This window comes from Macaca thibetana, chromosome 13, assembly GCF_024542745.1.
Source record: "Macaca thibetana thibetana isolate TM-01 chromosome 13, ASM2454274v1, whole genome shotgun sequence".
Classification (NCBI taxonomy): domain Eukaryota; kingdom Metazoa; phylum Chordata; class Mammalia; order Primates; family Cercopithecidae; genus Macaca; species Macaca thibetana.
Window position 1 is genome coordinate 12633976 of NC_065590.1, and position 72089 is coordinate 12706064.

The following is a 72089-nucleotide window of genomic DNA, read 5'->3' on the forward strand; positions in this document are numbered from 1 at the left end:
AATGAGGCAGTCATTGCTTTGTGAGAAATATTCAGTCCACTCTCTCCCTCTTCCTCAGAAGGATGAGTGCTGGTTCCCACCTGTAGAGATGAGAAAAGCCTCTGTCCAGTCTCCTTCCAGACCTGGACCACAGTTGCTTGTCTCACTAGGACTCAGAGGCACACTGCTGTAGTGTCACCACATTTCTCCAGCCGGTCCTTGGCTGTTACAGTCACACACACAGCTAATACTTGCTGAATGCTCATTGCTATTAGGCACACTATATGAATTTTCCCATTTACAGTACATTATAATTCATTTTAGAGATGAGCACTCTGGGGCACAGAGAAGTAAGGAAACTTAGCCAAGGTCTCTCAGGGCAGAAACAGAGGAGCCAGGATTCAAACCCACAGAGTCCAGCTCCAGAGCATGGGCCCATCCCTACCAATCACATTGATGCAAGATAAGAAGTCAGACTCCATCCGATTTCCCAGGTGGATTACGATCCATGGGGATCCACACTCATCAAACTCATAGGAAACTTGTATGGAGACCAGGGCAGATGGATCCATTCATGTCAAAGCTGCTCTGATCTTCTTCTCTTTGTTAGTACTGGACCTAGGAGTGATCCCACTTAGAAGAAACCACTGTAAATCGTTCATCAAGATGCTTCCCATAAATGTGACAAACATTTGGGACTGCCTCACATAAATGGTACCTCGCCAAATGCTCTGTATAGTTTTTGATCTGCCAGGATCTCAGAGTGGAAGCTTTCATAACTGAGCTTTCCTGCAGCATGGCCAATAGGCACAGAAGTACTGAAGGCTCCATTCGGTCTGAGGTTGAAGGGAAAATCTTGAGGTTCCCTGAATTATTATCTCTCCCTTTGTGCCTCAAACTCTGGTTGAACTATACATTTAAAATATTAGAAAATTTGATTAAGAAGTAAAGTTTTCAGAAAGCACAAAAAGCAAATTTTCTATTGCTTACTTTCAGTCTATTGATCTATTACTAGGAGGATTTCAACTTTTAGGAAATATTAATCATAATATTAAGTCAAGGGTGCAATGATAAAATTGGACAGGGAGGTTTTGGGTTTGTAATGACTTTTTTTTTCTATTTTCTTCTGCTTATTACTTGTGTAAGTTTCTCGAGGGTGGGGACTGGTTTTATTTGTATCTCTGGAGCTTAGAAAAGTTGCTGAGATTAGAAGGCACCGAGAATGTGCTTATTGAATGCCTGAATGACAGATAAGAATAAAACAAATGTCTCCAGTTTCATCTACAGGTGCTTCTTGGCAGGATCTTTGATTACAAATAAAAACAAATGCCTTGCACAGAGTGAAGATGAGAGAATAATTAGAGGTCTATGAGATAGAGCCAGGACTCTATTTAGCAAGATTCTTATAAGCATCTCATAGAAACTCTAAAGCCCACTGCCCTAGATGGGAAGTGGCCCAGGGAAATTGCCTGGGAAGTACAAGATTGCATGATGCAGGCAGAGCTCACAAAATGCACATTGTCCATTGAGAGTAGGAGTGGGACAGATCACCCCATCTGCTGATAGGTGTGTGTATGTGGCACAGGTTAAATCACAGGCTCAACTTTGACCCCCAATTCCTCTTTGACCAAATCTTTTGACAGTTAGGTTAAATTTCAACTAATATTATTTGACTAAACTGTTCCCTTATAACTTTCGGGACTGGAGGCTGTCAGCCTTCCTTGGATGTTTTTACTCAAAGTAGCTCTGATGGAAATCGTTTTCCAAAGTCAGAGCAAAGTGAAATCCTAGTGTTTTGGGAAGGGGCAGGATTAGCCATGATAATTGGGATTCAAACCTTTATTTACAGAGATATGTGGGACAAATGGGACCATTCAGGGGTTTCAAACTATTCACTTGACTTCTTTTCCAAATAAGTCAAAGTGGACAAACTTCTGACCCTGGTTTTTGTTTATAGTTTTGGTTAATATCAATTGGAAGACTGATTCAAAGAGACTTCGAATTCCCGAAGACTGTAGTAAAATGATGAACCCTTATCCTATGTATCACAGTTCACCAAGACTTACTCATTTCCAACTGCCTATCTGGTAGACACAATGTATACACTGACTTGCATTTTACCAGAAAGAAAACTGAGACTCAGAGAACGAAAGTGTCTTGCCTGAGGCCACACAGCCAGGAAACAGCAGAGAATGCAGGTCTTCTGAGAGTAATCCTGAACTGTCTCCACTACATTGGAGATGCCTCCCTTTCATATCTTTATCCTAAATACAAGGCAACTACTGACCCAGGAATGTTTCTGCACATATCTATTAATGCAGCAGACACTTTTGTTGCTTCCTAACATCCAACTACCCATCTTCCTTGCTAACAAAACACAATCTTTTTCATATACCGGCAGTGTATGAGGACTCTAATTTTTCCATGTTTGCCAACTGCTGTTATAACTCCATCTTTAGTATAGCCATTCTAGTGGGTATAAAGTGGTATTGCATTGTAGTTTTGATTTATATTTCTCCCATGACTAATGCTCTTGAGCATTTATTGGCCAGTTATGTATCTCCTTTGGGGAAAAGTCTACTGAAATTCTTTGCCCATTTTAAAGTTAAGTTATTTGTCTTTTAGTTGTTGAGTTGTGAGAGATCGTTATATATTCTACACACAAGTTCCTTATCAGATATATAATTTGCAAATATTTCCTCTAATTTTGTGAGTTGTAATGGTGTTCTTTGAAGCAAAAAAAAAAAAAAAAAAAAAAAAACAAAAACAAAAAAACAACTTTAATTTGGATTAAATTTAATTCATCATTTTTCTTTTATTACTTGTGCTTTTGATGTTGTATCTAGATACCACTGCCTAAACCTATAGACCATAAACTTTTAAAGTGTTCATTGATAATAGTCAGGTTGAAATCTATCATCTTGCTGTTTATTTACTATTTGTCCCATTTAATGTATTATTTACTTTCTTTGTCTTCTTGTGGTTTATTAGATATGAAATATTTATTATTTTTGTGATTCCTTTAGGGTTTAAAGTACACATCTTAATTTATCACACGCTATCTTTAAGTGATATAGATATAGTACAAGAACCTTACAGTAGTTTTCTTTCCTCTTTTCCCTCCCTCCCTCCCTCCCTCCCTCTCTCTCTCTTTCTTTCTTTTTCTCTCTTTCTTTCTCTCTTCCTCCCTTCCTCTCTCCCTCTCTCCTTCCTTCCTTCCTCCTTTGCTTCCTTCCTTCCTTTCCCTTTCTTTCTTTTTTCTTTTCTTTCTTTTCTTTTTCTTTCTTTTCTTTTTTTTTTCTTTCTTTCTTTCTTTCTTTCTCTCTCTCTCTTTCTTTCTTCCTCTCTCTCTACCTTACAGTAGTTTTTCCCCCTTCCTCCCTTCCTCTCTCCCTCCCTCCCTCTCTCCTTCCTTCCTTCCTTTCTCTCTCTTTCTTTCTTTCTTCCTCTCTCTCTCTACCTTACAGTAGTTTTTCCCCCTTCCTCCCTTCCTGTCTCCCTCCCTCCCTCTCTCCTTCCTTCCTTCCTTTCTCTCTCTCTCTCTTTCCTTCCTTCCTTCCTTCCTTTCTTTCTTTCTTTTCTTTCTTTCTTTCTTTCTTTCTTTCTTTCTTTCTTTCTTTCTTTTTCTTTCTTTCTTTCTTTCTTTCTTTCTTTCTTTCTCTTTCTTCCTCTCTCTCTACCTTACAGTAGTTTTTCCCCCTTCCTCCCTTCCTCTCTCCCTCCCTCCCTCTCTTCTTCCTTCCTTTCTTTTCTTTCCTTTCCTTCCTTTCCTTTCTTTCATTTTTCTTTCTTTCTTTCCTTTCTTTCCTTTCTTTCCTTTTTCTTTCTTTCCTCTTTCTTTCTTTCCTCTTTCTTTCTTTTTTCTTTCTTTCTTTCTTTTCTCTTGCTCTGTCACACAGGCTGGAGATCAGCAGCATGATTATCAGCTCACTGCAGCCTCCACCTCCTAGGTTCAAGTGATTCTCCTGCCTCAGCCTCCTGAGTAGCTGGGATTACAGACACCTGCCATCATGCCCAGCTAATTTTTGTATTTTTAGTAGAGACAGGGCTTCACCATGTTGGCCAGAACTCCTGACCTCAGGTGATCCACCTGCCTTGGCCTCCCAAAGTGCTGGGATTACAGGCATGAGCCACTGCGCCCGGCCCTTACAGTAGTAGACTTTAATTTCTTCCCTCTAGAACTCTGTGCTACTGTTATCATGAATCTTACCTTTATGTATGTTATAAACTTCAGACTACATTGTTATTATTTAGGTTTAAATGATTGATTATCTTTTAAACAGATTTAAATAATAATTAAAATTTCATCACATAGTTACCATTTCCTTTGGTATTCATTCCTTTGTGTGGACCCAGACTTCCATTTGGTATCATTTTCTTTCTTCTTATAAGACTTTAATATTTCTTGTAGTGTGGGTCTGGTGGTTACAAATTCTTTCAGCTTGTTTGTCTGAAACAGTCTTTATTTTGCCTTCATTTGTGAAAGGTAGTTCTACTGATATAGAATTCTAGGTTGACCGAGTTTTTTTTTCATTCACTGCTTTAAAGATGTTGCTTCACTCTGTGCTTGTGTTGTTTTCTGTGAGAAGTCTGCTATAATTTTTATCTTTATTCTTCTAGGTAACATGCCTTTTCTTTCGGTTGTGTTAAATATTTTTCTCTTTATCATTGACTTTGAACAATTTGATTATGATGAGCTGTGGTATAGTTTTTCATGTTTCTTGTGCTTGGGCTTTGTTGAGCTTCTTGGATCTACATGTTAACGGTTTTGGTTATTATTTCTTCAGATATTTTTTCCCATACCTCTTTCTCTCTCCTCTCCTCTCCTCTGTGGGCTCCAATCAGACTTCTGTTAGGCTACCTGAAGTCTTATAGCTCACTGCCTCATAGCTTAGTAGAGAAGGCAGGAAAGTAAGTTGGCTCTTCCAAGTGAATATATCATATGTTGAACAAGATAAATGTCCAAGGGACTATAGGCACAGAGATAATGGGCACATGACTTGCCTGAAGAAAAACCGATGGGATAAGTCAGAGAAAACTTCACAGAGGCAGCTCTGTTTATTTTTAAAATTCTATTTGTCTCTGTGTTTGTCATTTGGTATAGTATTTACTGCTGTGTCCTCAAGTTCACTAATCTTTTCTTTTACAATATCTAACATTCTTTTTTTTTTCTTGAGACAAGTCTTGCTCTGTTGCCCAGACTAGAGCGCAGTGGTGCAATCATAGCTCATTGCAGCCTTGAATTCCTGGGCTCCAGTGATCCTCCCACCTCAACAACCTGAGTAGCTGAGACTACAAACGTGTGCCACCAAACCTGGGTAATTTTAAAATTTTTCTGTAGAAATGGGGTCTTGTGATGTTGTCCAGGCTGGTTTTGAACTCCTGGCCTCAAGCAATTCTCCTGCCTTGGCCTCCCAAAGTGCTGGAATTATAGGCACGAGCTACCATGCTTGGTTGCTAATATTCTTTTAATACTGTCCAGTGTATTTTTCATCTTAGACATTCAGACATTGCAGTTTTCATCTCTAAACATTCAATGTGGTTTTGTTTGTTTGGTTTTTAGATATTTTTTATCTTCACTTAACATGGTAAACATATAGAATACAAGAATAATAACTGCTTCAATATCCTTGTTTTCTATTTTTAGCATATTCATAAATTTTGAAAGGGTACAATTGATTGAATTTTCTACTTTTTATGGCTATTTTTTCCTGTTTCTTTACATGCTTGGTAATTTTTTATTGGATGCCATATGTTGTAAATTTTACTATGTTGAGTAGAGGATAGTTTTGTATTCCCATAAATATTCTGGGTCTTTTGCTCTGAGATGCAGTTTAGTTACTTTGAAATACTTTGATCTTTTTAAGTCTTGCTTTTAAGATTTGATAGGCAGGACTGAAACAGTGGTCTCGCCTAGTAGTAAGACAAGACCTTTCAGCATAATGTGTTCAATGTCCATAAATCATGAGGTTTTTCATTTGTGCTGGTAGAAACAGGCACTATTCCTGGCCCTATGTGAGTGCCAGATACTGTTACCCTCTCATCCTTTTGGTTGGTTCTTTCCTTAGCCTTGGATAATTTCCTTGCTGATCAGTTGTCTGGGGACTACTTGAAGATCTGCAGATCTCTGGAGTTCTTACCTGTGCAGCTGTCTCCTCTCCGGTACTCTTTTCTGCAAACTCTTGCTGACTTGGGCTTCCTGAACTCTTAGCTCTATCTCCTCAACTCAAGGAATTCACCACAATTTGCCTTGGTTTTGTCTAACTGTGTCATAGCCTAGAAGCTGTCTCAAAGCAATAAGCTGGGGCAATTGTAAGATTCTCATAACTTATTTCTAGGTTTTCAGAGATCAGTTTCCTTCATTGTATGATGTCTAGTGTCTTGGAAACTATTTTATGTAGTTTGTTTGTTTTTTGGTTGTGTCATGCAGAATGATTAATCTTGGCCGGAAACAGGGGTTAAATTTTTTTTTTAATAATCGTATTATCTTCAAGTAGTGATAATCTTAGCTCTTTCCTTCCAATCCTTCTACGTATCATTTCGCTTTCTTGCCTTATAGTCTTGGCTAAGACTGCCAGAACTGTCATAAAAATAATGGTAATAGTGGATTATCTTGTATTATTCTAAATTTTAAAGTTTTCTTGAGTTTTTACCTGTGGTAGTCGGTGTAGGTTTTAGCCAATCAATTTCACTTGCTTCCTTATTTTAAATTTGAGTCCAAGGGATCTCCTTAGCACAAATGTATGCCAAGCATTATACTTTAGGTGCTGGGTGTAGAAAGAGGTAGGCGATAGAATCTTTGAGGAAGGGAGCTCAGGGTTTAATAGGGAAGGCAGAAAATCAAGTCAGCTTTTTCAAATGCAGTGTCTTTCATGCTAAGCAAGAGATTGGTCCAGGTTAGTATGGGCACAGAGATAAAGGGCATATGACTTGCCTGAAAGAAAGAGGGTGGGAGAAGTCAGGGAGGACTTCACAGAAATGGTAATACTTAGGCCTAATATTGAAGGATAAATAGGAGTTCAACAGTCTGACCAAAGGGGAATGGAACTATGGGCAGAAGGAAAAGCATATACCAAGCAGAAACATGTGAAAGCAAATAGTCAATGTGACTACAGAAGTGAGTGCTTGAGGAAATAATGGGAATGATGTCAGGTCTTGACGGTTTTTGGATAATTTTTAACTTTTATTCTGGAGGGTAATCCTTTCTGAGTTGATCTGTGAATCATCTCTGTTGAAATATAGGGCATATAACCCTGGAATGTATATTGCCTATTCTCATTGTTTTATGGTTTTTTGTATCAACCAGACGAAGTGATAAAAAAAAAAAAAGTCTAGCAGAATAAGAAGATCTGGGCAAGGTGTAGTGAAGAGGGGCATTTTAGCAATCCTGCTTTATACCCCAGGGTCTCCGGTTTTTAAAATTCATAAACCAATAACATTTTCAAAAGAATTTTGGTTGCAAAGATGTTAAAATATAAAAATAATAATTACTATAGATGATCACATCATAACATAAACAACAAAAAAGGCAAGAAAGGCATCATCTGAGCCTGGTTGGCAACCTGATTCTGATTTGTTCTGTAACCCAGTCACGATGTAATAGTTGTGTTTTCAGGTTGGGAATGAAAAGATAGAACAGCAGACTGATAACAAAATTAATACATGTCGCAGGTAAATCTTCTTATGTGTGCCTCATGGTCAAACCAGGTCCTCCCTACTTCTCCACTCCCATGTAGACGGCCTCCCACTCTAGGCTGGAAGGAATGGTGAACGGAGGTCAGGAGCCTGGTGCCAGCATGTATGTCCCAGTGGGGTGGCTCACAACTTTAGTGACCCTGAGCCTACTTTTCCTATCTAAAAACTTGGCCTTTTCCTATCTAAAACCATTGACCATCTGGCCATGAGCCACGTATCATAATAGTCTTATTTAGATTGGGAAGCCTTATTTAGATTGGGAAGCAGCAATCTAATCAGTGGCTCTTTTGATTAGACCTGGATAGTATGAAGTCAACACTCAATCCCAGAAGCTTCCAGTGACCCTAGATAATGGGCAGAGCTGTACCATGGCTCACCTCTGGGTGAAAGGTCACTTCAGTCTTGACAAAGTTGACTAAGGACCTTTGAACCTATGACCACACAGATTGCCTCACCCCTTCCCAGTAAATGTGAACTCTCCCAGCCCAGTTTTTCATTTATGTGTCCATGGATGGAATGAAGAATGAGCACCGCAGCCATTATCAAAATCATTACTATAAGAAATTTTGTACTTCTCTAGAAAGGCCATTTATTCTAGAATCTGAAGAAGGGTAGAGCTCAGGCCACTTCCTCAGGCTGATCCTTTTATCTTTCTTGATAGTCAGTTTCTGATAAATTCAACCCTTTTGAGATATTCTGCTTTTTTTTATTGCCCTGGATGTCCTTGGTCACTCAGCACACCCAGGATGCTTAGCTACCATTATCTTGGTGAAGGTGGGGTAGATTTTTGTCCTGTTTGTATCTGCCAAGTTAGTGACCAGCTCTTCGTCCCTGTAAAAGGCAGAATGAAGTGCTGGTTCAATGTATGTCAGGAGACCACCCACAGGCTGGGATTCTAAACCTGCTGTCTAAAGCGAGTTGTGTCCTCTCCCCAGCCAGGTTGCCCACAGCACCCAGAATCCAGATCATCCATGAATGTCAAAGTTGACAGATCTTTGAGGACATTTATTCTAAGAAATTATAACTAAGAGACTTTAGGAGTCTAGAGAGCCCAGAAACACCTGAATTATGTGTAAAATTTCAGATTACATTTTTCTGACAAGGCTTTCAATAGATTCTCAAACTTAACCTCCCCAAAAGTTCAAGAAGCCTTGACTTAACGCAATCCCTTGTTAACTAATGAGCAAACAGAGAAGTGAAGTAATCTGCACAAGTCACACAGGTAGGAAGGAGTGGAGCTGGAAGAGAACTTGGGGTCTGCTACATTCCACTCTCCACTCCCACTTGGAATCTAGAGCAGAATTCCCCAAAGTGGTCCACTCAGTTCCTATACAAGTTAAACATTCAGACATCTGGGTCCATTACAGACCTACTGAGTCAGAGTGTCTCAGGACAGGGCCTAGGTGTTTAGCAAGCTCCCCTAGTGTTTTGGGGACACACTAAAGTTTGGCAATTCAGGACCCTTCCCCAAATTAAAAAACACAAAAAAAAGATAAAGTAATAAGATGGCTGTAACCAGTTTCAACTCTTTTAGCTACTTTCTCCACATTTCTAAATGACATGTTTTTATAAGCTTTCTTTCCTCCTCTTCCCCATTTTCCTCCCCATTTTCCTTTTAGCTTGAGATATTATCACCTGATTTATTATCATGGAAATTAAGGATCATGAGACTGATTTGGTTTTCAGGTGCCCACCTGGGCACACCCCTATCATCTCCATTTTCAGGGAATGCTCCAGCAGCACAACTGACCCCACTTCACCTGTCATAGAAGGTTCAATCTCTGCTTATCTGGGAAAGCACTGGAGAGCCGCTCTATGACCCATATCCCTAGCTGCCTTCCACAGCTTCCCTGATCCCACAACACACTTAGCAATCATTAACAAACCTCAATAGGAACATGCAGGTAAGGGAGGGGATCTTTGCATTCTCCTGATTTGCAAGGTCCACCTGCAACCTCTCTGCTACCTTTCTCCTATGTCCAGTGTTTTCATTCCCCTACCTGCACACTTTTCACTGTATATCATCTTCCCAGTTCATCAGTGTTGATAAAATACTCCATAATTTTTCATTGGTTGTTCTTTCATTTATGTTCACTTTTTTTAAAAAGGGTCATTCCTCTGCTAAGGACTCAGTAGTGTAATATTCTTTGTTTTCACCACTTAGGATGGGATGGTTCACATTCTCACCACAGACATCTGCAATCCTAGCTACAGGAGAGCCCCTTGGCCCTCGCGGCCCTGAGTGTAGTATAGAGAGCTGCCTAGTGTCCCAGAGAAGGAATTTACCCTGGGTCACATCCTTCTCCTAGGACCCAAATGCTGCAACATGGCACAATTTTGAGAGTGGAGTCAACACCACACAACGTCCTGCCCTGGGATACATATCCACTCAGAGAGCTGCAGCATTACAACCCTGGCTGGACCCAGCAATGCAGCTATGTTCCTAGTGCCCAAGCCCCTGCAGTGGCCTACACCCCAGGGAAGAGAGAGCTCAGCACCTCAGGGAGGCTGCTCCTAGGACATAAGGAGCCAAAACATATGCTTCACAGAGTTTGAGAGTCACCTGCTTGGGACCACTGCCACTGACCGTAGTCCCACTCCCTCCAGAGAAGGGGCTGCTGTGTACCTGTATGAGCCATCTGGGGACCCAAAACCCAGCCTGCCTGGGCCACCAGTGCCATCACAGGTGCTCATGCATGCTGCATGGGGGCCTGAGGACTGGCTGTCTGCCCAGACCACCACAGCTATCTGCACTTGTTGGCAAGGGGCCAAAGGACTGGCCTTCCTGTCAGTGCAGGACCACCACTGCCATTGCAGACACCTGCATATGCTGCCCAGGAGGCTGAGGACTGGGCTTCCTGGACTTCTACCACCACTGCTCACACTCTTACATACCACTTGGGGGCCCAAAGGTTGGCCTGCCAGGCCTACTGCCACAATCATGCCATCATCACTTTGGATACTCATGAATGCTACCTAGGGTCCCAAGAACTAGCTCGCCCTAACTGTTGCTGTCATTTCAATTGCCTGACCTGCTTCCTGGGGGCCCAAATACTGGCCCACTCATCTCACTGCTATTGCCACCTGTGCGCCCTGCCCAGGGGTCCAAGGACCAGACTGATCAGGGTTTGCCACCACAACAGATGGTGCTCAGCCATACCACTCAGGGGCCTAAGAACTGGCCTGCCTGGCACCTCAGTTCCCAGGAAAGCCTCACCACAGCCTCTACAAACAATAGTAGCCTAAGCCACTGAGAAACTCACCAACACCACTGACATTGATTATAGCCAAATAAATCATGCAGAGTACATTATAGTGCCTACCCAGAACCATAGCAAAAGTACCCTACCCAACCAACACTATGGATATATCTATAGGAAAAAGACTTTCACTATGGAGGTTACTTCAAAAATTGGAAGAATCAACTATTACACCGGATGCACAAATATCAACATAAGGACACAAGAAACATGAAGAAGCAAGGAAACATGACATGTGAAACACACACACACACACACCCCCTGTAATTCTTCAGTAACAGGCTCCAAAGAAAAAGAAATATATGAAATGCCTGAAAAAGGAATTCATAATAATGGTCTTAAGGATACTCAGTGAGATACAAGAGAACACAGATAGATAATACAAAGAAGTAAGAAAACTATTCTATGATTTGAATGGAAAATTTTAAAAAGAAGTAGAAATCATAAAAAAAGAAACCTGAATCCTAAAATCCTGAAACTGAAGAATTTAATGAATGAAAAAAATATATAATACAGCTTCAACAATTGACCAGATCAAGAAGAAAAATGAATTTCTGAATTTGAAGACAGATCTGAAATAACCTAGTCAGACCAAAAAAGAAAAAAAATAAATTAGAAAGAGTAAAGAAACCTACATAACATATAGAACACCATCAATAGAACAAACATTCAAATTTGGAAGTTCCATAAGAAGAATATATAGGGAAAAACATAGAAAATCTATTTAATGAAATAATAGCTAAAAATTTCCCAAGTAATGGAAGAGATATAAACATTAAGATACAGGAAGCTCAAACGTACTGAAATAGATTCACCCCAAAAAGATCTTCCCTGAAGCACATGACAGCCAAACTGTGAAAAGTCACAGATATAGAGAGAAGTCTAAAAACAGCAAGAGAAAAATGTCAAGTCACATATAAGAACATTTCTATTAGACTAACAGCATATTTCTTATCAGAAACATTATAAGTCAGGAGAGAATGGGACGATATATTCAAAGTATTGGAAGAAAAAAAAGTGACAGCCAAGAATACTATACACAACAAAGCTATCCTTCAGAAATAGAAGAAAAAAAATTGTTTTTCCAGAAAAGCAAATCCTAAAGGAATTCATCATCACTAGACTAGCCCTACAAGAAATATTAAGGAAGTCCTGCATTTGGAAGTGAAAAAACAATGTCTACCACCATGAAAACACACAAAAGTACAAAACTCACTGATAGATACACAAATGAGAAAAAGAAAGGAATCAAACTTCACTGCAGAAAACCACCAAATTGCAAAAATAAATAGTAAAGGAGAAAGAAAGGAACAAAGGATATACAAAACAATTAGAAATCAATGAACAAAATGACAGGACTAATTTATCACTTATCAATATAATGTTTAATGTAAATGGTTTAAATTCCCCAACTGAAACATAAAGACTGATGGAATGAATAAATTTTAAAAAGACCAAACTTTATGCTTCCTACAAGAACTCACTCCACCTAGTTTCAAACACACATAAACTGAAAGTGAAGAGATGGAAAAAGATATTTCATACAAACAGAAACCAAAATTGTCCAGAAGTAGCTATACTTATACCAGATAAAGCAGTTTTTAAGTAAAAATTTAAAAAGACAAAGAAGGTCATTATATAATGGTAAAGGGATCAGTTGCATAAGAGGATATAACAATTGCAAATATATATGCACCCAACATTGGAGCACCCAGATATATAAAGCAAATATAATTAGAGCTAAAGAAAGAGACAGACCCCAATACAAAAATAGTTAGGGACTTCGACACCCCATTTTCAGCATTGGACAGATCACCTGGACATAAAATCAACAAAGAAATATCCAACTTAAATTCCACAATAGACCAAATGGACCTAATAGACATTTACAGAACATTTTATACATCAGCTGAAGAATAGACATTCTTCTCATGAGCACATGGAACATTTTCTAGAATACACCACATATTTGGCCACAAAACAAATCTCAACAAATAAAGAAGCAAAATCATATCAAATATTGTCTCAGACTAAAATGGTATTAAACTAGAAATCAATAACAAGAGAAACTCTGGATACTGTACAAATACAAGGAAGCTAAATAATGTGCTCCTGAATGATTATGTGTCAATGAAAATATTAAGGAAGTCAAAAGATTATTTGAAACAAGTTAAAATGAAAGCACAACACATCAAAATCTATGGGATACAGGAAAAGCAATACCAAGAGGGAAGTTTATAGCAATAAACACTTAATCAAAAAAGAAAAAAGACTAAATAAATGACTTAATAATCTACCTCAAGGAACTAGAAAAGCAAAAACAGACCAAACTCAAAATTAGCAGAAGGGAAGAACATAATAAAAAATCAGAGAAGAACAAAATGAAATAGAGACTAAAACAATAATAAAAAAGATCAATGAAATGAAAAGTTGGTTTTTGAAAAGATAAACAAAGTTGACAAGCTATTAGAGTAACCAAGAAAAAAAGAGAGAAGACCCAAATAAATAAAACCAGAAACAAAGAGAATACATTACAACTGACAACACAGAAATCAAAAGCGTCATTAGAGACTTTTATGAACTATATACCAACAAATCCCCACCTAGGGGAAATGAATGGATTTTTGGACATCTATAACCTACCAAGATTGAACCAGGAAGAAATAGAAAACTTGAATAAGCCAATCATGAGTAACACTGAACCAGCACTTAAAAAAAAAATCTCCCCAAAAAGAAAAGCCCAGGGCTAGCTGACTTTACTACTGAATTCTACTAACATTTTAAAAGAACAAGAATTATTTTCAAACTCTTCAAAAAAGTTAAGGAGAAGCAAATTCTTCCTAACCCATTCTGTGAGGCCATTATCTTGTCATCAAAATCAAACAAGTACACAACAAACAAACAAACAAAAACTGTAGGCCAGTTTCACTAATGAAAAATTAATATCGCTGATGCAAAAATCCTCAACAAAATACTAGCAAACTAAATCTAACAACACATCAAAAAGATAATATGTCATGACCAAGTGGAATTTATCTCAGGAATACAAAGATGGTTCAACATACAGAAATCAATAAGTGTGATACATCTCACCAACAGAATGAAGGACAAAAAACACATGATCATGTCAGTAGATGCAGAAAAAGCATTTGATAAAAATGTAATATGTCTTCATGATAAAAACTCTCAACAAATTAGGAATAGAAGGAACACACTTCAACACAATAAAGACCATACATGAGAAACCCCCTGATAATATCATACTGAATGATGGATGCCCACTTTCATCACTGTTATTAGACGTCATACAGCCATTAGGCAAGAGACGAAATAAAAGGTTTCCAAACTGGAAAAAAGAAAGTCAAATTATCCCTCTTTGTAGATGATATAGCATATATAGGAAAACCTAAAGACTTCATCAAGGAACTCTGAGCTGATAAACAAATTCAGTAATGTTGCAGGATACAAAATCACCATACAAAAATCAGTAGAAATTTTATACACCAAAAACAAGTTGGCTGAAAAAGATATCAAGAAAATAATCCCATGTGCAATTTCTAAAAAATCTCCACAGGTGTAAATTTAACCAAGAAGGTGAAAGATCTCTACAATGAAAATTAAAAACTGATGAAAGAAATTAAACAGAACAGACAAAAATGGAATGATATTCCATGCTCATGCATTGGAAGAATTAATGTTGCTAAAATGACCATACTGCCCAAAGCAATCTACAGATTTAATGCAATCCCTATCAAAATACCAATGGCATTCTTTACATAAATAGAAAAAACAATCTTAAAATTCCTATGGAACTAAAAAAGACACTGAATAGCCAAAGCAATTCTTAGCAAAAATAAAAAAGCCGGAAGCATCACAGTACCTGACTTCAAAATATATTACAGACCTATAGTAATCAAAACAGCATGGTATTGGTATAAAAAGACACATAGACGGGTGGAACAGAATAAGGAGCCTAGAGACAAATCCACATATTTATATCTGATTCTCAACAAAGGCACCAAGAACATACATTGGGAAAGGACATCTTCTTCAATAAATGTTGCTGGGAAAACTGGATATCCATATGCAGAAGAATGAAACTTCATCTGTGTCTCACCATCTTCAAAAATTAACTCCAAAAAATTAAAGGCTTAAATGTATGACCCAACACTATAAAACCACTGGAAGAAATCATAAAGGAAACACTTCAGGATATAGGTCTAGGCAAAAATTTTATAGCTAAGACCTCGAAAGCATGGACAACTAAAACAAAAATAGACAAATGGGACTATATCAAACTGAAAAGTTTCCATACAGCAAAGGAAACAAACAAGAGTGAAGAGACAACCTGCAGAATGGGAGAAAATATTTGCAAACTACTCCTCTGAAAAGGCATTAATATCCAGAATATACAAGGAACCCAAACAATTCAACAGCCAAAAGCCCAAATAATCTGATTTTAAAATGGGCAAGTGATCTGAATAAACATTTCTCACAAGAAAACCAAATTACCAACAAATATATGAAAAAATGCTCAACATCACTAATGTCAGGGAAATGCAAATCAAAAACACAAGGAGCTATCATCTCACTCCAGTAAGAATGACTATCATCAAAAAGACAAACAAAAACAAACAAACAAACACTGGTGAAGATGTGAAGAAAAGGGAACTCTTATACCCTGTTAGTGGCAATGTAAACTAACATAGCCATTATGGAGAACAGTGTGGAGGGTCCTCAAAAAACTAAAATTGGAACTACCATAACATTCAGCAATAATATCCAGTATTTACCCAAAGGAAAGGAAACGAATATGTCAAGGAGATGCCTATACCTCCATGTTCATTGCAACATTATTCACAACAGCCAAAAAGTGGAATCATCCAAAGTGTCTATCGACATATGAATGGATAAAGAAAATGTGGTATATGTACACAGTGGAATACTAGTCAGCCATAAAAAAATGAAATCCTGTCATTTGCAGCTACATGGATGATCCCGGAGGACCTTATGTTAACGGAAATAATTTGGGCACAGAAAGATAAACATCACATGTTCTCACTCATATCTGGGAGCTGAAAAAATTGAGCTTATAAAAGTAGAGAGTAGAACTGTGATTATAAGTGCTGAGTAGAGTAGTAGAGAGAGGAAGATAGGGAGAGATTGGTTATGCATACAAAGTTATAGCTCTATGGGAGGAATAAGTTACAGTATTTTGTAGCACTGTAGAGTGAATATGATTAATAATAATTTAGGGTTTATTTTCAAAAAGCTAGAAGATAAAATTCCGAATGTTTACAACATAAATAATACATGTTTGAGATGATGGATATGCTAATTACTCTGATTTTATCCTTACGTAGTGTATACATGTATTGAAGTATGCTGTATCCCATAAATATGTACAATCATTACACATCAACTAGAAATAAAAGAAAAAATAAAAAGAAAAGAAAAAAGAACATTTGTGATTCATGAAAGGAGGTAAAAATAGCAACACCAATAGGACTTTGGAAGAAGTTGATGGCAACTCTCATGAATGACGTTGAGGGGTTCAAGATTTCAGTGGGGAAAGTAACTGCAGATGTGAAAATTAGCAAGAGAACGAGAATGAGAAGTGGAGCCTGAAGATGTGACAGAATTGCTGCAATCTCATGCTAAAACTTGAACAGATGAAGAGCTACTTCTTATGGATCAGCAAAGAGGGTGGTTTCTTGAAATGGAATCTACTCTTTGTGAAGATGCTGTAAACATTGTCAAAATGACAACAAAGGATTTAGAACAGACATAAGTTTAGTTGATAAATTAGCAGGAGGGTTTAAGAGAATTGACTCCAATTTTGAAAGAAGTTCTATTGTGGGTAAAATGCTATCACACAGCATCCCATGCTACAGATAATTTTTTTTTTTGTGAAAGGAAGAGTCAATGGGTGCAGCATACTTCATTGTTGTCTTATTTTAAGAAATTGCTGCAGCCAACCCAACCTGCAGCAACCATCACCTTGGTCAGTTAGCAGCCATCCTCATTAAGGCAGGACCCTCCACCAGCAAAAATATTACAACTTGCTGAAGGCCCAGAAGACCACTAAAATTATTGGCAATAAAGTATTTTTATTTATCTATCCATTTTTATTTTTATTGCGAGACAGGGTCTTGCTATGTTGCCCAACCTAGACAGGAACTCCTGGTCTCAAGGGATCCTCCTGCTTTAGTCTACTATGTAGCTGGAACCACAGGCACATGCCACCACACCTGGCTTTAAGCAATTAAGTATTTTCATTTTTTAAATTTTTAAAAATTCTTTATTTCCATAGGTTATTAGCAAACAGGTGATGTTTTGTTGCATGAGTAAGTTCTTTAATGGTGATTTGAGAGATTCTGGTGTACCCGTCACCCAAGCAGTATACACTGAACCCAATTTGTAGTCTTCTTTTTTTTTTTTTAGATGGAGTTTCACTCTTGTTGCCCAGGTTGGAGTGCAATGGTGTGATCTTGTCTCACCATAACCTCCGCCTCCCAGGTTCAAGCAGTTCTCCTGCCTCAGCCTCCCAAATAGCTGGGATTACAGGCGTGTGCCACCACACCCAGCTAATTTTGTATTTTTAGTACAGACGGGGTTTCTCCATGTTGGTCATGCTGGTCTTAAACTCCTGACCTCAGGTGATCTGCCCGCCTTGGCCTCCCGAAGTGCTGGGATCGCAGGTGTGAGCCACTGCACCTGGCCCCCGATTTGTAATTTTTATCCCTCACCCACTTCCCAACCTTTCCCCCTGAGTCCCCAAAATCCATTGTGTCATTATTTATGCCTTTACATCCTCATAGCTTAGCTCCCACTTATGAGTGAGAACATGTTTGATTTTCCATTCCTGAGTTACTTCACTAAGAGTAATAATCTCCAATCTCTTCCAGGTTGCTGCAAATGCCACTAATTCATTCCTTTTTATGGCTGAGTAGTATTCCATCAGATACATATGAACATATATATCATATATATACACATATATACATATATACATATTGTGTGTGTGTGTATATATATATCATAGTTTCTTTATTCACTTGTTGATTGATGGGCGTTTGGGTTGGTTCCACATTTTTGTAATTGTGAATTGTGCTGCTATAAACGTGTGTGGAAGCATCTTTTTCATATGACTTATTTTCCTCTAGGTAGAAATCCAGTAGTGTGATTGCTGGATCAAATGGTAGTTCTGTTAGTTCTTTAAGGAATCTTCACACTGTTTTCCATAATGATTGTACTAGTTTACATTCCCACCAGCAGCGTAGAAGTGTTCCCTGTTCACCGCATCCATGACAACATCTATTATTTTTTGATTTTTAAATTATGGCCATTCTTGCAGGAGCAAGGTAGTATTTCATTGTGGTTTTGATTTGCATTTCCCTGATCATTAGTGATGTTGAGCAATTTTTGATATGTTTGTTGGACATTTGTGTATCTTCTTTTGAGAATTTTCTATTCATATCCTTAGCCATGACCACTTTTTGTTGGGATTTTTTTTTCTCCTTGTTAATTTGTTTGAGTTGTAGATTCTGGATATTAGTCCTTTGTCAGATGTATAGATTGTGAAGATTTTCTCCCACTCTGTGGGTTGTCTGTTTACTCTTCTAACGCTTCCTTTTGCTGTGCAAAAGCTCTTTAGTGTAATTAAGTTCCAGCTATTTATCTCTGTTTTTATTGCATTTGCTTTTGGGTTCTTGGTCATGAAAGCCTTGCCTAAGCCAATATCTAGAAGGGTTTTTCCAATGTTATCTTCTAGAATTTTTATAATTTCAGGTCTTAGATTTAAGTCTTTGATCTATCTTGAGTTTTTTGTATAAGGTGAGAGATGAGGATCCAGTTTCATTCTCCTACACGTGGCTAGCCAATTATCCCAGCACCATTTGTTGAAAAGGGTGTCCTTTCCCCACTTTATGTTTTTGTTTGCTCTGTAGAAGATCAGTTGGCTATAAGTATTTGAGCTTATTTCTGGGTTTTCTATTCTGTTCCATTGGTCTATGTGCCTGTTTTTATACTAGTACCATGCTGTTTTGGTGACTATGACCTTATAATATAGCTTGAAATCAGGTAATGTGATGCCTCCAGATTTGTTCTTTTTGCTTAGTCTTGCTGTGGCTATGAGGGCTCTTTTTATGTTCCATATGAATTTTAGGATTGTTTTTTCTAGTTCTGTGAAGAATGATGGTGGTATTTTGATGGGAATTGTGTTGAATTTGTAGACTGTTTTGGCAATATTGTCATTTTCACAATATTGATTCTACCCATCCATGAGCATGGGATGTGTTTCCATTTGTTTGTGTCATCTGTGATTTCTTTCATTTGTTTGTATCATCTATGATTTCTTTCAGCAGTGTTTTGTTGTTTTCCTTGTAGAGGTCTTTTACCTCTTTGGTTAGGTATATTCCTAAGCCTTTTTTTTTTTTGGTAGCTATTGTAAGAGGGGTTGAGTTATTGATTTGATTCTCAGCTTGGTTGCTGTTGGTGTATAAGAGAACTACTGATATGTGTACATTAGCAATTAAGTATTTTTAAATTAAGGTATGTACATTGCTTTTTAGATGTAATGCTATTCCACACTTAATAGACTACAGGATAGTGTCAACATAGCTTTTATATGTACCTGGAAACAAAAAAATTTATATGACTTGCTGATTTCACTTATTGTGGTGGTCTAGAACCAAACCTGCAGTATCTCCAAGCTGTGCCTGTACTGGAAAAGGAGCCAGGTGACCTTAAAGATGAGCCTCAACTCTATTTGTTGCATCTGTAAAATGTGGGGGAAGGCCCAACCTATCTTCTGATTCTAACATGTTACAAACATTTTAGACAATTGCTGCTTTCCGATCATCATCTACTTAACAGAGAAGCTGAGGGAACAGGAAAAAGTGATAAAGTCACTGCTACTTGGAGAGCAAGGAAAACAATTTAAATATAACATCATTAATGTGGGTACACAACTGGTAGTTAACAAAGAGGTAGCAGGGACATAGTAAGGAAAGATAGTTCTCATAGAAAAAATTCCAATGCTGATAATTTTCTGGAAAAACATTTATTGTTTCTTCTTCTTCTCCTCCTCCTCCTCCTCCTTTTTCTTTTCTTTTTCTTTTTCTTTTTTTTTTTTTTTTTTTTTTTTTTTTTTTTTTTTTTGAGACAGGTCACACTCTGTTGCCCAGGCTGGAGTGCAGTAGCGTGATCACAGCTCACTGCAGACTCAACCACCTGGGTCACAATCTCCTGAGTAGCTGGGACTACAGACCCATGGTGCCATGCCAGGTTAATTTTTGTATTTGATGTAGAGACGGAGTTTCACCATGTTGCCGAGGCTGGTCTCGAACTCCTGGCCTCAAGGGATCTGCCTGCCTCAGTCTCCCAAAGAGCTGAGATTACAGGTGTGAGCCTGTACAGTTTAACGAATTAAAGAAAAGTTTCTTTGTAATCCATGCAATTCTATTGCCACTCCTAAGGATTTCCTCCTCCCTCCGAACCAAAATCAGACCTAAGGCTGATTTGTAATAAAACCCCGGTTTCAAGCACTTTTGACCAAGTACTGCCATCTAGTGGCAGTGAGTGTAACCAGCTTGGGTTTTTTTTGCTGGCACAAGGAACCAGAAAGTTTGATCTCAGGGTGCCAGTACCACGTAGGAAAGAAGGCTGTCAAACACCGCATCAGCCACCTTTCTGCCTGGTGCAGGTGGATAAACAGAAACTCTCTTCAGTTCCACCTATGACTGCAAACAAAGTCACCAAGGCTAGTTCAGAGGTCACCTCCTCCAAGAAGCCTTCATTGAGTCTCTCACAGGCCCCTCTACTCTCTGTGCTGTGCCAAGGCCTGTGCTTGCTTCCCTTAGAGCACTTCTCAGCTGGGCTATGTATGTCCCTCTGTCTGTCCCAGACTATGGACTTCTGGAGGGCAGAGATCTTGTTTCACGCTTTCTTTTATATGCCTAGAGCCTGGCATATAAATAATATATACAAAATTACACATTATACATATATATAATTATACAATTTATGGAATAAAAACGAGTGAATGACAGAGTAAATGTCCGTTACTTTAATGTCAGTTCCAAAAGAATGCGACATCTGCTTCTCTTAAATCATTTTGTAGACATGGCAGATGCTGCAAAGCTTTGCCTAGAGGCTTCTGCAGGAAGACAGAGCTTCTTCCCCAACTGCTGGGAACTGCTGGCAGAAGGTCCTCAGCTGTAACCTTCGTTGGAAATTGTGTCAGTTGAAGAAACAGCCTCGCCCAAGGCCAGCGCTCCTCCTGGGACAGCTGCATCCAATGCCTGACTAGTGTGGGAGTATGAGGGTCCACAGTTAGAGATTCACCTCTGATTCCTGAAGATGTTGTGATGTTCCTAAGGTCTGCCCTCAGAGGCTTAGTGTGTCTTCCTTGTGTTTCCTTCCCCAGGCCCTGAGTAATTCACTCCATCTCTGCACCTGCAGAAACACGCCCCTCCCATGGCCCAGGACACACTTCTCGTGTCCCTGCTCCTTCTGCACTCAGGCAAGCTCAGCCGAGAACTTTGGTTTAATTGGCAATGTTGCCCATGTTTTCAACTGTTCCTTTTGCCTCTGTATCCCTTTGTGTCTTGCATTGTTTCCTGGGTCTCCAGGGCCTGCCTTCCTTTCCCCTTCCCTTGACAAATAAACACCAAACTTTGTCTTGTGGAGTCTCACATTGTGAGAGATAGAGAGTCCATGAGTTCTGAGTCTCCCCGACAGTGTTCGAACAAATGCTGCCCATCTTCACTTCTCAGACAGCAATTGTACCAAGGAGAGCGCTTCTAGACCAGAACCCAGTGAACTTTTTCATAAAGGGCCACACAGTAAACATTTTAGACTTTGCGGGCTACATGGTCTATGTTGCCACTATACAATACTGTACTATTGGAGTACAAAAACAGCCATAGGCGATACTCAAATAGTTCCAGTATAACTTTATTTACAAATCAGGCAGTGGGCAGGATTTGGCCCATGGATCATAGTTTGCTGATGCTGTTCTAGGCAGTCAACATCTACTTCCAGGCCGGGCTTGATCTATGGCTGTCTTTCCTGACTTGTGTGTTCTCTGTCTTCCAATGAGTCTCGGCCTCGTGTAGTCTCGGGCTTGTTCTTCATGACCCAGAACTGTGTCATCCAGATGTCCTGTGTAGTACTTGGGTCAACCTGAGGCTCACCTAAAGTTTTCCAGTCACCTGAAGTAATAAATTCTATGCTGACCTCACCCTATTTTATGGTGAAAAGAAACCAAAGACTTTCTCCAGTGTCTGGTGGTGATAAGCCTACGCAGAAGAATTACGCCCAAGGAGAGGGCTGTTTTAGACAAAGTGCTTAGGGAAATCCTTTCTAAACAGGAGAACTTTGAACAGAAACCTGGCTGCATTAAGAGGGAAGACCTCTAGGAGAAGCCCTTTCCAGGCAGGAGGGCAAGTGAGTGCAAAGATGTGAGGTGGCAATGCATTTGTCACATGGAGGAACAGTCGGGTGCCGTGTGGCTTGAGCAGAGTGAGCAAAGGGTAGACTGTAGAGGATTAAGTTCGATTTTCATCTTACACTTCCAACTATCTGTGAAAATGAGCTTTCCAAAAACACAGGTGCTGTAGCCCTGGTTATTTCCTGAAATATCAATCCCGGCCCATTGTTATGAACAATGCCAAACTCTGTATTAAGAACTCATGACTTGCCCAGGCGCAGTGGCTCACACCTGTAATCCCAGCACTTTGGGAGGCTGAGGTGGGCGGATCACAAGGTCAGGAAATCGAGACCATCCTGGCTAACATGGTGAAACCCTGTCTCTACTAAAAACACAAAAAAATTAGCCAGGCGTGCTGGCAGGCGCCTGTAGTCCCAGCTACTGGGGAGACTGAGGCAGGAGAATGGCGTGAACCCAGAAGGCGGAGCTTGCAGTGAGCCGAGATCGTGCCACGGCACTCCAGCCTGGGCGACAGAGTGAGACTGAAGAACTCATGACTTCACTAGCACATTCATGAGCTTCTGTGTTGGAAGTTTTTAGGTATCTGAACAAAGGCCGTTTGCAAACACTGTACTGCAAACATCATATTGACATCACTCTTCCTCATCATCCATAAGAAAGTACCTGTATAAAGGGCTCCTTCTCTACCATGCCCGCAATCCATTCGCTATTTCTTTAGCCACCTTTATTCAAGGCAGCTTGTTAGTTCATCACTCTTCATTATGACGAACAAATGCATAAGTTCTCTAAATATATTCACAGACCACTGGATCAGAATCACCTGGGGCACTTGTTAAAAATAAAGTTTCTAGGGTCCCTCTCACTGATCATGTAAATCAGAATCTCGAGGTCGAGCCCACGAATCAGCATTTTAAATAAGCTTCCTAGGTACTTGCTACTCAAAGTGTGATCCTCACATCAGCAGCACGAGTCCCTGCAAACTTGTTAGAAATGCAGAATCTGGCCTGGTGAGGTGGCTCATTCCTGTAATCCCAGCACTTTGGGAAGCTGAGATGGGTGGATCACCTGAGATCAGGAGTTCAAGACCAGCCTGGCAAACATGGCGAAACCTGTCTCTACTAAAAATATAAAAACTAGCCAGGTGTGGTGATGGGCGCCTGTAATCCCAGCTGCTCGGGAGACAGAGGCAGGAGAATTGCTTGAACCCAGGAGACGGAGGTTGCAGTGAGCCAACACGGTGCCACTGCACTCCAGCCTCGGTGACAGAGTGAGACTCTGTCTCAAAAAAAGGAAAAAAGAAAGAAAAGAAAAAAGAAAAAAAGAAATGCAGAATCTTGGGCCCCATGCCAGGTCTAGTGAATCAGAATCCACATTTAACAAAATTCTCCGGTGTTGCCTTTGCCTATTAAAGTTTGAGAAAAACAGGCCTAGACGTTTCTTCTTACATCCTGGAGTGTGAGAACCACTGATTGAATGCTATTAAAGGGAGACAGCAGACTTTTTCAGAATAGGGCCTACACTGAGATTTGGGTCCCAGGAAATGGTTGCTTGGCTTGCCCCGTAGAAAAAGGAACTTATGCAGTCTGCAGGTTCCCTTTCTGCATGTGAGACCGCTTCAATCTACAAAGATTTTCTAGTTTTCAATGTATCCAACTGCAGAAGTGTGCCTCCTTTCTGAAGCTTGCAATGTCCTTGCTGACAATTGTTTTCCAGGAGTGTTTATCATGGCCGCCGGTTGTGGAATTTCATATTGGTATCGAATCCACTTTTGCAGGCTGGCTCTGTGCTGAGTTGTTAGTGAAATTCAGGTGGCTGGCAGTTTATGCAAGTCAATGTTGTTTTCTATGTATTTTATTCATTCATTCAACAAGCATACACTGAGTGTTGCTAGTTACTGTTCTAGGTGCGGAGGAGAGTGTTGAATACAAAAAATAAGGTTCCCACTCTCACAGAGCTTCCATTAGAATAGAGAGGGGGAAAAGCTAACAAGCACATGAAAGTCATAGCAATAGTGGTATAAGGGCAATAAATCAACAGTACGATAGAATGACTGTGGGCAGATGGGCTCTTCGGATGCTCTAAGGCCATTCTGAAGTTATAAAACTATGACCTCACTCCTAGAAAAGAGAGGTGGTCATCACACCTATCAAAACCAACATTGATTAAGAGCTCAAGTGGCTAGTATGTGGCCCAAGGGCTGTAGGCACAGTGGTGAATGCAGCAGGCTTCTGCTCTCAAGCAGGTGATGTTCTAGCAGGAGTTGGGCTGGGGTGGTCAATAAACAAAACAAAATATAAGGAAGGCAGCTTCAGGCTGCAGTAAGTGGAATAAGGAAAGTAAGAATGGTGATTTCGTAGAGAGAAACAGGGAAGGGAGAATGATCAGGAAACGTTCATTCAGAAGGTGATGTTAGTGCCAATACCTCAGTCATGAGAAAGAGCCTGTCACAGAAGACCCTAGGGAGCAGCATTTAATTAGAAAGAACAGCAATGCCCAAAGATGTGAAAAAGCTTGGCTTATTTTGGAAAGGAAGAAAGCTAAGTACTACTTGAGCATCACAGTGGGTGAGGGTTGGAGTGTTTCAAGGTGAGACTAGGGAAATCACTCAGGGACACACGGGCTCAGAACTGAACGGTGGAATGGCGATGCGAATTGTGGAGACTTTAATCACTGGTATGCTGGGACCAGTTCTGCTGCTGGAAGAATGTACTGTGATGTGGAAGGGCAGAGACAATAGGTGGTAGTGGTGGGTAGGAGGTGGAGGTGGTGGGAAGTGGACCATACATTCTAGGGATAGAACCCATGGGGCTTGCTGATTGATAGAACATGGGTGACACGGGGAAGGGAAAAATCAAGAATGCCTGCTTGGGGGCCTCAGCAGCTGAGCCAATGACAGTGCTGCTTACAGAGTAGGGAAATAGTAGTAGGGAGAATGCAGAGTTCTGTGTAGGGCATGTTGCACTGAAGATGACACGAGCACTTCATTTCGTACTCTAGCTTTGTAACAATTGTTTATGCCCCTTACACTTCTTTTTTGCTTCGCTTCTGTCCTGTCAATTTCTGATAGAAGAAATGTAGCAGTTAGGATACTGTTTGGCTCCTTGCAAGAGAAAATAAGGTTTAGACAAGCAAGTACAAGGCTTGTTCAGTTGCTCAAGGAAACCACCAAGGTCTCAGGCCCCTTCTATCTTTCTGCTCTCTTATCATTAATTTGTGGCTTTCCTCTTCATGGTACAAGGTGGCAGGCAGCTGTGCCTCCAGGCATTGGAAGAAAATTCTCCATGAATATTTCATAGTTTTTCACGGTTCAGGCTTTCTGAACAGCGGAGGTGTTTGGATTGCCATGGCCTTAGAAACTGGAGACAGTGTCTCCCTAAAGGTATAGAAGTCCTGAGAGATTTGGAGAGTTAAATTCCTCTCTTTCTCCATCTTGGAGACATTTCTTACAATCCAGGACGATCAACCAAGTGATCTCTTCCTCTTCTCCCTTGGAGGATATTTCTTTAATGAGTAATCTCTTTCCCTGGAGGGAAGGATGAGCAGATGTACCAGTGGCCTCTGAAACCCCTAATTTGGGGATGTAAACTCTGCTTTCACCTAATTCTATTTAATAGGGATAAATGGGTAGACATGTCTTTCCTATCTGCTTGAACAAAAGTACCTCTGAATTTAGCACAAATGCTTTCAGGCATACAGAGCAATGCTTAGCACGGGCCAAGGGAAGGAAAAAGGCATGACTGGAAAACCAGTACCCAGTTCTTATAACAAACATCTCTTATAAACACACACTGCTCAGATGGTGAAAGAACAGCACCAGAAGTAAAAATAACTACAGAACTATTTGTACCCTTCTCAAATGTATTCTGCTGGTTTCTCAAAAGCTATTGAGTAAAACTAGATATCAGAATCCTAAAAGGCATCTCTCATTTGTATTAATTCTGCAGCATTCACTACTATTTAATAAATCCAGCAATGGAAGAATGTATTTGGAACAGTAGGAAAGAGTACATAATATTAATATATTTGAGAAGCTCTTAGCAACAGAGGAGGCTTTGTTCTCTGAGTTTTTAGAAATCATTTCTAAAGTTGTTTACTTATTAATTAAATCATGCCTGAATCAGGCTTTCTCTGATTGTTTTATTCTCTCAGTGGCAGCAAACGTGCTCCTTCCCAGGACTCAGTCTGCCCTGCAGGCCTTAAAAGCCTTCCTCTCTGGGCACCCTGACTCCTAGTCAATCAATTTTTATATTTTTTGCAGATTTAAAATACAATATAATTCACATAGCATAAAATCCACCTCTTTAAAGTGTACAATCCCATGATTTTTAGTAAATTCATACAAATTTGTACATCCATTCCCACTATCTAACTCCAGAAATTTTAATCACCCCTAAAAGAAACTTTGGAATCATTAGCAGTCAATCCCCATTTCTCTCTTGCCCAGCCCCTGGCAACCACTAATCTATTTTTAGCCTCTACAGACTTAAGTAAATCTATATGCCCAGAACAAGTTTCTGGGTGTTACCTATAAATAGAACCATACAATATGCAGGCTTTTGTGTCAGGCTTGTTTCACCTGCATAATGTTTTCGAGGTTCATTCATGTCATAGCATGTATCAGTATTTCATTCCTTTTATGGCTGAATAATTTTCCACAGTTTGGATAGATCACATAACGTTTATCCATTTTTCAGTTCATGGACATTTGGGTTGTTTCCACATTTTGGCTATTATGAATAGTGCTGCTCTGAACATTCTTATGCTATATTTTGCATGAACCTATGTTTTCCATTCTCTTGGGTATGTACCTAATAATGGAATTGCTTGGTTGCATTTTGAGGAACTGCCAAATTGTTTTTCCAAAATGGCTGCAGCAGTTTACATCCTTACCAGTAATGTATGAGGGTTCCAATTTCTCCACATCCTTGACACTTGTTATCTTTTTTGATTCTAGCCATCCTAGTGGGTGACAAGCGGTATCTCATTGTGGTTTTGATTTGCATTTACCTAATGACGAATGATGTTAAACATCTTTTGATGTGCTTATTGGCCATTTGTCTATCTTCTTCAGAGAAATGTCCATTTATGTTCTTTGCCCATTTAAGACTTAGATATTTTTATTACTGAGTTGTAAGAGCTTTCTATATATTCTGGATACTAGATTCTTATCAGGTATATGATTTGCAAATATTTTCTCCCACTTTGTAGGTTGTCTTTCACTTTCTTAATACAGTCCTTTGATGCACAAGAGTTTTAATTTTGACGAAGTTCAATTTATCTGTTTTCTCTTTTGTTGCATGTGCTTCTGGTGTCATATTTAGGAAACTGTTGCCTCACCCAAGGGCACAATGATTTAAACCTATGTTTAATTTTAAGACGTTTATAGTTTTAGTTCTTATACTTAGGTCTTTGATTGATTTTGAGCTAATTTCTGCATACGGTGTGAGGCAGGGGTCCAAACTCACTCATTTGTGTATGGATGTCCAGTTATCCAATTATAATTTATTTAAGATTATTCGTTCCCCATTGAGTAGTCTTGACATCCTTGTCAAAAATCAATTGATCATATAGGTATGGATTTATTTCCAGATTCTCAGTTCTATCCCATTGATCTGTTTGTCTATCCTTATGCCAGTACCAGGCCATCTTGATTAACATAGATTTGTACTAGGATTTAAAATTAGGAAGTGTTAAGTCCTCCAACTTTGTTTTTCTTTTTCAAGATTATATTGGCTACTCTGGGTTCCTTGCACCTCTAAATGAATTTTAGGATCATTTCTGCAAAAAAAGCAGTTGGAATTATGCCAGTCAGGTTTTGTTTGACAATTTGGGGCTATTTATTTGGCACTCTTGTTACTGAGTCAGGAACTCAAGACGTGAGGGTGACTCAGGGTACTTAAACTTAAATATTACCCCATTTCCTCAAACCACCACCACACATACTTGGCAAAATGATGGATCATCAATTTAGGAGTTCGAAAATGCTCTGAGAGAATAGTTTGTCCTAATTTGGAACGCCATCTTCTCTCTCTTCTGCCCTGCTGTCTTTGCCCAGCTTGGACACCAGAAGCAGCCTGAGTTCTGCCCTCTGCCCTGCACAAAGGCTGGAGGACTTTTAGCAGGTTGCTTTCTTCTCCAGAAGTCCAGGCCCTAACCTAATCCTTAGCAAGGGCTCTGGTCCCTAACTCCTACATCCAGTGCATGGCAACAAAGGTAAATTCTCCTGTACAGCTTTGGAGAAGCCTCTCTAAAATAGTTCTTCCTGGGTCACACAGAAGAAACAGCACGGCATCGACCCCAGGGCTCTGCTTCAGCATTGGCTGGAAGATCGTTGGCTTCAATGTTATAGACAGCTAAGCACTCTAATCAATAAAGGTTGAAAAGAAAAAAAAAACAGGTGGTTTCTAATCCTATAAAAACTAAATGCTGATACCGTGTAGAAGTCCCCGAGAACTCCACATCCCTACTGCTGCTTGGCAATTCAGAATTCTGTCTTCCTCATGGGCCATGCGGATGTTTCCATTCTCTGCGGCTGTCCTGTTCTTTATGTCTCAGGCAGAGATTCCTAATGAACCCTGTTGTTCCCGGAGCATTTTGCTCCTCTCTTTTCTGGGGAGTCAAAACTACAATTCAGAGAGCAGTTTCTGGCCACTCCTCCTGCCCATAGAATCGCAAAGGCCTGCAGGCCTGTGTAACTGTGGCAGAGAGCTTGTGGGAGAGGTCCGTGGAAGGTGCATCTGTCCTCATGCAGACTCTACTGGTTGAGTCTGTAGCACACGCTGTAACACACACGAGTGCTGTAACACACGCTGCTGAATCTTATTTTTGCCATGGGCCTCAGTTTCCCTGGCCTCTGAGTGATTAAGTACACCTGATAGAGGGGATGAAAACCCTTTGGGGGTCCCTGCCTGGCCTATACCCGTCTCTCTTGGAATGTCCCCTCTGACCCTTGTGTGAACTCTGTGACAAGTCCTCAGCCCCAGCTTGGGACAAGAAGGCCAATCCCATTAGCTGAGCAGTGACCAGTCTCTCTCTCCCTCTCTCTTTCCAGAATCTGAGATCCACCCAGACTAGGGTCAATCTATGGTAGGTGCATGCACCTGTGTGGATATGTCAAGAGGGCACCATGTATGGGCCGAATTTTGGAGAACAGGTAAGTTGAGTAAGCAGAAACCACAAGTGTAGGAGGATGTCAGAGATAGGAGGAAGAAATAGGCAGAAACAGGCAACACGAGAGGGTCGCTGGAGGCCCAGATGGGACTGCCAGAGTGACCTGGCCCACTCAGAACTAAACCTTTGCCTGAACCTCTCTGGTCTACCTCCTCTAATTTTGCTTCAGTGGGTGGCCCCAGGAGCTAAATGTGAATCCAGGGGCATTTGGGCTTATCTAGAGGGCGTTTTTGTTGTTGTTGCTGTTTTGTTTTTCCTTCAAGTTCTTGCTTTTTTGTTTCTCTTAAAAAATGAATGGGGGTGACGGGCTTTTATCCTAGAATAGACCTATGCTTAATAAAAAGTGTTTCTCAAAAAATATAAAGAATTTTCATACCCCCCAAAACCACTGAAATTTTTTTTATAAAGAATTTTCGGAATTGAGCCGATGTCACCAATCTGGTGGGTTCTGAAATCCTAACAGACTAACCGCAGGTTGAGAACCAAGGCTCTCATGCTCTCCAGCTCTCTGATGCTGCAGATGAGAGACAAGAATCCTAAAGGAACGCAGGGCCTTTCTTCTTCGCACCTTGCTGTCCTTTTTCTAAACTGAAAAATGAGGTTTGGTGGGACTCACAGCCCTGCAACGAAGATTTTGAAGCCGAATGTGAATAAAGCGTTTACTAAAGCGCCTTAAAAAACGGGCCGCGGGAGGGGCACAGGGCTTCTCCCTGGTGATACTTCCCTGATCCCGCACCGCGGCCCACACGCTGTCCTCCGCGCTCCGCCCTCCGCTCCCCACCCCACCCCACCCCACCCCACCCCCACCCCCAGGTCCTTCCCTCCCCGGAGCTGAGAACCATAGCTCCGGCCCCGACCGGAAGCCCCACCCCACCGCCGGGGACGCGGCCTCGGGAGTGCTCAATTTGGCAGCCCGGGCATCCCCGCTACGCTCCGCTCCCCGCACCGGTAACGCGCGCCAACCTTGCCGCCCACCCGGGGTCGTAGCGGGCGAGATTTCCGAGCTCCGGACGCTCTTGCGGCTCTGCTCAGCCCTGACTCCAGCAGGCCCGCGTCGGTCGCCCCGCCCGTTTCTGGAACCTTTGGTTCCGGCGCTCGGACTTGGGGGAACTTAGGAGGGTGGTGGTGGGGTTTCTGATGCTTTGCGTTTTCTGCGGGGTTTGGGCAGTCAATGGAGAAACCCGGAACAGAAGTCCGTGGTGTTTTCAGGGACAGGGAGTGGAACCTCAGGCGCCTGCGAGCCCCCTGAGGGTTTAGGCGGCCCTCCTTGGCGGGATGACTGGCGCCGGTAGGCTGAGAGAGCCCGGGGCCTGCCTCCACCCCTAGGGGTGCCGTAGGCTCCTGGGGTCCGAGTCTCCGCCCTGCCCCACCGCTTCTCACAAAACCCCTCCACCTCCCTGAGGAGCGCCCGTCTACCCACCTTCTGGTTCCCAGCCTTCGGGCCGCTCCTATTTACCATAGTGTTTATTTATCCTGGTTATCGGTCAGAGTTTTTCTGACCTTCTCTACTCTGGAATAGGGTCCAGAGGAGTCGTGAGGGAAAATTATTAGAATATAAAATCCCAGGAGTCACGTAGTCCGGGTCTGCGTCCCATGCTTGAAGGCCCCACAGAGCAGCCCAACAAACAGCACTTGGTTTTCTTCTTCAACCTCGCCACCTCTTGTGGTTGCTGTTTCCGCCTCTGGCTTACATTGAACCCAACCATGTGTATTTCTCTTTAGCTTTGCTCCATTGGCATGGGAATGCTGCCCCTGGAGGGCATTGGACAGAACAGAGACAGTCCTGTTGCGTGAGGGGCATGGGTCTGTGCTAATGAGGCCAGCTCCTTCCATGACCTGCTCAGAGCCCCTCGCCAGCCCCTCTGTCCTCTGTTGCTGGACAGTTGTTCCATATCCTCCTTCCCAGTGCCCCAGGTGTGATATTCCTTCCACCCAGGGAAGGGCATTCCAAAAATTCTTTTGCTGTACCTTACTGCCCTGCTTGCTCCTGCCCTCACTCCTGCGACGGGTTCTTTGGGCTAAGGCGTAGCATTTAAGTCTGGTCCTATGAAGGCCGTCTTTCTGTTATGCCAGGGTCTTGGGCAGTTTGCGTTGGCTCTAACTCTTACTACAGAATTGCAGAAATTCCTCTCTTTATTGAGCACCGTTAACACCTGCCCCCCAACCCTGGTTCTGTTTTGTGAAATACTGTCTGCTTTGCTTATCCACTGCAGTTAACTTTTGGAGTTAGCCAGATTTCATCTCTTTGACATGGACTTCCACATGGGGTGACCTTGTGTCCTAGGTTGCCAGAGACAGTTCTGGCTTATACCATTGTCCCAGCATAATCACTTTCAAAAGATTCATGGTTTGTATGATCAAGCTTGTCTCTGTCTCTAAGTTAGATACACTTATATTTGTAGGTAAGAGAGTGGCATGTGGCAGCCCACGTGAGACTTGCACTTGGGCCCATAGATGTCAGAGCCACAGACTAGGAAATGAGAATTCCTCCAGGTCAGTGCTCATAGGCCTCATGTAGGTAGAGAGCTTTGGGTGGCTTTGCCCTTAGAGGGCAGGGGTTCCCTTCCCACCCTGGCACAGAAAGTCCAAACTAATACTGAGGGCTATGTCTTGTCAAATTCATCCCCAGAGTTACTCTGGGGCTTCGAAGCCAGTGCCCCTAAATTCACTGTCATGATCCAGAGGAAGGTGTTCAGAGTTCAAGCCCAGCTCCTTGACATGGCATCTGGCTCCTGGGAAAGTAACCGATGTGGAAGTGTGACCAGAGTTAGGCCTAAGGTGCCCTGGGCTTCCCCAGGAACCAGAGAACTCAGTCCATGCAGGGCCAGTTAGTTTTAAAGACTGCATGTCAGCACTTGTAACTGTCATAGGATTAGGCTAAGAGGGAGAACACTGGTTATCCACTAGGATGACCAACCATCTTAGTTTGCCTGGGATTGAGGGGTTTCCTAGGACATGGGACTTGCAGTTTTAAGACCAGAAAACTCCTGGGCGAACTGGGATAAGTTGGCCACCCTCTTCTCAACCCTGGCTGCATGTTAGACTCTCTTGAGGAGCCTCTTATTTAGAGTCTAATTTAATTGATTCAGGTAGTTGTTTTTTTTTTTTTTTTTTAACGCTCTCAAGTTGATGCCAACAGGCTACCAGAGTTGAGAACTACTAGGCTGTAGACAGTGTTTCCAATAACCATTGAAGGTGTTTGGTTTTTGAGCAGAAGTGGTTCCAGACATCCCTGACAGGGGTGTATAACTCTGTGTGTTGGCCTTTTACCTTAGCAAGAGAGGTATCAAGCTGGTAGTTGCCTACTATTGCTATTATCTGTCCCCACCCCCAGGCCGCCTTTCTCACTGGTGAGGACCAAGCTTTCTCTTTTCCAGGCATGCTCCGATACCTTTTCCCTCAAGACAGGAGGTCAGTGGAATAGCCTCATTTTGATTGAAGGAATCATGATTTACACGGTTGCAGATGAAGCTGGCATGAGACTTGAGACAGGACTGCCATCTCTAGGTCTGGGACATATGCCCCAGAGAGTGGTGGTCCAGAGGCTAACTGTGAGACTGTGTGTGCTTTGGCTTTGCCCCATGGGGTGTGGGAGCTTGGAGACCAGGTGCCTCTGGGACTGTCCTCTCTGCAGGCCTCCAGGATCATGTGGTACGTCAGCACCAGGGGCATAGCCCCACGGGTCGACTTTGAGGGGGCCCTCTTCTCTGGCTATGCACCCGATGGAGGCCTCTTTATGCCGGAAGAGCTCCCACAGTTGGACAGAGAGACCCTGTGCCAGTGGAGCACACTCTCCTATCCTGGCCTGGTGAAGGAGCTGTGTGCCCTCTTCATCGGCTCTGAGCTCATTCCGAAAGATGACTTAAATGGTGAGTGCTCCCACCTCTACTTCCACTCCTCCAGCCCCTGCCAGCTCAGTCTGCAGAATTGCAAATCCATCACCAAACCACTAGGAAGTCTCTAGTCACGTTTCTCAAACTTTCTTTCTTTTCCTGACTCTAGAATCCCAGAATTGAAAATATTCTGAAAGATTTCATCCTTTCTCCAGGAAGATGAATGTTGACATTTTCTTCATTCTTTCTTTCTCTTTCTTTCTCCCTCCCTCCCTCCCTCCCTCCCTCCCTCCCTCCCTCCCTCCCTCCCTCCCTCCCTCCCTCCCTCCCTCCCTCCCTCCCTCCCTCCCTCCCTCCCCTTCCTTCCTTCCTTCCTTCCTTCCTTCCTTCCTTCCTTCCTTCCTTCCTTCCTTCCTTCCTGTCTCTCTCTCTTTTCAAAAAACCTCTTCAACACTAGGGATTTTAGAATCATCTTGAGTGACTTGAACGTTGAGGTGTTTCCTTCCTGCACATAAAGCACCCAGACCCCCAAATTGCTCTTTTATTTTTTGAATGTTAATTCCAGAAGGGACTTCAAGACTGTCCCGGACCAGCTTGTCTTAAGCTATACTGTGCCTATGGATTCCCTCCGGGATCTTGTTAAAAACCAAATTCTGATTCAGTGGGTCTGGCATAGGAGTGAGAATTCTGCATTTCTGTCAGATGTCCGAATAATACTACACTACTGGTCCATGAGCCACACTTGAAACAGCAAGAACAAAATCCATAATGTAATGGTGGTGGTTTGGGGTTGGGGAAGAGAAAGGACCACTTAAAATGCAGTCTGATGACCAGCAGTAATGGCATTGCTTGGGCATTTGTTGGAAATCCGGGACTGCTTCAGATTGACTGAACCAGCCTGCTTTTTAACAAGATCCCAGGTGCTTGGTTTGCCAGTGACAGTTTGAGAAGCTCTGCTCTAGGACTGCTCCAGTCCTGCCTTAGGGAGGGCTGTATATCAGCCATCCAAAAGCTCTGGCGTCACAGGTGCGAGATTTAGTAATGCAACAAACAAACAAAAAGCTTCCTATCTTTAAGAAGGAGCATTAGGGCCGGGCGCGGTGGCTCACGCCTGTAATCCCAGCACTTTGGGAGGCCGAGGCGGGCGGATCACAAGGTCAGGAGATCGAGACCACAGTGAAACCCCGTCTCTACTAAAAATACAAAAAATTAGCCGGGCGCGGTTGTGGGCGCCTGTAGTCCCAGCTACTCGGGAGGCTGAGGCAGGAGAATGGCGTGAACCCGGGAGGCGGAGCTTGCAGTGAGCCGAGATCGCGCCACTGCACTCCAGCCTGGGCGACAGAGCGAGATTCCGTCTCAAAAAAAAAAAAAAAACGAAGGAGCATTAGATGGGATGTGACATTGATGTGTTATGTAGCTATTTAATTGACCCCTGATTGGAATACATGCTCACGAGACAGTCAAACAATGAGGAAGTATAAAAAATGAAAAAGTCTTCTAGCACCAATCCTGGTCTCTGAGGAAATCACTATAAGGAATCTACGAAAGTTTGGTGTATGTTTTCCCAGATTTTTTTCTAGGTTTATACAATTGTATTCAAAAATGGTATCATTTAAGATGAAGATTTTTGGCCTTTTAGTAGCAGGAGTTGGAAACTTTTATCTTCAGAGACTGAGAGGGAACTTGAGAAAGAGACCAGGCCCCTCATTGGCTGTCCACCCCACTACCCTCACAGATCTGATCGACCGAGCCTTCAGCAGATTCCGTCACAGAGAGGTGGTCCATCTGTCCAGGTTGAGGAATGGGCTGAACGTGTTGGAGCTGTGGCATGGTGTCACATATGCATTTAAGGACCTGTCCCTGTCCTGCACAGCACAGTTCCTGCAGTACTTCCTGGAGAAGAGGGAGAAGCACGTCACTGTGGTTGTAGGTGTGTTTTGGGGCACGAACCCGGAATACCTGAGTGCTGTGACTGTAGGGTGTCCACCTATGGGATGCTGTTCATGGAGCCACTCAGGGACTGTGGTACTGGTTCTTCCAGAGCAAGGTTCCTAACCTTTTCTGGTGCCATAGACCCCTTTGCCAGGCTGATGGAGGCTATGGAACTTCCTCAGAGTAATGTTTGAAGGGCACAAAATGCTTAAGATGATGTGGTTCACAAGTTCACTGATGTCCTGAATTTTATCCGTGGATCCATGGACCCTATGTGGAGTGCTAGGTTCATATCCTCCAAGTATTTGAAGTAGTCGTTGCTATATTTGACAACAGTGCTTTGGGGACCCTTTCTTTCCTTGTTCATCCCCTTTGTTCTAAAGGGGGAGGGTTATCCTTTCTTCCCGTCCAGGAACGTCTGGGGACACAGGAAGTGCTGCCATTGAGAGTGTTCAAGGGGCAAAGAACGTGGACATTATCGTTCTACTGCCCAAAGGTCACTGCACAAAGATTCAGGAGCTCCAGATGACAACGGTGCTGAAGGAGAACGTACATGTGTTTGGAGGTGTGTGCTGAGGCAGAGGCTCTAGGGACAGTACAGCCCTGCCTTACTTGGTTTGCTTTGGGAGATGGGCTGGAACAAAACTGCACAATTGGGTAACTGTCTTCCTTTCATCAGTCATATTTGAGGTTGGTGTATATGCCTTGGCTCAGCTCTGGGCAGGGTTCTGGCTACACAGTAAACTATTGGAGGTGACAGATGCATAAACTGATACTAACAGTACAGCACACTAAGTACGGATTGAAAACCATATCCCAAAACATGCCACCTCCATGCATGTCCAACCTGCAAGTGTCATGTATGTCAGCAGCCATGCAGAGTCATAACCTGAGCCAAATGACTTGGGTTTTGTTCCAAGACTCTGAAGTTTAGAGGACACCAACATGTTAAGTAATTATTTTAAGAGAATGTGTTGCCAGGTGCGGTGACTCACGCCTGTAATTCCAGCACTTTGAGAAGTCAAGGTGGGTGGATCGCTTCAGCCCAGGAGTTTGAGACCAGCCTGGGCAACATGGCAAAACCTTGCCTCTATAAAAAATACAAAAATTAGCCGGGCTTGATGGTGTGCACCTATAGTCCCAGCTACTCCAAAGGCTGAGATGGGAGGATCGCTTAAGCCCAGAAGGCTGCAGTGACTCAGGATCATGCCATAGCATTGCAGCCTGGGCAACAGAGTGAGACCCTGTCAAAAAAAAAAAAAAAAAAGATAATGTGTCATTATATGTTGACGGTTCCTGCTGTTCTTTACGGTATGGGAACAACTAAGCCATGCACTAGTTATCTGGTCTAAATATTTAAAATAGGGACCAGTGGTACCCACCACTGGTTATACTCCTACCTGAGTCACATCATGAGAATCACAGCATTTTGTGCTTGGAGAAAGGCAAAAGCCATCTTTTTTAATATCAGGCCATCTATTCCTAATGGATTTAATCATTATAGGGATTGGGAGTGGAGAAAGATGGGGCGAGTGTGGGTGGAGCTGTATATTTTTATTTTTACCTCTCACACCCTACTGGACCCCAGGTAGCTGTAAGGTGGGGACTTGGATTAAGTTTTGGCCTGGGTGGGCTGTGGCCTCGGGCACGCTTTCCAGGAGGCCTGGCTTAGTTTGGTCACTCACCTGACAGAACAGCAAGTGTGATGGCAGAGAATGTTCCATCTACAACTGTCCTGGCTTCTTATCATCATCCTGTAGAGGTTATTTTTGTATAACATCAGCTGTGACAAGGAGCAAAAGCACAGTGAAAGCAAACTTATCCAAAGGAATAGCATAATATCCTTTGTCAGTTTGTTCAAGAGCAAGCAAACTGCCCCTCTGCTCTGTTCTTTAGCAAGTGCATACACTTGCCAGTGAAAAGTCCATGCTAATGCAGGTGTTGACGTCGTCTTACACATTTGCCTTGCTAATTGCTCATATTTGGCTGCATTTTCCCGCAGTTGTTGCAAGACTTCAATGCACAAGATTCAGGCTCCTGAGGGTCCTTGTTATACCCCAAGCACCAAAATTGCTAGTTATGGATCTAGGACTGTTTTTTCCTAGAATCAAAGCAGAGAATAGCATTTTGTGCCTCTGTCCTGCCTCCTCCTCCCTTTTTTTCTTTTTTGTATGCAGACCTAAGGGTGTGACTGAAAGCTCCATTCCTGACTTGTGGATTGGAGAACAGTGCTCAAGTGTAAAGTAATGGTGGGAGTGCGGAATCTGATGAATGTATCAAGTCATTAAATCTGGACCTGAAGGGAGTGTTTTGTTGTGTACATGTTGAAGAAAATCAGAAACTAAGGCAGCAGGCTTCACAGAAATCAGTTTTGTTTATAAATGGCACTATTCAGATGCTTTCTTTCCTTTCTAGAGCTTTCTGGTTTGGTTTTAAGGAGGATGTGTGTTAGTTCAGGATGTAACAGCAAATATGTATTTTTCCGTAGACTGGTAAGCTTAGCAAGTAGGGATGGACCACTTAGACTATTGCGTGTGGACAGTTGGTTTATAAAGTCATTGATTTCCATGTACATTGTATACTTGGTTCTTCTTAAGCACAGAATAATCAGCAGGTGCTAGGTATTTATTAATTACATTATTTGGGATGCTTTTGGCTAGAAGTAGCAAAAAATTCAACTCAGACCAGCTTAAACAAGAATATTTTCCAGCTTCCATAACTGGAAGGCCAGAGGTGGAGTGGGCTCCCAGTTGCTTCATTCAGTGACTGACACTGCTCTCAGGAACCCAGGTCCTTCCCATCCTCTGCTCTGCCCTCCTCAGTCCTAAGGCTCCTTCCTCTTGTGGTCATATGGTGTTTCCTTGAGGTAACCAGGTCTCTCCCTTCCTGTTGCTCTTTCCTAAAAGCAGTGAATCTTTTCTTAGAACTCAGCAAACACGTCTTTGTGGTTCACTGACCTGAATTTATTCACATGGTCATTCTGGAGCCAACCCTGACCCCATGAGAATACCAGGCACTGATTGGCTTGGTCCTGGCAAAGGAATGGAATCACCGTGACGGGCCCTGGCCATTCTGGATACACACGGGGATCTAGAGTCAGTCCCCCAGCTCCATTGCTGCTACACAGTGTTGAAGGGCAGAATGGTTAGCACCTTTAATGCCTTCTCTGGCACATTTCCCAGTAAAGTTCACCCCTCTCCCTTCCAAGTGTAGATTCAATGGAGACATACTCGGGTATCAGATAAGAAATCAATATTGGCTTGATTGCTCATTGAGCTAGATGGGGGATATAACTTGTATTAGTGGACAATTCACCATAAATTTATCCAGTAATTCACTCATAAATTACACTGATGTACACACCCAGTTTCATGGAGGGGAAGTTCTGTCCATGTAATCTTACCTGCCATATAGTAGCAGAGAGCAGAACACCTACCCTGTGACCTAATGGGGGCAGAGGACAGACCACGGGGGAATGTTGGCTGTTTCCACCCTGGGCCCTGGTAGAGGACTGTGGAGGAAAGGCTATGACTCTCATCATTTTCCAGTCAGCCACACGGTTCCTCGTCTGTGGAAGAGTGGGGGAAGTGGGCAGGGATTACAAAGAGAAATTTTCCCAGGATCCCAGAAGGTTGACATTTGCTATCTTATTTTAGATAATGGTAGAAACATTGGAACTGGTTCTGGCTCCCCTTTCTGTTCTAAGCTAGGGCAGATATTTAGGAACACAAGCATCTGAGGCATGGTTTCTGTCCTTGAGGAGCTTAATATTGAGTCTAGAAAGTGAGGTCAAGTTACGTGAAAGTAAAGAAACCTAGGCTACGCGAAGGTCCCAGGAGGATGGGCTCAGCCTGGGAGGGCTGTCGCAGGCGGGTGCTGACCTCCTGGGGGCTCTACATGCTCCTGACAGCTGCCCTCTCCTCTTGCCCCGGCAGTGGAGGGAAACAGCGATGAGCTCGATGAGCCGATCAAGACTGTGTTTGCCGACGTGGCTTTTGTCAAGAAGCACAATCTGATGAGCCTGAATTCGATCAACTGGTCCCGGGTCCTGGTGCAGATGGCCCACCACTTCTTTGCTTACTTCCAGTGTACGCCATCCTTGGACACGCATCCCCTACCCCTGGTGGAGGTGGTTGTGCCAACAGGGGCTGCCGGTAACCTTGCAGGTAAGGAGTCCCCGGGGCACAAATGGGCTTTCCAGAAAAATACCTGCGGCCCCAGTCCTTCTAGCTGCCTTTTGGCTGCAACTGTGAGGAGAAAGAAGGTGGAGTCCCAGTTCTGAAGGTGATGGGAAACCCCACAGAAGCAGCTCCCAGAAGATTTCCCCTGTCATTGCCTGGGGCAGCATCCTGGGCTCCTGCTGCCAGCAGCAGAGGGTGATGGCTTAACCCTGCATGCTCCTGCAGCCTCACCTGATGTGCTCGCTGGCTCAGCAGAGTGTGGAGAGGCAAGGTCAAGGGTCAGCCGCTGTGCCTGGCTGGCAGTGCCCTCAATCAGAAATGTGGACTTTGCTCCCAACCCTGGCCAGCTACCCAATGTGAGGGCAAGCGGCTTGACTGGCACGTGTGTTCCCATTCCTGGATGCACTACCCTGACCCCATGTGATGTGGAAAGAGTTCTGGACTTGGGGTTCTGGCCCCAGTTCTGTCCTTTACTAGCTGAGAGGCTGTGGAGCAGTCCTTTAGACTCAACCTTTGAGCTATAAAATGAGATTGTATCACTCATCATATCTCCCAGGACTGCCTCAATGAACGAATAAGATTCCTGTGTACATGCAGACTTTGTAAGGGCAAAGTGCTGTACAGCTGTGTAGCATTAAAATCATTTTATCTAATCACTAATATTTATCAAGCACTTAGTATGCAACTGGCACTGTTCTAAATGCTTTTCACATAGGAACTCATTTATCCACCTGTGGAGAAGACACTTTCCATTTTATAATGAGGAAACAAAGGCACAGAGAAAGGAGTCATGCCCTGGTTACGCAGCTGGGCCAGGAGTGCGACCCAGGCAGTCTGGCTGCAGAGCTGGCGAGGCTACGGGAATTTCTGTTCCTGATAGTTCCAGCAATGCCATTGGTTCTGATGAGCACCAAGGACGGTCTAGCTGAGAGCACAGAAGCATCTGAGTGGTTAGGAAGCCACTGGGGGAGGTGTGCAGATGTGGCCCAGGTGTTGGTTGGGTGGGGCTTCCTGACTTCTGCCACTGAAAGAAGGGTGGAGAGAACAGTGGGCTGGCAGGCAAGGAGGGAATAGCTTCTTTGCCACTCATGGGGTAAAGCCCACCATGCTCCCCATTCCCATCACCCTCCAGTTAGTGATGCACCGAGTTGTGCAGCCAGTGGCCCTCTGCAGCCCAGAGCCTACCACAGTGCTCGATACAAAATAAACACGTGACCAACGTTTCCTGAGGGCGTTCTTATCCACCTTTGCTCTGTCAGGAACCAACTCTTTGGCTTTAAGACCCTGGACCTTCCTGAGCCTCCATTTCTCCCCTGTCAGGCAAGGATATCATGATGTTCTCATAAGGACCAGGTGAAATAAGAAGGAGAAAGTTGAGATCAGTAGTTCAAGACCAGCCTGGCCAACATGGTGAAACCCCATCTCTACTAAAAATACAAAAATTAGCCAAGTGTGGTGGCGCACGCCTGTAATCCCGGTCACTTGGGAGGCGGAGGCAGGAGAACCGTTTGAACCTGGGAGATGGAGGTTGTAGTGAGCTGAAATTGTGCCACTGCACTCCAGCCTGGGCAACAGAGAGAGACTCAGTCTCAAAAAAAAAAAAAAAAAAAAAAAAGAATGAGAAAGCGTTTTGCCAGGTTAACAGTGATGTTGGATTGTGTGGTTGTCCCTAACTCCCCTTAGCTACTCACCAGAGATAAACTGCTCATGAAAGCACCATATGTAAAACCTTCCTAAATGATGTCACATGTCCGGGCTCTACACCTCTTAAAGGGAGGAATTCCTTGCTTGTTCTGTGCAAACAAGAACTGCTGTTGGGGTGGACTGAGGGTGCTGCTCTGGCCTCCCCTGATGCCTGTGCAGGGAGAGTAGTCTGGGAGGCTGAGTCGAGGGAGGGCATGTGCTCAGGACTCAGGCATATTTTGAATCCTGACTCTGACACTTAACAGGCTTCGGAAAGGTCACTTTGACCTCTTGGAACTTTCATTTCCTCTTCCAAAAATTGGTGTTTTACGGTAGTCAGCCATCTATGAAATACTTTGGCCCCTGGGAGGGGCTGACACATAGAACAGCCTCAGGGCATGGTGATGTGCTCCTAGTCATCCTCACACTCGCACGCTCTCTCTGTGTGTGTGTGTGTCTGAAACAGGTTTATTGCTAGATGATTCACATACCATTCACACATTTTAAGTGTATGATTCAGTGGTTTTTAGTATAATATATTCACAGACTTATGCAACTATCACCATAACCAATTTTGGAATGTTTACGTCACCCTAAAAAGAAACCCTGTACCCATTAGCAGTCACTCCTCACTTTTCCTTAGACCACCTCCTTCGCCAGCCCTTGGCAGCCACGAATCTGTTTTGTTTCTCTATATAGATTTTCCTATTCTAGATATTTTCTATAAAAGGAATCATACAGTGTGTGGTCTTTTGTGCCTGGCTTCTTTCCCCTAGCATAATGTTTTCAAGGTTCATTCGTGTTGTATCATGTATCAGTACTTTTTCAATTGTATGTATATACCATACAGCGGTATATTTTGTTTATGAGTTTATCAGCTGATAGATATTTGGATTGTTTTAACACAGCTATTATGAATAATGCTGCAGTGAACGTTTGTGTATAAGTTTTCATGTGACCATATATTTTATTTCTTTTGGATATATAACTAGGAGTGGAATTTCTGTTATATGATAACTCTATGTTTAATATTTTAAGGAACTGACAGACTTCAGTTTTCCAAAGTGGCTGCACCATTTTGTGTCACCACCAGCAATGTAGGAATTTTCCAATTTCTCCACATCCTCACCAACACTTTTTATTATCTGTCTTTTTGATTCTAGCATCCTAGAGGGTGTGAAGTAATAGCTCATGGTTTTTGTTTATATTTCCTTCACGACTAATGATGTTGAACATCTTTTCCTGTGCTCATTGGCCATCTGTATGTCTTCTTTGAAGGAATGCCTGTTCTTTTACCCATTTTATTATTATTATTATACTTTAAGTTCTAGGGTACATGTGCACAATGTGCAGGTTTGTTACATATGTATACATGTGCCATGTTGGTGTGCTGCACCCATTAACTCGTCATTTACATTAGGTATATCTCCTAATGCTATCCCTCCCCCTTCCCCCTTCCCCACAATAGGCCCCGGTGTGTGATGTTCCCCTTTCTGTGTCCAAGTGATCTCATTGTTCAGTTCCCACCTATAAGTGAGAACAAGCAGTGTTTGGTTTTCTGTTCTTGTGATAGTTTGCTGAGAATGATGGTTTCCAGCTGCATCCATGTCCCTACAAAGGACACGAACTCATCCTTTTTTACGGCCGCATAGTATTCCATGGTGTATATGTGCCACATTTTCTTAATCCAGTCTGGCACTGATGGACATTTGCTTTTGCCCATTTTTTAATTCGGTTATTTGTATTTTTATTGTTGAATTGCAACAGTTCTTTATATATTCTGGATACAATCCCTTATTAGATATATGAATTGCATTTTTTCCCCGTTCTGTGAGTTGCCTTTTCATTTTCTTGATAGTGTCCTTTTTAAAGCAGAAAAGCTTCAAAAAGCACAAAAGTTTCTTAATTTTGATGAAGCCCAATTTACTTTTTTCTTTTGTTTCTAAAAAGCCATTGTTCTCTTCCTCTCTTGTCTTAAGCTGGGTACATTGCTCAGAAGATAGGCCTGCCCGTCCGTCTGGTCGTGGCAGTGAACTGCAATGACATCATCCACAGGACTGTCCAGCAGGGAGACTTCTCTCTGTCTGAGGCTGTTAAATCAACCTTGGCATCAGCTATGGACATTCAGGTAGGCCTGGGGGAGGTGTGCAGATCCGGCCCAGGTGTTGGTTAGGTGGGGCTGGATGGGGCTGAGATCAGTGTGGACCTGAAAGTGACTTTCTGCCCAGGTGCCCTACAACATGGAGAGGGTATTCTGGCTACTCTCTGGCTGTGACAGCCAGGTGACAAGAGCCCTCATGGAGCAGTTTGAAAGGACCCAAAGTGTGAATCTGCCCAAGGAACTGCACAGCAAGGTCAGTCACTGCCCACACACCACAGAGAAAGGAAAGGGTACAGCCACATAGCAGACTTGGGGTTTGGAAGTCTAGTCAAGGGAAGAGGACACCTGTTTCTTGAGCACCTGCTATGAGCCCGTCACTTTTACTGACGCTTTACGTGGAACAATTTATTGAATGAGGAGAGGTAATAGAGAACATAGTTTAGAGTCAAATGGGCTCAATCCCAAGTGAGCGCTGAGACGCTGGGCCAGTTTCCTAAACTCTGTCCCTCAGTTCCTTCATCTATAAAATGGCGATAGTAAGAATGCCTACCTCATAGAGTTGTTGTGAGATTTAAATCAAATAATATATGTGAAGCACTTTGCATACTTCCTGGTAATATATGGCTTGATATATTAACTTATTTTTACTTATTATTGTTGTTAATTTCCAATAATACTGTCAACCGGAAGCCATTTTGCCCATCCAGTATGAACACAGACCATTGTTTCCGTTGAGCTCTTCCTTTCTTCCTTTTCCTTCCTCTCTCTTTCCTCCCTCCCTCTCCTTCGTCCCTCTCTCACCTTCCTCCCTCCCTCTCTCCTCCCTCCTTTCCTTCTTACTTTCTTTTTTCTTTCCCTCCCTCCTTCCCTTTCTCTGTCTTATTTTTCTTGGAAAAGGAGAAATTTTATTCCCTTGGAATGGTAGGAATCTAATTGGGAAGGATTGTTTTTATTTTAATGCAACGTGGTGATGGTACTTATTCTGTGTTTAAAAAAAAAAAAAAAAAGGATTTCTGAAGCTGCCTTTAATTTTCTCTACCACATTCCCACTGAGTGGCCATCCAGACTGTGCATACCTCCAGTGACCAGACCCTCACTACCTCACACCAGCTCTCACCATTACAAAAGTCTTTACGTTGAGCTAGAATCTGCTCCTTCTAGCTTACACAGTCTGATTCTACATCTCAGTGTTTCCAGTATTTAGAGAATCCTCATTTACCAGGTTAGTCTTCCTACTTCCTTTAGTGGTCCCTTGCATGACATAATTTTGCATGGTCAATATCCACCTTAAAGTGTTGTTTTCCAAGTTGGATGCAGTTCTCTAGGCTGAGCCATACCAATGCAGACTGGAGTGGAATTTCGGCCTTCTGGAATCTGTACTTCTTTTGATGTACCCAAAGATCAATTTATTTGGTTAATGGTTTGACATTCACATTCCTTCTCCTCATATAAATGAGGTGCTCCATGAAGACAGGCACCATACCCCCCACTCCTTCATTCTCTCTCTGGCTATACACTTGCTGCAATGGCATTCATATTATATATCTATATATATAATATGAGCCAGGAACTGTACTGGGTGCTAGAAACACAAAGACAAGTAAAATACATTCATTGCCGCCTGGGAACCCTCATTCACAGCAGATAGCTGTATGAAAATCTGGAGGCTGAGGCAGGTGGATCGTTTGAGGTCAGGAGTTTGAGACCAGCTTTGCCAGCACGGTGAAACTCCATCTCTACTAAAAAAAAAAAAACAAAACTTAGCTGGGCATGGTGGCACATGCCTATAAATCCCAGCTACTTGGGAGGCTGAGACAGGAGAACTGCTTGAACTCGGGAGGTGGAGGTTGCGGTGAGCCAAGATCGTGTCACAGTACTCCAGCCTGGGTAGACAGAGACTCGGTGTCTCAAAAAAAGAAAAGAAAAAGAGAAAATCTATGATACTCTATGATCCCTATTGCAGTCAAGTATATGCAGGGTGTTTGGTGTATTATAAGCATACAATACATTTTCAGAAGATGATCAAATAAACCAAACACACTGAGGGAGCACAGACAAGGCAGTCTTCCTCTGTCCGAAGGAAGTGGGGAGGGCTTCCTGGAGGAGGTGCTCCGTGAGCTGAATAGCAACTGATAGGAAGGAGGTGTGCCAGCAACCAAGCTGCCCGGAGCCTTCTGGCTGTGGCAAGTTGTTGAACAAATCTTGATTTGTTGATTTGCTGATTAGGAGCCAAATCCCGACTAAATGGATTGACATAAAACTCAAATGTATCCTTCCTCCAAGCAGAGTGAGTCAGCTCAAAACTGGGAGGCCGGATTTTTACTGTGAGCCACGCCTGAGCCATTGGGTCTGAATGTTCCATTGGATCCCTGGGGTTTGTGTGGGTCTGTGGTGGAGAGTGGGGTTTTGTCATCTTTCCCTGCTTTCCCAACATACCTCATCTTTCTGACCTGGGACCCTTCAGCTTTCAGAGGTGGTGACATCCGAGTCAGTGTCTGATGAAGCCATCACCCAGACCATGGGCCGCTGCTGGGATGAGAACCAGTATTTGCTGTGCCCCCACTCGGCGGTGGCCGTGAACTACCATTACCAGCAGATGGACAGGCAGCAGCCCAGGTACAGGCCATGGGGGCTTGGGCCACTGAGGGACCATTTGAATTTCAGGGGCCCTCTTCTTCTCCAAGCGGTGGGAGAGACAGGACTACGAACAAATGGCTGTAATGGAGTGTGATGGGTGCTGTGTGGAACTGTGCCCTGGAAACTGTGGGCCCAGAAGAGGGAACGTGACAGGTATCCCAAGGACAGTCAGGGGCAGAGCAGGTGGCTGAGCTGGCCTCCAACCCGGAAGAGCAGTTTGCCAGGTGGCGTCATTGTAGCGATAAGTTTGAGGTACCAATTTTCTGTCTGTGTCTCTGTCTTCCATACCCCACCCTGTCCCTAACCTTCCACTGTTTCTTCTCCTTCCTCCTCCACCTTCTCCTTTCCCATCCCTCTATTCTCTCACTGTCCTCCTGCTGCCACCTGCCCCCATCCCCAGCAGCACTCCCCGGTGCTGCCTTGCCCCTGCCTCTGCAGCCAAGTTCCCGGAAGCTGTCCTGGCTGCTGGCCTGACCCCTGAGACTCCTGCAGAGATCGTAGCCCTGGAGCACAAGGAGACACGCTGCACCCCGATGCGGAGAGGTGACAACTGGACCCTGATGCTTCAGGACACCATTGAGGACCTTAGCCGACGGTGGAGGGGTCATGCCCTCAACGCCTCCCAGTAGCCTGGCTGGAGGTGGCTTTCTTTAGGCTTCAGATCCCAGGGAGGTGCACCCTCTGAGCTGCCTTGTGACCCTCCCCATTAAGCATAGGTTAGGAGGTTCCCAGGAGGCTGCTCAGCTGGGTCTGGAGCCAGCTGGCTTTACTCCGTTCCCTGGCTACTCTGTGCCTGGTCACAGGGAGGCTGAGTGAGGGGCTGTGAACAGTTGCCAGAAGCACCCCCTCCGTCCCTGGCCCACGCGGCAGTGTCTGAGCTGTAGTGAAAGTTTCAGGGCCTGCAGAAGAAGAGCCTTGGGCACAGGATTGACCATGGCTCCAGGGGTTTAGGACCCCAGACCTGTGAAGGTGGGGGCAGCTCACCACCTTCATGCAGCCTTTATATGCTCTCTGAGCCTTAGCTGATTTGGCCCCCAAAACACATCCAAAGGTTCTAGCCCGCCTTGTCAGAGACTTCCACCCTGCTCACATGTTGGCAATCCCTGGAATAAAATGCTTGTTCTGTGTGATGGAGACGGCACATCCTGTGGGCAGGTCCCCTCCTAGAAGGGCTGCAGGACTGTGGGCAGCCCTGGGGGCCGCTGAGTGGTGGGCTGAGGTGTGTGCGGCATCCCCCTGCTGCCCTGCATTGGCCTAGGCTTGAGGTGCCATGGCCCTGGTGGTGCTGGCATCCATAGAGGTTGAGGTGGGGCTCACCAGATGGAGACCCTGTGGGAAAGCATTGGCATCAATGTGCAAACCGAGTCAAGGCCCTGTTGCTCATACATCACTTGGGATTGAGCCCATTTGACTCAGGTTCCAATCCATTTCATCAGGTTCCAATCCTGTGTGGGTTGAGGAGAGTTTTAGACAAATACATGAACGGCAACAGAAACCCCCTGCCTTGGATGCTGGGGGCCCCTAGGAGGGGAGGGGAGGGGAGGGGAGGGGAGGCAGGCGTTGGATGGAGGAATATGTTGCCACTAGAGGACGCTGTTGCCGCCACCCTGGGGGCTGCTGTGAAATGACCTAGTGGGCATCTGTCCTCCAGAGCCCCCTTCCCCTGCCTGCCTGAGGTCTGAAGGCGCTGCTCACCAGGTGCGGTCCCTGCCTGGCATTCCCCATCAGAACATCCCAGCCCCGTATCGCCGTGGGACTAAAGGGAAAGGCCTGTAGTGCCCTCTACTGGAAGACTGGACATCGAGGCACTGCAATCAGTGCCTCCCAAAGGGGAGGACAGGGATGCTGGACCCCAGGAAGACAGAAGGAGTGTTCTTAAAGGAGTGACAGTGACTCCTTACCAGCCACGACACTTGGCAGTTTCTGAGACACTTTAACATCCACAGCAGCAGACACTGATGCAGCCCCTGGGGCCACTTACCCATTAGATATGATAGGCCCAATGCTTAGGGGCCACCATTCATTAGAGGCCCATGAAAATGTCTTCATTTCTTTTAAAACCGAAAGAAAACAGTATAATCCAGCTGGGATTTTATTCATCTTTCTTCTAACACAGTTGTACAATAGAATTTTAAGTATTTTTTATAGAGGAAGACACCCATGAAAGCAAAAGTGCCTAATACCCACAAGAGTTACTATGCAGCCCTGATAGCACCTACTGTGTGGCAGGTGACATTTTACAAAAATTAGCTCATTTAATCCTGACAGCAGCGTGTGAAGCAAGTGCTACTGTTTCCCCTGTGTTGCCGGTGAGAACAGAGAACATCCAGACTCTGAGAGACGAGGTAACTTGAGGTAACTTACCAGGGTGGCGGCACGGAACAGAGAGGCCGGAACTTGAACCCAGACCTTGTGGTCTCCAGTTTGGCATGTAGTTCTCCTCACACCGCCTCCTGTGTCAGCGGGCACGTTCTTATGGGGCTTGCCCTGCTGCCTGCCTCCCTCCATCTTGCCCCAGGCCCTGGCCCGGGCCGTGCTCCTGGGTCCGCCCGCCATATTCCTTTCTTGGATGGATCTGGGAGCATGGCTGTGCTTCTCCAGGAGTCCTCCAGGGGCTGCTGCAGGCCTGCTTTCCCGGCCTCTTTAACTGGCACTGGTGCCTGCTGTGGGCGGGCCCATGCAGGTGGCTCCTTCTCCTTTGCTGCCATATTCTGAGGACCTCAGGGCAGGGCCAAGGTCACAGGGAAACCCCATCCCCTGAATGGTTCTGGGACCTATCCAGCTCTGAGAGGCCACCATGCCTGTGAGGGAGGCCAGAAAAAGGCCGCACCAGGCACAGCGCACATTGACAGGAAACCTGAACTGAGGCTACACTGGCCACGGGGAGTCTTGGGGAAATGAGAAGAAGGATGAGAGCAAGATGAAGTCTGGAGAAGTGCCCACCCCGGAACACTAACACACACACACACACTCTCACACACTTATGAGCTGAATTGTGTCACTTCCATTATATGTTGAATCCACAGTATCTCTGAATGTAACTGTATTTGGAGATAGGGTCTTTAAAAAGGTAATTAAAATGAAGTCTTAATGCTGGGCCCTAAACCAGCGGTACTGGCGTCCCTTATTTTATAAGAGGAAATTAGGACATAGACATGTGGCACAGAGGGAAGACTGCGTGAAGTCAGAGGAAGAAGGCGGCCATCTGCAAGCCAAGGAGAGAGGCCCCAGAATTAAAGCAACCCTGAGGACACCTCGATCTTAGACTTCCATCCTCTAGAGCTGGGAGGAAATAAATTTCTGTTGTTTAAGTCTCACCCGGTCCTGAGCAGACTAATACACAAACACACACTCCACTTAATGGAAAAAGCAAGGATCTTAGTACCAGATGAAGTGAGAATCAGGGTGGAGTCTTTTCTGAGCCACCCACTTACTGGTAGTGATCACAACTAAGCCTTTTAATCTGTGTGAGCCGTGGTTTCCTCATCTGCATCTAACAATACAGATGATCCCTGACTTAAGACTTTGCAGCTTTAGGATGGTGATGGTGTGAAAGCAACACGCATCCAGTAGACTGAGTTCATATGCATTCAGTAGACTTCAGATTTTGATTTTTCCCCAGGCTAACGATATGCAGTATGATAGTCTCTTGGAATGCAGGGCAGCAGCAGTGAGCCCAGCTCCCAGTCAGCCCTGCGATCACGAGGATACATAGCCCATATTCCACCGTGTGCTGTGTTGACAGATGACTTTGCCCAACTGTAGGCTAATGTCAGTGTTCTGAGCACATTTAGGATAGGCTAGGCCAAATGATGATGTTTCTGTAGGTTGAGGGTATTAAATGCATTTTCAACTTAGGATATTTTCAACTTACGAAGGGTTTATTGGGATGTAACTATTGTAAGTTGAGGAACAGCTGTACTTACTTTGCTGGTTTGCTTTGAGGATTACGTGAGATGAGATAATGTATTTCCAAGTGCTGGGTAAACTCTCAAATGCCATACAAATGGTTCTTACTATTAACACAATTATAGTCTGCACTGAACAATTTAGTACTTTTAAGCTATCTTGTATTTTTTACTAATTGCTTTGTGAATTAGTCTTATCTTGCCTGTGATATTGCCTTTTCCTTAAGGATAAAGTTCTGTGGCCCCCCCCACGGTGCTGATGCAGCTTTGGGCACAGGGTTAGAGGTTGACCTGGCCCAGCCAATATGCCCTGCAATAGGATCTGTTAGGGTCACTGGGGTCCATGTGCCACAGATTAGTCAGTAGTGGTTCTGCTAGTCAGTTAACAAACTATGTTAATTTGCAGTGATGATGGGAATAGTACAGTTCCTCTCTTGAGCACCAATGATGTGCTGAGACCTTTATAAAACACTTTCCAGACATTGATTCCCTTAGTCCTCATGAGGAGTCTAGGAAGAAGTAGAGATGAAGTAATGCAGCTCAGGGAGGTTAGGTAACTTGTCCAAGGCCACACAGCCAGTGTGTGGTGGAGGAGGGATGTGTAGGCTGGATATAGGATCCGTGAGCCTAACCACTGGGATAGACCACCATAGCAGGAGGAGTGCTTTGGGCCCAGGGCCCCCAAGTTCTCATCAAATCAGTATGTGGTGGTCTGAAGGCTAAATGGGGAGGTAGAGGGTAGAGGAGAGGATCCATCATTAGGAGAAGGGCCAGATGCTCTGGGGAGGGGGCATGGAGCCAGGAGCTTTGGGAAGAACTTCCCTCTGACTTTGGGCTGCGTGTGGAGCTGGGCTCCTCGCTATGAGGGTGGCCAGGATCAGGTACCTGCTCAGAGGAGGGTGGTGGTGTAGGAAGAAAGTAAGAGTGGTTCTAGGGATTTCCAGCTGCTGGCAGGGAGGCCCAGCCGGGTGAGCCCTGCTGGAGGAGTGGGGGAGATAGACGAGGCCTGGGAGCTTTTGCTGAGTTTTCCCAGCTGTGTCCCCAGAGAAACGGGGTGAGCAACACAACAAGGGCAGGGCCATCAGCCTCCTGGAAAGAGGACAGGGTCAGCTTCTGTGTTGGGAGCTTGCTGCCTTTGCCCAAAAGAGTCGTCCTTCTCAGATCTGCTCTTTCAGACCCTACCCGTCAGTCCTCCACTCCACAGCCGAGGAGCCTCCCGGGGACCAGGAGCTGGGCAGATGCTGAGGCCTACCATGTGCTGGGCAGGGCTGGATACCAAGGGAGAGGTAAAAATTAAGAGGTGGCTGGGGTTGATGGAGTTCCATGGCCTTGCCCAGGAGCTGCCCCATGGTTTGAGCAATGTGCTGTCCCATGCAGGCATCCAGGCGCCTCTTACCCTTCCACCCCTGCACTGACCTTGGTGTTGTGGAGGTTGGTTTAGGGGTCTGCTTCCCCACTACCTACCCATTCCTCAAAGGCCACTGCCATAAACCCAGGCCCTAGCCCCACACCTAGCCTTCACTGCAAATGCTCAACTGGAGAAGAACCAGTAGGAGGAGCTGCAGGCCCAGAAAGATGCCTGGGTCGGGGGCTGGGGGTGTGTGGGGAAGAACGGTCTGGGTCTTGAAGGGCTGCGAGTGCCCAGGGAGCCTTCTAGAGTTAGGACTATTTTCTTCTCCTCAGTGGTGTGGTCATTACAAAGATTTATCGTAAACCAACACCCTGGAGAAGGCACAGGGCCTCTTGTTGCAGGCACAGGTGTCTTTGTGGCTGGGGAAGGGACTTCCTTCCTCCTGAATGGATGCTCGGGAGCTAAGTAAACCAAGGCCGAGAAGCCCTGTAATAGACACGGTTGAGAATGGAGGCAGGGCTTGAACCGTTCAGGCCAGGGTGAAACTGCGGGAACCTCTCCTTGGTTTCGCCACCAGGGAGCCCATGGAAGTGACCATCTTGCCCTTTCCCCTTCATCTCACTCCTGGCTTGGATCATTGTTTTCCTCCCATCATGCCTTATCCAAGGCTTCCTCCAAACAGGGCAGTGCTTGCTTGTAAAATTGGCTCAATTCAGGCCATGAGGGCTTAGGTGGGTTGAGGTGAGCTCTGTGCAACGGTCCTGCAATTAAAGGTCACTGCCACCTGCCCAAAGGGCCAAACACACTCTCCAAATTTTCCAAGCCCAAGATAAACCTAGCAATGATTTGTGTAGCCAGAAGAGGGCAGCAGAGTACACCCAAGGCCCTTCCTTCAAAGAGGACTGACCACCTCCCTTCCTGCCCCCACCTCACCCCCAGCCCCACTCCGACACCCCACAGGCAGGGAAGTCTGAGCTTGTTCTCTGGGAATTAGAGGCCCTGAAGGTTGGGGGGCAGGGTGAAGAGGAAATGGGGCCCCAAATGGATATATATTTTGAATTGATTGCTTTTCAAATTTCATATTGGGACCTCCCTCCTTTAAAAGAAAAAAAAAAAATCACAGATACCTCCAATGTTGTCTGAAACAGTTTTTGTTTTTGTAATAAAGCTACTTAAACATGTACAAATATAAAATTACCCAGGAACTCCTTGTACTGATAGTTCCCATACAAGGATAAGCAGAAATGAACATTCAAATTAAATATGGACAAATCTACAAACAAAATTTTAAAAATTCAAAACAATCTCGTTCATATGTGCTATATCACGTGCTACCCTCAGGACTCCAGTGCAGAGGGACTCCGGCACTTCATTCCTAGGATGTGATTTTTGTTGTTGTTTATTCCGTGGATTTATCTCCGATTTTGGTGGAATAACTTTGCTCTTCCATCCTTTTCCTAGTCTAACCAAAGGGAAATATCCCAAGCACAGCATCCCAAGCACGTCCCATGTCACATGGTCTTCACTTATTGCCAGCTCGTTGTATATGTGTCCCTTCCGTCTGCTACTCCTTACTGGCTTGTGACAGTTGAGACGCTATTTTTAAGGTGGCCAGACTGATGATCCAGAAAATGTCTTTTTTCAGAGAGAAAAAAAAAAAATCAAGATGAAATCACCCTCCCACCCCCCCACCCCACCCCCACACCCCACCCCCACACACATACCATTGATAGAGAAGTCTGAAACAGCAAGAATGCATGCCCGCAGCACCGTTTGAGAAACATCATCCCCCCAAGCCCTTGCTTCTTACAGATGAGCAAACTGAGGCTCAGAGAGGAGAGTTGCTTTAGCCAAGGTCACACAGCTAATCAGGGCAGGGCAGCTGGAGAACTCAAGGGCCTCTCATTTTGTACAGCAGTGCCTCCTGTCAATACCCTCAGGCAGCCCAAGGCAGGCTGAGCCCTGGGAAAGGAGCCCTGGGGACGCTTGTAGAGATCAATTCTCTCAGTTTGGGGTTGAGTTTTCTGCAGGTTTCAAGCGGCCATCTTCCAAAGCTCAGAAAATGAAACTGTGTGGACACAGCCACTGCTGCAGGTGTGAAGACGGTCTCAGAGCTCCCTGGAAACCCTAAATCTCTTCTAGACTCCAGGTCTGGCAAGAAGGCCCAAACAAGGGCTCTGTGTGTGTTCTCATTTAGTGATTTTTTTTTTTTTTTTTTTTTTTGAGATGGTGTCTTGCTTTGTTGCCCAGGCTGGAGTGTAGTGGTGTAATCTCTGCTCACTGCAACCTCCACCTCCCGAGTTCAAGTGATTCTCTTGCCTCAGCTTCCCAAATAGCTGGGATTACAGGTGCCCACCACCATGCCTGGCTATTTTTTGTGTTTTTAGGAGAGATGGGGTTTCACCATGTTGGCCAGCTGGTCTCGAACTGCTGACCTGAAGTGATCCGCCTGCCTCGGCCTCCCAAAGTGCTCGGATTACAGGCATGCGCCACTGCGCCCAGCCTCATTTACCGATTTTTTAAAAACCTATTAGTAAGGTCTTTCAGGTATTGAGGCCGTACTGGATACTATTATTAGGGCCTTGGGAAAAAAGATCCATTTTTGCTCCAACTCCAGGGGCAGGTTTTTAACATGAAGTCTATTAACTGCCAAGGGGTCCATGGATAGAATTCAGGGAGTCTGAGAACTTGAAGGGGGGGAAAAACCCTGTATTTTTATTTTCCTTAGCCTGTAACGAAAGGTTAACACTTCCTTCAAATATGCATGTCGGCAGCAAACCAGCTAATCCTAGCAACACCTGTGTCTTTGTCAACAATAGAATTCACAGACCTTTTCACATGACATTACAGCAGTTGTGGGAACCTTGAAATATCATTAACACTCATCATCACTACTTTGATATATTATTAGACCTGACACCATATTGTGTTATTTAAGTACTGAGAAAGAGCATATGGTTCTGTGTTCAAATATTTTAAAATATTTTCATAACTGTCTTTCAATATAATTGGTTTCCTTTCTTCTCCCTTGTATTTTATTTTATGCATTTGAAAATATTCTAGACTGTCAAAGGAGTTCATGACACAACAGAAACACCCTTTGTCTTGGGAAAACACATCTGTAAAGAGTTACCTTTTTGTTTTTTTCTTTGAGACAGGGTCTCACCCTGTCACAAGGGCTAGAGTGCAGTGGCACAGTCTTAGCTCACTGCAGCCTCAACCTCCCGAGCTCAAGTGATCCTCCCACCTCAGCCTTGTTAGTAGCTAGGACTACAGGCGCGTGCCACCACGTCCGGCTAATGTTCCTAGTTTTTGTAGAGATGGGGTTTTGTCATGTTGCCCAGGCTGGTCTCGAACTCCCAAGCTTGAGCCATCCACCCACTTTGGCCTCCCAAAGTGCTGGGATTACAGGCATGAGCCACGGTGCCTGGGCAAGAGTTACCATCTCCTGTGCATCAACTATAAATTGAGCACACCTGGGTTCTTTAGGTGTATTATCTCTAAATCTTGCAACAAAGAGGTGTACATTATTATCCCCCTTTTATACATGAGGAAACTGAGGCTCAGAGAGGTGCCTAATATCATATATGCTACAAAACATAATAAACATGTCAAGTATTATCATAGAAATATGGACAAAATGAGGGTAACTAAATGACTGTTTTTGTTCACTGCCATATTGTCCACGCCTGGCGCTTTCTAGATGCTCAGCAGAGGTTTGTCGAATGACAGAATGAAAAGATCTAGTAGCCCTGCCAGGCACAGGACAGAAAATCCTTCAAAGGCAAGGTGAGGGTCAGGATGAGCCCTAGGATTCGGGGAAGTGCCGGGCTGGTGTAAACCAATCATGGTACCCCATCCCCTGTGATAGCTTCAGAAATGGCCTGTTACCTGGTTTTGGCCCATAAGATGGGGAAAACTCACTCAGGACCATAGCTGCCTCTTGACATTGGGGTGAAAGCGAGTGCAACTTGGAGCCCCTGCAGCCACCTTGTCCCCTATAAGGATAGCAGAGCAGAGGTGAGGGGGCAAGGGCCTTGGTGATGCCGAGAACCTCTGAGCTGAGCAGCCCCACAGCTTCTCACTCTGCACTTTTTGTTAGGGAGATGACAAGGCTAGTCATATTTGAGCCTGTTTTAGTTGAGTTTTCTGTACCTTGCAGCTAAGGCATCCTAAGTGATGGAGTACATGTGAAGAGGGAGGCAAGGGTCATCCTGAGAATGGCATCTGTGGCGTGACATGGCTGCCATTCTAATGAGCTTGTTCTTTATCCCAATCGGTGATGGCTGATGGCTTGGGGTGGATGGTCTGGGGGACTGAATGATTAGAAGAAGGGGCTGAGGCCGGGCACGGTGACTCATGCCTGTAATCCCAGCACTTTGGGAGGCCAAAGCGGGTGGATCACCCGAGGTCAGGAGTTCGAGATGAGCCTGGCCAACATGGCGAAACCCTGTCTCTACTAAAAATACAAAATTAGCTGGACGTGGTGGTGGGCGCCTGTAATCCCAGCTACTTGGGAGACTGAGGAAGGAGAATCACTTGAATCTGGGAGGTGGAGGTTGCAGTGAGCTGAGATCACGCCATTGCACTTCAGCCTGGGCCACAAGAGTGAAACTCTGTCTCAAAAAAAAAGAAAAAAAAGAGGAATAAGAGGAAGAAGGAGGAGGAGGAGGAGAACGAGAGGTAGAAGAAAAGGAAGAAGAAGAGAAAAGAAGAAAAGAAGAAGAAGCCGAAATGGTGTGGTTTGTGATCTAGAGAGATTACTTTGTGGGCAGTGTGGAGGATGGGATAGTGCAAAGTGATAAGCAATGGCTAAAAAAGGTAAATGATGCAAATATGGTAAATAAGCAAATCAGGAATGCACCTATTCTGCTCTCAGATTGATGAAAAAGAGGAATAAAACAGGTAAGCATGTTCATATTGGAGATTTGTTATAAAACTCAACTTCCAGGGAACGCGTTTGAGTTGGTGTAGTCTCATGGATGTCACAGTCTCTTCCCCCTCCAAAATTCATATGTTCAAGTTCTAACCCCTAATACTTCAGAATGAGACTGTGTTTGAAGATAGGGTCTATAAAGAGATGATTGTAATCAAACGAGGTCATTAGGATGTACCCTAATCCAACGTGACTCATGTCCTTATAAAGAGGAAGTTTGAGCACAGACACGTGTAGATGAAAGTCCAGGTGAAGGCACAGGGAGAAGATGGCCACCTGCAAGTCAAGGAGAGAAGCCTGGACCAGATCCTTCCCTCGTGACCCTCAGAAGGAACCATCCCTGCTGACACCAACACCTTGATCTTGAACTTCCAGTGTCCACAACAGTGAGATGATAAAGCCCTGTTGTTTAAGTCTCTCAGCTGTGGTACTTTGTAATGGTGGTCAAATCCTAGTTGACTAATACACCAGGCAAGAGGCAAAGCATGCTGGAATGTTGTCAAGAGATCAGCCTGCCTTGACGAGGGAAGGGAGAGGACTGAATTCTGTGGTGCAGCTCCTGTGTGCCGGGCAGGTGCAGGACACACAACCCCATGTGAGGCGCCCCGAACGCTGCCTTCAGATGAGAAACCAGAGGCTCTGAAAAGTATGTGGCATGCTGAGGACCACGCTGCTAGGTCACGGCTTCCCTCTGCCTGCTGTTCACCTCCACTATCATCATTGTCATTTTGGCTGGGCTGGTGCTGCTCACTGTGGCCCACATCCAAGAGCTCTTACTTTGCTGACCTTCCCATCTGTCCATGAACATTTACTCAGCTGTGTAATAGATGCTGTGATGCTCTGCCCAGATTCCCTCTTTGGGGTCTACACACCTATCTATCCTCCAGCTGCTGGGAATACCAGATGCTCACTGCTTACAGCTGCATCCCTTGCTGGACATTGCCCTGGGTGGCAAGGCTACACCTCCTCCCAGGGATCCAGGCTGGGATACAAAGGATAGCTCCTGGGCCCCTGCAGGACTGTCTGAGTCCTCTATTGCAGCTGCTTTGTGAGTCATCTTCTTTCTACCTGTCCTGCCTTCCTCACTTCCTCACAGGCATATCTCCCGAGGGTATACCCCACAAAAGTCTTTGCACACAATTTTCCATCTCCATATCTCGGAGACTTCCCTTCCACCTGAGAAGGTCCGATCTAGAAAGAGCCCTGGAGGGCAGTCAGCTCTCTGTGTTCCTGCACTCACTCCGCTTAAGACAGCCTCATGACCAGAGGCGGGACGTCCCCTCCCTGGGCTCAGGTGCCTGATTTGTAAAACAGCCATGGCTTTTTCAGTCTTTTCCTCTGAAGTTCAGTGGAGGAGAGAGAACATGACAACGCAATCCACCTGCCCTGGCAGTGCAGCTGTTTACAGGGGCTAAATAAATGAAAGTTCTCGCCACATCTAAACCACCCATGCACATTTCCATGCCGTTCCTTGTTATGAGTTGAACTGTGACCCCGTAAAAAATGATGCAGTCCTAAACCCCAGGATCTGTGCCTGTGACCTTATTTGGAAATAGGGTCTCTGCAGATGATCAAGTTTAAGATGAGGTCATTAGGGTGGGTCCTAATCCCATATGACTGGTGTCCTAATGAAAAGGGGGCGTTTAGACACGAAGACAAACAAACATAGAAAGAAGATGATGTGAAGACATAGGAAGAATGCCAGCTGCAAGCCGAGGAACGCTTGGGCTACCAGAAGCTGGAGGCAGGCTTGGGACAGATTCTCCCCCAGAGCCCTCAAGGGAAGCCAAGCCTGCTGACACTTTGATTTCAGATTCTGGCCTGCAGAACTGTGAGACAATGCATGTTTGTTGTTTAAGCCACCCAGTTTATAATAGTTATGGAAGCCCCAGGAAACTAACAACTAATAACTCCTTAAAGTTATTAGTTGCATTTTGTCTTAGTAAATGCAAATATAAAACTGCTTTCCTTCGGGAGCAGTGGCTTACACCTGTAATCCCAGCACTTTGGGAGGCCCAGGTGAGAGGATCACTTGAGTCCAGGAGTTGGAGACCAGCCTGGGCAACATGGCGAAACCCTGTCTTACAAAAAAACATACAAAAATTAGCTGGATGTGGTGGCGTGTGCCTGTAGTCCCAGCTGTTTGAGAGGCCGAGGAACCCAGGAGGTGGAGGCTGCAGTGAGCTATGATCACACCACTGTACTCCAGCCTGGACTACAGAGTGAAACTCTGTCTCAATTTTAAAAAAATGTTTGCCCCTCAACTCTTCAAGTAAAATTTATGTTCCTACAAGACACCCATGCTCAGTCTATGGCCTGAAGAACCCTCAGTGGCCCCACTCCACCTATTTGGAAAGATGCAGGCTTGGATTCAGGCATTCGTTCATTCATTTACTCATTCATTCAACAACTTTTTAAGGCGCACCAGCAACAAGCTGGGCATGGTCTTCGGCATACATATATGAAAAATAAAATCCATACTTCTCTGGAGCTTTCACTTTGGGGAGGTCAGGAAGTAGGCAAGAGACAAGTCAATAAATAAGCAAGTAATTCCAGATCAAGGAAAGTAGGCAAAAGGGCAAAGCTTTTTGATGATGGGGACAGAGAGGCACAGGGCCAGCTTTGAATGGAGTGGTCAGGGGAGGGTCTCTGAGCTGCCAATCTAAGAATGAAGGCTGGATAACCAATCACAGGACCACTCCAGGAGAAAGTCACAGGCCAGAGCAGGTGCTTAGGGCTGGGGAGGGCTGGGATGTTTGAGAATCTCAAAGAAGGTAAGTGTGGTTGTGGCCGTGCCCCCAAGGATGATGGGATGAGAGGAGGTCCCTGACTCCACAGGGACCCTATCAGGCAGATCCTTGTAGGCTCCAAGAGGGGCCTGGATTTTATTGCAAACAGTGGAACAGAATGGTTTACTCTGCATGTTTAAAAGATCAGTCTGTACTATATGATCCAGTAATTCTACTTCTGGGCATATTCCCAAAGAACTGAAAGCAGGGATTCGAACAGATATTTGAACGCCCATGTTCACAACTGTATTACCCACCATCGCCAAAAGATGAAACCAAATGCAGTATATACATAGAGTGGAATATTATTCAGCCTTAAAAAGGAATGACTTTGTGACACATGGATGAATCTTGAGGGCATTACACTGAGTGAAAGAAGTCAGACACAAAAGGACAAATATTATATGATGGATTTTACTTTTATGAGGGACCTAGAGTAGTCAAATTCATAGAGGCAGAAAAGGGAATAGGTGGTTAGAAGGGGTTGGGGGGAGGGGAGAATGGGAAGTTTCATGGGTATGGAGTTTCGGTTTGGGATGATGAAAACGTTTTGGAGATGGATGGCGGTGATGGTTTCATGACAGTGTAAATGTACTTAATGCCACAGAACTGTACACTTATGAAGGGTTAAAATGGTAAATTTTATGTTATGTGTATTTTACCACAATTTTAAAAAGCAAAAAGATCTGTGTGGTTGCACCTTGGAGAGGGGAAGGAGAAGCAAGCTGGAGAAAAGTGGGCAGCCCAGGCCCTGTCCCCGCTGCTCCTTGCATTAACAGGCTGGCTCCAGACCGTCCATCCAGAGAACGTGCCTAGGTCCCAGCACTTTGGGTGCTGAACCTGCCGCAGAGGCCGGGACTTGGGGGGCTTGGCTCAAAGTTCCCCACATTTGAAATGACACTGCAGCCTTGCATCTAGTTGTCATCTGTGGCTAAGATGGGGAGGCTGTGGGGCAGACTCCTGGGACCACCAGCTGCTGCCCAGACCCCTTCCCGCCTCCCTGGAATGGAGCATCCTGATCTCCTGATCCCCATCAGAAAACTCCTACAGGCTCCTTCCTGCACCCGGCCCCTGGCGCTGCCTGGGCAGGCCCAGCACAGGGGAATCACCTTGCCCTGGAAAAAAAAAAAAAGGCAAGAGAGGGAGAAAAGCAGCACAATTAAAATCTTAGTGTATGAATAATTACATTTTAAAAATCCCCACTTTTTTTTTTACATCAAAAGGAATTCTATAATCAGAGGTTTAATTTGCAGATTTAGTGGCATTTGGCAGGTTAAAAGTAGGTGCTGTGAAGTGAGTAAGCGTGGGATTTGAGGCTGGAAGCAAAGAATGGGGGGATCTGCTCGACCAGAAATCCCAGCTTTGAGCCGCCTCTGAGCTTCGCAGCCGCACTTCCTCTGCCCAAGCCGCCCTCAATTGAGCTGCCGCGCGGGGGCGGGGAGGAGGTGCGGGTGCCGAAGGAAGAGGGACTGAAGTCCAGTCCTCCAGCCCTGTGGCCTGGCTTCCTCCTTTCTCCTTAAGAATAGCTTTACTGTTTTTTTTTCTTCTGATTATTTGCTCATTGAAAAAAAAAAAAATCCTGAAAATATAGAAAAGCAAAAAGCAACAGAAAGAAAACAAAGATCACCTGTAGTTTCGCCGCCTGGTGGGAGGAGTCCCCTTTCCTCTTTCCTAAGATAATGTGAATAAAATCCCGTTGCCAACTGGACTGAGCTTTACAGAAGCACAGTTTTATGACTCTATTTTTCCTTTCCCTCTTCTCTTCTGAGAGTCTCCCTCTCTTTCCTTCCCCAAAGGAAAAAATAAATCAAAACAAAACAGGAACTTTCGCAGATTAAAGTGGGAAAAGGAGGTTTTGGCCCAAGAAACTTCCCAGAGGAGATGCCTCCTGGAAGGGGTCCGGAGCAGGGCGGTCCCTGGGGGTGGGGCCAGTGGGCAACAGAGAAAGAGAACCCTGGGTGGCATCCCACAGGGAAGGGAAGGAAAAGAGGCAGGAGTGGGTGGTGTCCATCCCTTCTGTCAACCAGTTGCTGGGGGCAGGCAGTCCAGGAAGGGGAACCTTGGGTCTGGTGACATTCCTTAAAGGAGGCCGTTTCCACGTAGGGACCACAGTGCTGGCTGTCCACAAAGAACTCGCAAGAGCTGGGGGTGTGCCCTTCAGCCCCAAGGAGTTGTGTGTGTGAGAGAGAGAAAGAGAAAGGGGAGGGGGAGGAGGAAGAGGGGAGAGAGAGGAGAGAGGGAGAGAAGAGAGAAGGAGGGAGAGAGAAAAGACAGAGAGAGGAAAGAGAGACAGAGAAAGAGACAGGAAAGAGGTGAGAGAGAGAAAGTGTGTGAGAGAGAGAGCGTATGTGTGTGTGTGTGTGTGTGAGAGAGAGAGAGAGAGAGAGAGAGAAAGAGAGAGAGAGCGAGAGGGTGGTGCTCACTAAGGCACATGCGCCAGAGGCTCCTGGAGAAACTCTGTAGTTGCTGGGCTGTTTCAGACGAATCTGCGAAGACAAAAGGTACCTGCAATCTGGTAGTTTGAGGGAACAGGACAGGCACTTTTAGGAGACCTAAAGGTGGCAGCACAGTGAGACCTTCCTGAAAAAGCTGAAACTGCTGGCCCCACAGCCGCTCCCTAAGCCCTCGTGGGTGGAAGGAAGAGCTGGCACAGACACTACAGTTGCCTGGCGGATATTCATGGCTACCATTATTTTACCATGGCCATCTCCTCCCCCAAGAAACAGGGGTTCTGTCCTAAAGCCAGAAAATGGAGATGTAGGTTGAGGAGCTTGTCCCTTGAGAAATGGCCTAAAGGGCCCGGCATTTTGGCTCCCGCCTGTGATCACAGTGCTTTGGGAGACGGAGGCAAGAGGCTCCCTTGAGCCCGGGAACTTGAGGCTGCACTGAGCCGTGATGGCACCACTGCACCCAGCCTGAGCAACAGAGCTAAACCCCGGGAAAGAAAGAAAGAAAGGGAGGGAGGGAAGGGGAGAGAGAGAGAGAGAAGGAACTTATGTCATTCTGAAATATTTTTTACAAGTACAATGTATTGTACAAGTACAAATATTTTTTACAAGTACATGTATTACAAGTACATGAAGATGATTAAAATGTAGTAATGTTATTGGGTCACGCTACATAGCAGAACATGGTCTTATAGATTCTTTGCAGCAAGAAGTTATCAAAGGGAGATTTATATTTTTACTTTAGAATAAAATTGTGAAATTCCAGAAATTAAACTATTTTTATTTTGTTAGTAACTAAATAGATCAAGATTTTAAAAATATAGGTGTATCTTTTGGTATAAAGTATGATCCCTAGAAATTTTTTAAATTGAAGTAAATCTCTTTGCATTATTTAAATACCATCTTTCCATTTAATATAAGGAGCAAGGTAGCTGCTTTGGATCTTTGTTATCAGGATCAATATCAAGTCTATTTTTATATTTTATTTTTCTCACTGCACAATGTAGCAAAGAAGAAAAGATCAACTGCTTATTTTGCAATATTTGTACAGTGCTTTATTGTTGTTATTATTTTTAGCAATTAATTATTTCATTTTGAACAGCTCTTCTCCCAACTTTTCAGAAACTGAAGGTTGTCTCTTCATTTGGAGGCTGCCTGACTTTGTGGCTGTCTGTCAGAACCAGTTTGGGAGCACATGATTCTGCTTTTTACTTAAGAACTTCCTATACAATTACCGTATGACCCAGCAATTCAACTTTACGGTATATATCCAAAGGAGTGAAAATCAGTTTGCTGCAGATAGATGTTTGCATTTCCATGCTCACTGCAGCACTGTTCCTACTGGTGAAGTTATAGAATTAAACTAAGTGTTCATCAACAAATGAATGGATAAAGAAAATGTGGTATGTATACACAATGGAATACTATTCAGCCTTAAACAAGATGGAAATTCTGTCATTGGTAGCAACATGGATAAACCTAGAAAAAACTTTGTTTGCTAAGTGAAATAAGCCAGGCACAGAAAAACAAATATCACATGTTCTCACTCATGTGTGGGAGTGATATGGTTTGGCTCTGTGCCCCCACCCAAATCTCATCTTGAAGTGTAACTCCCACAATTGCCACGTGTCATGGGGGAGACCCAGTGGGAGGTGATTGAATTATGAGGGCAGGTCTTTCCTGCACTGCACTGTTCTCATGATAGTGAATGAGTCTCATGAGATCTGATGGTTTTAAAAACTGGGAGTTTGCCTGTACAAGCTCTCTGTTTGCCTGCCACCATCCATGTAAGACGTGACTTGCTGCTTCTTGCCTTCTGCCATAATTGTAAGCCTTCCTTAGCCACATTGCACCTTAGTTAAACCTCTTTCTTTTGTATATTGCGCAGCTTCAGGTATGTCTTTATCAGCAGTGTGAAAACACATTAATACAGGGAACTATATCAAAACATCACATCGTATCCCACAAATATATACAATTATCTGTCAATTAAAAAGAAAATAAAATTATTCTAGATCCATGAAAATTATGAGGTAGTAGAAATGTCTAGGATACAAGAAATACTTAATTGCACCACAAATATATTTGGATCTTATGGGTCTGAACATACAGCATAGGCTGATAGCGATCATTGAAGAATCACACAAGGATCAATTATTATATGCCACACATAGATGGAGCTACATTGGATGTCACATGTTTATGATCAGGTAATGCTCCCTGGGATTCTTCAATAAGGCAGGTGAACAGGTGGTGGGGAACAGGTGGTGTTTGGTTACATGAATAAGTTCTTTAGTGGTGATTTCTGAGATTTTAGTGCACCCATCACCTGAGCAGTGTACACTGTACTCTGTGTACTCAACGTGTAGTCTTTAACTCCCCCCCACTACCCTTTCCCCTGAGACTCCAAAGTTCATTATATTCTTCTTTTTTTTTTTTTTTTTTTTCATGAAGTTTCGTGCTTGTTGCCCAGGCTGGAGTGCAATAGCACAGTGTTGGCTCATTGTAATTTCCACGTCCTGAGTTCAAGCAATTCTCCTGCCTCAGCCTCCCAAGTAGCTTGGATTACATGCACTTGCCACCACACACAGCTAATTTTTTTGTATTTTTAGTAGAGATGTAGTTTCACCGTGTTGGTCAGGCTGGTCTTGAACTCCTGACCTTAGGTGATCCACCCGCCCTGGCCTCCCAAGGTGCAGGATTATAGGTGTGAGCCATCACACCCAGCCCATTGTGTTATTCTTATGCCTTTGCATCATCATAGCTTAGCTCCCACTTATGAGTGAGAATATATGATATTTGGTTTTTCATTCCTGAGTTACTTCACTTGGAATAATGGTCTCCAATTCAATCCAGGTTGCTGTGAATGCCTTTATTTCATTTCTTTTTATGGGTGACTAGTATTTCATGGTATATATGTATACACACACACCACAGTTTCTTTATCCACTTATTGATGGATGGGCTTTTTGGCTGGTTGCATATTTTTGCAATAAGACACACCATTTTTAAAAAGCATATTATCGCATAATAATATCAACGGCACCGATGACCAGTATTTTTCTTAGGTAGAGATTTAAAAATTTTTTAGAGCAAAAGTATAGCTAATATAGCTTTGAGGGTTTTTGTGTGTGTATGTGTGAAACATCTATTAACATCCCATGGGACATGATAAATTGGTGAAATCATGCTAATTTCACCTGAGGTGCAAAAAAATAGCAAATACTCTGTATGCCTTGGTAAAAGACATGTGCTCTGGAGTATAGGAGAAAGGGCATGGAAGATTCAGAGACCTGCTATGTTGATAAAGCTTTTAAGGGTCTACTGCTTTGGAACACGGTCAGGATATTCCCTCCAAGGTAAAGGACAACCTATTGTACCTTAAAACTCCTACCACTAAGAAAGAAAAATGGCACTTAGTAGATATTTTGGGGTTTTGGAAGCTGCACATTCCATACTTAGGAATACTGCTGGGACCCATTTATCAGTTAATGCAGACACCACTAGCTTTGAATGGGGTCCAGAGGGAAAACAGGCCCTAGAGCAGGTTCAGACTACAGGACAAGCAGCTCTGCTGCCTGACTCATATAGCCTAGAAGATTGCTTGATATCAAATATATCTGTGACAGAGAAAGATGGAAAGATGCCATCTGGAGCTTCCAGCAAACTCCCTTGAGAAAGTGGTAGCACAACACTTAGGGTTCTAGAAGGAGGTCAAGGCATTTGCAACAGAGAATGATACACCATGAGTTCAAGAACAGCTCCTGACATGTTCCTGGGCCTTTGTAGAAATTGAGCCTCTGACCACAGGAAGTCAAGTGCCATGAGGCCATGAGCTGGATATTGTTAGAGCCACCAAGTCATACGGTGGCGTAAGGGAGGTGAATGGTCTGGGCCACAGAAATCTATTGTGTATGAAAGTGGCACACTGGAGACTGGGTCTATGCAGGTTAGGGTAGGGGGCAAGTAAACCACACAGATAGATGGTCCTGACGTCCATATCCCTTACCCCTGTTGTTCAGTGCGTCTTCCTCAGCTCACACCTATGGTCTTGGGCAGGAGGGAGGGTGCTCCCTATGACCAGCTGGCAGAGGAGGAAAAAGTTCAATCTTGGTTCATGCATAAGTCAGTTTAGTGGTAGCTGCAGGCCCAAAGTGGACTGTGGATGCACTACAGCCTCTCTCAGCATGGCCCTAAAAGACAGCAGTCAGGAGACCTCCCAGTGGACACCTGGTGTGATATGACGTAATAAGATACACACATTTGGTCTCTGGCCCTGGTTCCTGGCACACAACTCCTAAAACCCTTGGAATCTCCAGAATAAGAATGTCTTTTGTATGCTAATGAGGTGACTGTTGGCTCCTAGATAGCTTCAGGATTGGGGCTGGTCATCAGAGGACTTTCAGCCCACCCCTCAAACTCTGGAGCTGGGAGAGGGGCTGAAGGCTAAGTTGATCACCAGTAGCCAATGATGTAATCAATCATGCTTACATAATGAAGCCTCTATAGAACTCCAAACGAACAGGTTTGCAGAGCTTCAAGATAGTTGAACACATGCCTGGAGGGTGGTGCACCCGGGTAGGGCATAGAAGCTCTGTGCCCCTTCTCTCCTGTACCTTGCCCTATGTCTCTCCTCCATATGGCTGTTTATTCATATCCTTTGTAACATCCCTTATAATAAACTAGTAAATGTATTTTCCCGAGCCTTTCTTGTAAATGAATTGAACCTAACGAGGGGGTGGTAGGAACACTGATTTATAGCCTGTTAGAAGCACAGGTCACAACCTAGAGCTTGCAATTGGCATCTGAAGTTGGGGCAGTCTTGTGAGGTTGAGCCCTCAACCTGTGGGATCTAACTCCTGGTAGATAGTGTTAGAATTGAATTTAATAATAGGATACCAATTACAGTTGGTATCTGCTGGAGAACTGCTTGGATGGTATGTGAGGAAAAATCCCCTTATACATATTGGTGACTTCTCTCCATTCCATACACACAGGTGAAGTGTTCTGTGTTAACTGTATAGGAAAAGAAAAAAATACTTTGTTTTTTCCTGTATCTCCTACATCTGGTCATTTTCTTTTTGTGGACAGAGCAGTTGCCTAAAGAAAGAGTAAACACAGATTTCTGGGCTGTGGTGAATTGCTTGGCTGGCTTGTCAGGAACCTAAAAGAAGCAACATTGGAAGATCAGGGACAAAGAACTTTGGAGAAAAGGTTTGTGGATGGATCTATGGGAGTGGGCCCAAAGTGTGAGGAATTTTTTTTGTTTTGTTTGTTTGTTTGTTTGTTTGTTTGTTTGTTTTTGAGACGGAGTCTTGCTCTGTCTCCCAGACTGGAGTGTAGTGGTGTGATCTTGGCTCACTGCAACCTCCGTCTCCCAGGTGTAAGCAATTCTCCTGCCTCAGCCTCCTGAGTGGCTAGGATTACAGGCACGTGCCACCATGCCTGGCTAACTTTGTACTTTTAGTAGTGACAGGGTTTTTCCATGTTGGCCAAGCTAGTTTTGAACTCCTGACCTCGTGTGATCTGCCAGCCTTGGCCTCCCAAAGTGCTGGGATTACAGGCGTGAGCCACTGTGCCCAACCAGGTGTGAGAATCTTTATATTGACCCCTTAATGCTCAGCAAGAAGCTTTCACTGCAAAAGAGGGGACTAAACAACTGAGCAATTAGGATCACTCAGCCAACGGATCTCAGCCTACTTCTGTCTTCAGCTAGCTCAGTGTTTGCACAATGGCTCATGAACAGTAACCGGGGTGGCAGGGATGGAAGTCATGCGTGGGACCAACAGCATGGGTATCATCACAGCAAGGCTATTTCCTGCTTTCCATAAATATCTATGTGACCCAAATCTGATCATGCCTCCAGAACCAAATACTAGTTTACAGGGAATACAGAGGAGGGAGAGGAGAGAAGAACACTTGAGTCACACCAGAGGGATCCAATCAGGAAAATCCAAACTATGAGTGACTCCATAGGGCAAGTGCCTGAATTTCTTCAACAAATAAATTGCAAGATGAGATAGAGTATAGATTAAAAGGCTATTTAAAAATTTATCATCAGATTGAAATGTGTGGTCCTTACTTGGATCATGATTAAAAAAAAAAAAAAAAAAGGAAAAATTCTGACATTTTCCAAATAATTGGAAACATAAACCCCAAAGAGGGTTTATGTCAAATATAATCAAATATTTGATTATATTAAAGAGTTGTATTTAATTTGGGGGGTATGATAATAGTATTGCGGTTATGCTATGAAAAGAGAGAGGAATCTTAATCTTTTAAAGATACACATGGAAATATTTACGAATGAAATAATATAATGGCTGGGATTTGTTTCAAATAAAACTAGAAGGAGAACTTGGGTAGGGTATAGATAAGGTACCACTGGCCAGGGGTTGATGGTTGTTGTCAGGGATGAATAATAGATAATTAGGGTGTATTAGTTCCTTCTTGCACTGCTATAAAGAAATACCAAGACTGGGTACTTTATGAAGAAAGTTTATAAAGTTTGGCTCATGTTTCCTCATGCCGTGCGGGAAGTACAACAGCATCTGCTTCTGGGGAGGCCTCCAGGAGCTTACGATCATGGCAGAAGGCAAACAGGGAGCCAGCACTCCACATGGCCAGAGCAGAAGGAAGAGAGAGTGAGGCAGGAGGAAGAGAGAATGAGGCAGGAGGTGCTACTCACTTTTAAACAACCAGATCTCATGAGAACTCTATCAAAAGAACAGCACCAAAGGGATGCCGCTAAACCATTCAGGAGAACTCCACCCCCACAATCCAATCACCTCCCACCAGGCCCCGCCTCCAACACTGGGGATTACAATTTGACATGACGTTTGGTGGGGACACAGATCCAAACCGTATCATAGGGGTTCATCATACTCTTCTGCTTCCACTTTTTACCTATTATAAATTCCCCACTGAAAAATGTTGTATGATCTGGACCCATTTCCTCATCTGTAAGATATAGATAAAGGAGCCACTCTTCAGTCTCCCTTACGGAATGTTATAAAAGTAGAACTCAGATAATAGATATGGAAGAAAAATGGAAAAGTTAAAATTATTAAGCAAATTTAAGTTAAATAATATCATAGATGAAACTCTAAGCAGGGCTTGACATAAGCCAGTGTGCGTAATAATGGCAATAACTTCCCCTCACCTCCCCACCTTCTGTCTAGACGGAATCTCTGGGATTCTTCAAACTGGGCTCTGGGACTCTCTAAGGGTCTTGCTCCTACTTTCTCCAAAACAGTTCTGCTTTGGTCTGTTTGTTATAGTGGGTTCAGGACCAAATTAAGACTTTAAAAGCCCTGCATACTGAGTACTGCCAAGGCTGTGGTGCCCCCTTTCCTACATACAGCTTGTTTTTAATTGCTGCCATGAAAGTAACTCATTTTTAAGTATGCCAATTGAAAGATTCCAGCTCATTTATTCGAATGGAACTTCTCTCTCTCCCCTTCCCTACTTTGCTGAGGCTCTGAGGATGTGCTTGGTATGCCTTTTGGGTAGTCATAGCACTGACTAGGGTGTCACAGAACATTTCATTTAAAAAGGAGGTTTCATTGCTTAAACTTTAGATCAGATCAGATGTCTATTTAATCCTCTCTCCAATAGCTCACCAAGCATTTCTCCAGCCTTGGCTTAAAATCCTTCCATACTGGAGATTTATGCTCTCCACGGAGCAACCCTGGCACATCTTCCGATGTTTGTTAGAAAGTCTTACATCCAGGCCAAACACCTTCAGTTCTTCCTCTGCCCTCAGGGCTCCACTGAGTATATTTAATCCCTCTTCCACTGTCTGGCCGGCTCAGCCAGGCATACGGCCAAGTCTTTGGAGTCAGCCTGTCCCTTCTCCTTCTCTCCCACCCTGATTCCTCAGTCTTCTCAGTTAGTAAGAGTAACAGTAGCTACAATGAACAGAATTCGCCACGTGCTAGGTACCAAAGTCACACAGCTGGAGGGTTTTAGTGCAAAGTACTAGTTTCTCTGATTCTGGGGTCCATGTTACTAGCCTCTACATTATGATTTTAACTTCTTATCTAGTGTAAAACAACCTCAAAGTGTTGCCTCCTTAAAACATTCAGAGAATAAGAGAATAGAAAAAAATTCTCAGGTACTCTCTGGCCTTTGACAGTGGAGCATGGCCTATAACCTGAAATATTGAATCAAGAAATCTCCATTGTGAATTTGAAGTCCTTCTGAGTTGGGTAAACGTGGTGGATCTGCTCTGCTTCTCCTTTAAGGTGGCATCTCTTGGTATGGACAGAGCTGGGGCCACTGTGACCTGTGGCAGCAGGGAGGGAGGAGTCCTTGGATCTCCTGAGTGCTCTTTGGATGTCACTGGAGTCTGCAGTGATCCACCGTGGTATTTGTCCTGTAGGAAGTTCATGACTGAGGAATGGAATGGGAGTCATTGACACCTTATTGAAGTCCGGGGAGGTGGTGGCATCTGGTTGGCTAGCTTCAGTCCCTGTCACTACTCTGGCTGCAAGGAAGGCTGGGTAAGCAATTTCTTGGGTTTCTGCCTCCTTTGTGTGAGATAGTCTCTTTTCAATAAGATTCATAAGGTGGGGAATTTCTCTAACATAGGAAGGAGGATCAAAGCTAAGAACTGACAAAGGTCTATACTCCCAAAGTCATGATACTCCCCAGGCCTCTTCATTTAATGAATGAACAAATACTTATGGAGTCCAAGGTCCCTGTAACACACAGTGACTGGAAGGTGACTGTCACATTTAGCCCAAACCTCACAACTCCAAGGGTTTTCAGATTCTATATGCACCAAGCCCCAACATGGCTCTTTATTTACAAAAGCAGGGTAAGAGTTGAGGGTGGAGGAGGATTAAAGTGACTTGCCCTATCCTCGCAGATTTAGGATGCCTAGCTAAAATTCCCAAACCCTCATCCTACTGCAAAACTTACATAGGGCTATCAAGGTGGTATTTCTAAAACATATAAAATTGCATCATCTCCACAGCTCAGAAATCATGGATTAATCTTCATTACCAGGAGAATAACCATTCATTATTCATTCATTCATTCATTCACTTGTTAATTTCAAGCTAAAATGTTGCCTGAGAAAGCCTGTGTACTCCTATACTTGGGTCCTTATGGTTGAACCATAACCTAATTTAGTGGGTAGCCAGACTGAAAACCTAATTTAGGAGTATGCCTCTGTAACAATAGCTGAGTCTCAGTCAACCCCAGCAGTCGTACTTCAACCACTCACAGGCAGCCAACTGTTCAAATCATGTGCAAATAAGACAAATGCTGAGCTGTAACCACTATGGCTGTTTCTGTACCTGTTCATTTTCTGTCCACCACTTTCCTTTTTCTATGCATAAATTTGCTACCACCACGCAGCAACACTGGAGCCTCTCTGAACCTATTCTGGTTTGGGAGGTGGCCTGATTCACTCATTTTTTTTTTTGCTCAATTAAGCTCTGTTAAATTTAATTTGTCTAAGGTTTTTCTTTTAACACACTCAAAGTTTATTGGTGCCTATTATGTACCAGTTACAGTGCCAGACACTTGAGATCTAAAGATGAAAGTGGGCTAGGCACGGTGGCTCACGCCTATGATCCCAGCACTTTGAGAGGCCAAGGAGTGGGGATTGCCTGAGCCCAAGAGTTTCAGATCAGCCTAAACAACATAGTGGAAAGCCCCATTCCTATAAAAAATAGAAAAAAAATAGCTCGATGTGGTGGTGCACACCTGTATTCCCAGCTACTCGGGAGGCTGGGATGGGAGGATCGCTTGAGCCCCAGAGATTGAGGCTGTAGTGAGCTGTGATCGTGCCACTGCACTGCAGGCTGGGTGATAGAGTGAGACTCTATCTCAAAACGTTTTTTTTTTAATGAATAAATAAGAAGAAAAAAAGATGAAAGCCATGGACTCTTTCATCAGGGAGCTCAGGGCATGGCTGAGGAGATGGCTATAAACCCCACTGCATCTGGAGAGACAGGACCAGAGGCATCAGAGTATGCCTGGTCCCTCCTGCTGAAATGCCCTCCCCAGCACAGCAAATTAACCCCACTCCCATTACCACTCCAATCCATGTATCCTGCTGAATCCTGAGCTGCTTTCACATCAATATAGACTCCTCGCTGGGAGACTCTCCATGTTCCTCTGTGTGTTCTGAATGCTGGAATCTCCTGGAGACCTGTGTGGAGAGGGAGGAGGTGGGGCCCATGGCATTTTTATTGTTTGCCTTCTTCAGTTTCTAACAGGGCAACCCCTCTGATGTCTCTTTAAAAAAAAAAAATCAGCGTGTGTTCGGGAAGATTTTAATCTTTCGGGAAGATTAAAACACATTTTAATTTTTTCAATACTGAATGTGATGGGGTTCCTCCCCAAAGCCACACTGACCCTGCCTTGCACCTGGTAGGCACGGAGTGACCATCTGTGGGGTATGTTTGGCGGCTCACCTCCCATTTCTATCCCACCTGCTCAGGATAGGACTCTTCAAGTTGGGGGCTCCCTATGCCAGCTCAGAGCTTAGAAAGAGCTTTGCTGCTTGGGAGATGCTCCGCCTCCATCCACTCTAGGGAGGAATCTGGGCCCAGAAGATAAAATGGTTTTCTACCTGATGAAACTTGCTGCTGCTCAGATTGGCCAGCAAGCTTTGGTTTCTGGCCAAGTCCACGGTGGGCTTCCCTGCTTTGATGTGGTTTTGCAGGGAAAACATCCGCAAATGAGCAACAACCAACAGAGCTGCTTTTCTCTCTTA

At 44.1% G+C, this 72089-nt stretch overlaps 1 protein-coding gene across 5 annotated transcripts; it reads left to right on the top strand.

Annotated features, from left to right (window-relative positions):
- Positions 1-30415: 30415 nt before the first annotated feature.
- THNSL2 (threonine synthase like 2) lies at positions 30416-47056 on the top strand. 5 transcript variants are annotated; one of them, XM_050754198.1, is made up of 9 exons: positions 30416-32970; positions 33194-33428; positions 35128-35322; positions 35737-35889; positions 39260-39490; positions 43168-43316; positions 43417-43542; positions 45754-45905; positions 46327-47056. In XM_050754198.1, the coding sequence occupies exons 2-9, from the start codon at positions 33206-33208 to the stop codon at positions 46553-46555; spliced, it is 1458 nt and encodes a 485-aa protein (XP_050610155.1). In that variant the 5' UTR covers positions 30416-32970; positions 33194-33205; the 3' UTR covers positions 46556-47056. The 5 variants fall into 5 exon arrangements, with proteins under 5 accessions (XP_050610155.1, XP_050610154.1, XP_050610156.1 ...); XM_050754197.1 differs by having other exon boundaries at positions 30416-33428; XM_050754199.1 differs by having other exon boundaries at positions 30416-33428; positions 46330-47056.
- The last annotated feature ends 25033 nt before the right edge of the window (positions 47057-72089 follow it).

Coding starts and splice junctions, on each gene's coding strand:
- THNSL2 (XM_050754197.1), top strand. CDS start 33,206: ATGTGGTACGTCAGCACCAGGGGCATAGCCCCACGGGTCGACTTTGAG. Junction 39,491..43,167: donor GGCTGCCGGTAACCTTGCAG/GTAAGGAGTCCC, acceptor TCTTGTCTTAAG/CTGGGTACATTGCTCAGAAG. Junction 43,317..43,416: donor CATCAGCTATGGACATTCAG/GTAGGCCTGGGG, acceptor CTTTCTGCCCAG/GTGCCCTACAACATGGAGAG.